Source organism: Pan troglodytes, chromosome 6, assembly GCF_028858775.2.
Source record: "Pan troglodytes isolate AG18354 chromosome 6, NHGRI_mPanTro3-v2.0_pri, whole genome shotgun sequence".
NCBI classification, from domain to species: Eukaryota; Metazoa; Chordata; class Mammalia; order Primates; family Hominidae; genus Pan; species Pan troglodytes.
In genome coordinates, this window is record NC_072404.2 from 143,922,141 (window position 1) to 143,993,509 (window position 71,369).

Sequence of the window (71,369 nt, forward strand, 5' to 3'; positions counted from 1 at the left end):
TCCTGGGTTCAAGAAGTTCTCTGCCTCAGCCTCCTGAGTAGCTGGGATTACAGGCACCTGCCACCACGTCCAGCTAATTTTTTGTATTTTTAGTAGAGACAGAGTTTCACCATCTTGGCCAGGCTGGTCTTGAACTCCTGACCTTGTGATCCACCCGCCTCAGTCACCCAAAGTGTTGGGATTACAGGCGTGAGCCCACCGCGCCCGGCCAAGGGTCTGTTTTTATAAGCTGTGACGATTAAATGTGCTAATATAGAATGTCTTGCCTGTAAAGTGCTACATTATGTGAGCTTTTGAGGATTGTGTTTAAAAAAAGTGCTACGTGTTAGTTATTATTGTTATTACTTTACAACACAGCAAATAAATAATAATTTTTTTTTTTTTTGAGATGGAGTCTCGCTCTGTTGCCCAGGCTGGTGTGCAGTGGTGCGATCTCAGCTCATTGCAACCTCCACCTCCTGGGTTCAAGCGATTCTTCTGCCTCAGCCTCCCAAGTAGCTGGGACTACAGGTGTGTGCTACCATGCCTGGCTAATTTTTGTATTTTTAGTAGATATGGGGGTTTCACCATGTTGGCCAGGCTGGTCTCGAACTCCTGACCTCAAATCATCCACCACCTCAGCCGCCCACAGTTCTGGGCTTACAGGTGTGAGCCACCATGCCCAGTCAATAATAATTAAAAAAAAAATTGGATAAACTCAATAGTCATTCCTACTTTGTAATTTTAAAAACAATACAGTTTCAAAAACGTTTTAATTGTGGTAAAATACACATAACATAAAATTTACCATCTTAACCTTTTTTTTTTTTTTTTTTGAGATGGAGTTTTGCTCTTCTTGCCCAGGCTGGAGTGCAGTGGTGCGATCTTGGCTCAGTGCAACCTCTGCCTCCTGGGTTCAAACCATTCTCCTGCCTCAGCCTCCTGAGTAGCTGGGATTACAAGCGCCCGCCACCACACCCGGCTAATTTTTGTATTTTTAGTAGAGATGGGGTTTCGCCATGTTGGCCAGGCTTCTCTCAAACTCCTGGCCTCACGTGATCCACCTGCCTTGGCCTCCCAAAGTGCTGGGATTACAGGCGTGAGCCACCGCGCCCAGCCCTGAGCCACCGTGCCCGGCCCACCATCTTAACCATTTTTAAGTGTACAGGTCAGTAGTAAATACATTCATATTGTTTGCATCCAATCTCCAGAACTTTTTTTACCTAGGAAAATGAAAACTGAAATGCCCATTAAACAACTCCTCATATCCACCTTCCTCCCCATCCCCTGGCAGCTACCATTCTACTTTCTGACTCTATGAATTTGACTATTATAGGTGCCTCATCTAAGTGGAATCACAAAGTATTTGTCTTCTTGTGACTGGCTTATTCACTTAGCATAATGCTCTCAGGGTTTATCCATGTTGTAGAATGTAGAATTTCATGTATACACCACATTTTGTTTATCCATTCATTTGTTGATGGATATTTGAGTTGCTTCCACCTTTTGGCTATTGTGAATAATACTGCCGTGAACGTGGTTGCACAGCTATCTCTTTGAGTCCCTGCTTTCAACTCTTTTGGGTATATTCCCAGAAATGGAATTGTTGTATCATATGATAATTCTGTTTTTGAGGAACTGCCATAGTTTTCCATAGTGGCTACACCATTTTACATTCCCATCAACAGTGTACAAGTATTCCAGTTACTCCAGATCCTCACCGATACTTGTTATTTTGTAGGGTTGGTTGGTTTTTTGTTTTCTTGGTAGTGGTCACCTCAATGGATGTGAGGCGGTGTCTTTTTGTGAGTTGCAGTTTCCTAAAATTAGTGATTTTGAGCATCTTTTCATGTGGTCGTTGGCCATTTTTGTATCTTTGGAGAAATATCTGTTCAAGTCCTTTGCCCATTTTTTCATTGGGCTGTTTATTTTGTTGTTGTTGAGTTGTAGCAGTTATTCATATATTTGGGTTATTAATGCCTTACCATATATATAAATTGCAAGTATTTTCTCCCATTCCATGGGTTTCCTTTTTATTCTGTTGATTGTGTCACTTAATGCACAGATTTTAAATGTTGATGTCTATTTTATGTATTTTTACTGTTTTTATCTCTGCTTTTGGTGTCACATTCGAGAAATCATTGCTAAATTCAATGCCGTAACACTTTCTCCCTGTTTTCTTCTTCTTCTTTTTTTTTTTTCTTTTTTTTGAGATGGAGTCTCTGTAGCACAGGCTGGAGTGCAGTGGCACGATTTCAGCTCACTGCAAACTCCTCCTCCTGGGTTCAAGTGATTCTCCTGCCTCAGCCTCCCAAGTAGCTGGAATTACAGGTGCCCGCCACCACGCCCAGCTAATTTTTGTAGTTTTAGTAGAGATGGGGTTTCATCATGTTGGCCAGGCTGGTCTCAAACTCCTGAACTCAGGTGATCCACTCACCTTGGCCTCCCAAAGTGCTGGGATTACAGGCGTGAGTCACCGCGCCCGGCTCTCCCTGTTTTCTTGTAAGAGTTGATTATACTTTTAGTTCTTTTTTTTTTTTGGCTGTAAGTTTATTCAATGCAAAAGAATCCTCTCCAGTTTTACTGAGGTGGCTGACCACGTCCACGACCAAATCCGCCTCTAAACTAGAATTCGGTTGCTGACCCAGCCCCAGCCTCGGCTTTCTTGTCGGCACCAGGTAGCACAGCACTCCTCACATACAGACCTTTAGGCCAAGGCCTGCCAGTCTCTGGACGGCTATGGGGTAGGATGGCAGGCACAATCTCCGGGGGCAGATGAAGGTAATCACGGAGATACTGGATACCCTCATTGGTAAGGTACCAGTAGAAATGTCTCCAGGCAAAGTGTTCCTTCACGTAGCCTCGGGACTTGAGAGACTGCATGGCCTTCATGACATGAAGGCTGGGCACATTCTTGTCTGCCAGCTCCGGGTGCTCAGGCATGTCGGACATCCTTCTTGGCCACCATGACTCCCTCCTTAAAAAGGAGTTCATAAATGGCAATCCGGTTCTTCTTAGGCATCAACATCTCTGCGGCTGCAGGGTCCGGGGCCGGGGCTGGAAAGCTAGTTTTAGTTCTTATGTTGAGGTCTTTGATGTGTTTTGAGTTCATTTTTGCATGTAGTAATGGTCCAACTTTCATTTCATTTGCATGTACATATCCAGTTTCTCCAGCACCATTTTTTGAGACCATCTCGCTCTGTCGTCCAGGCTGGAGTGCACTGGCAGTAATCTCAGCTCACTGCAACCTCCACCTTGCAGGTTCAAGTGATTCTCGTGCCTCAGCCACCCGAGTAGCTGGGATTACAGGCATGTGTCACCATGCCCAGCTAATTTTTCTATTTTTAGTAGGGGTTGGGTTCGCCATGTTGGCCAGACTGGTCTCAAACTCCTGACCTCAAGTGATCTGCCCGCCTCACCCTCCCAAAGTGCTGGGATTACAGGCGTGAGCCACCGCACCAGCCTCCAGCACCAGGTTTTGAAAAAATTGACTTTCACCATTGAATAGCCTTGGCACCTTATCAAAAATCATTTGACCATGTATGTGAGGATTTCCTTCTGGCTGTCCATTCTTTTCCATTGATATAAGTCTGTCTTTAATGCCAATACCACGATGTTTTGATTACTATAGCTTTGTAATTTTTTATTATTTATTTATTTTTTTTTTTGAGACGGAGTCTCGCTCTGTCGCCCAGGCTGGAGTGCAGTGGCGCGATCTCGGCTCACTGCAAGCTCCGCCTTCCGGGTTCACGCCATTCTTCTGCCTCAGCCTCCCGAGTAGCTGGAACTACAGGCGCCCGCCACTGCACCCAGCTAATTTTTTGTATTTTTAGTAGAGACGGGGTTTCACCATGGTCTCGATCTCCTGACCTTGTGATCCGCCCGCCTCGGCCTCCCAAAGTGCTGGGATTACAGGCGTGAGCCACCACGCCTGGCCAAATTTTTAAAAATTTATTATTATTATTATTTTTTGAGACAGAGTCTCACTTTGTTGCCCAGGCCGGAATGCAGTGGTGCAGTCTCAGCTCACTGCAACGTTCACCTCCCAGGTTCAAGCGATTGTCCTGCCTCAGTCTCCTGAGTAGCTGGGACTATAGGTGTGCACCATCCCGCCCGACTATGTTTTGTAATTTTAGTATAGATGGGGTTTCACCATGTTGGCCAGGCTGGTCTTGGAACTCCTGACCTCAGGTGATCTGCCTGTCTCGGCCTCCCAAAGTGCTGGGATTACAGGCATGAGCCATTGCGCCCGGCATGTAGTAAGTTTTGAAACCAGGAAGTGTGGGACCTCCAACTTCTTTTTCAAGATTGTTTTGTCCATTTGGGGTCTTAGCCCATTTATGCTTAGTGTTTCATTATTGGGTTGCTAAGCTTGTGGGAGTTATTGATATCCTACTGTTCAAGGTCATCACCAAGGTCTGATTTTTCACAGAAAAAAATTTGCAACCTCGGGCATAAATGGGTTAATATAGTTTTTAATGGTAAAGCTTTAGAAGTGTTACCATGAAAATGAAGAACGGAAAAATGTTTTCTATGATTATTATTTCATGTTTTATTCAATGCAGTAAAATGTAAAACAAATGAGGTATAAATTATAGAAAGGAAGATAAAACCTTGTTATTTACAAATGCTATGATTTTATACCTAGACAACTAAATGGAAAGGAACAAACTGGGCCACGTGCAGTGGCTCATGGCTATAATCCCAGCACTTTGGGAGTCTGAGGTGGGCGGATCACTTGAAGGCAGGAGTTCCAGACCAGCATGGCCAACATGGTGAAACCCCTTCTCTACTAAAAATACAAAAAAATTAGCCAGGTGTGGTGGTGTGTGCTTGTAATCCCAACTACGTGGGAGGCTGAGGCGGGAGAATTGCTTGAATCTGGGAGGTAGGGGTTGCAGTGAGCTGATATCACATCTTTGCACTCCAGCCTGGGCTACAGAGCGAGACTCCATCTCCAAAAAAAAAAAAAAGAAAGAAAGAAAGGAAAAGACTGAAAATGATTAAGAAGAACAATTCAGTAAAGTGACTGGCTAAATAAAAACCATGAAAATTAATAATTTCTGTATATCAGCAGTAACATAAAAATAGGAAAAATTGCTTTTAAAATTAAGTAATAAACATGTTTTTATTTTACTTGTAACTGTTTTGTTTTGAGACAAGGTCTTGGCTCTGTCACCCAGGCTGGAGTGCAATGTGCAGTGGCGCGATCTTGGCTCACTGCAACCTCTGCTTCTCGGGCTCAAGCGATCTGCCCACCTCAACCTCCAAGTAGCTGGCACCACAGGTGCACACCACCATGCCTTGCTAATTTTTTGTATTTTTGGTAGAGATGGGGTTTCACCATGTTGGCCAGGCTGGTCTCTAACTCCTGAGCTCAAGGGATCCACCCACCTTGGCCTCCCAGAGTGCTGGGATTATACGAGTGAGCCACTGCTCCCAGCCTGTTTTGAGTTAATTTTTATGTTGATGTGAAGGAAGGGTACAACTTCATTGTTTTGCCTGTGGCTATCTACTCCTGGCACCATTTGCTGAAAAGACTATTCTTTCCCTCATTGAATTGTGTTGGCACCCTTGTCAAAAATCATTTGACCACAATTATGGATTTATTCCTGGACTCTCAGTTCTATTCCATTGATCTAACCTTATGCTAGTACTGTACTGTCTTGATTACTGTGGCTTTGTTTTTAGGTGATGAAGTATGAGCCTTCCTACTTTTTCAGGATTGGTTCCTAGCAATTCCATATGCATGTTAGAATTTGCCTACCAATTTCTACAAAGAAGTCAGCTGGGGCTGGGTGCGGTGGCTCACATCTTTAATCCCAGCACTTTGGGAGGTGGAGGCGGGTGGATCACCTGAGGTCAGGGGTTCAAGACCAGCCTGGCCAACATGGCGAAACAATAATAAATTATTATTGTTTATAATATAAAATTATTTCTTCCTCTTGATGCTTCTGTGTATGGAATTATTTTCTTCATTTTCAGATTGCTCATTGCAAGTATTAAAAAATGGATTTTTGTCTATCAGTCTTGTATTCTACAACCTTGCTGAACTAGTCAGTTATAAAAGGAAGGCTCCTTGTGGCTGTTTTATGCCCTGGGTCTCTCCTACAAACTAGCCAGTCTATAGTCTAGGCTGTATCTTCATTACATCCAGGAACCTCTTTCCACTTGCCTAGTACCACAACCCCTATTGTTTTTGGGAACACCCTTAGACTGAAACTTGTCACACTCTTGCAAGTGAAGTTAGGTCCTTTGAGATACTCTGTGTTCCTGCTTCTTCCCTTAGGCAAAGTATCTGAGCCAGGGTTCTAGCGGTAAACTAGGTGGGGACAATGGCAAGCTTTTCTGTGAATGCTACCCCAGCGCTAGGAGGGTATGGGTCAGGTCAGCAGCCTGGGGTCCTCTTGGCTTGTCTCTCCTGTTGTGGAACCACTGTCCCATGAGCTGGTAGAAAGGGTCGTTGGATTCCCAGTATTCTCAGTGTGTCATGCCTATGAAAGAGCCCCTTTTCCACAAGTAGGGATTGAGCAGAAGAAGGGAGCCCCTGCCTCTGAGAGTACTTGCCTGAGACAGCCTCAGCAACAGAAAAGTCAGGGCAAGATGAGAAACGCTGAAGTCGCATTCTTCCCAGGAATAAAGAGAGCCCTCAGGGATGGGCGCGGTGGCTCACAACTGTAATCCCAGCACTTTGGGAGGTCGAGACAGGCGGATCACCTCAGGTCAGGAGATCGAGACCAGCCCGGCCAACATGGTGAAACCCCATCTTTACTAAAAATACAAAAATCAGCCGGGCGTGGTGGTGGGCACCTGTAATCCCAGCTACTCGAGAGGCTGAGGTGGGAGAATCACTTGAACCCAGGAGGCAGAGGTTGCAGTGAGCCGAGATCACGCCATTGCATTCCAGCCGGGGTGACAACAGTGAAACTCTGTCTAAAAAAAAAAAAAAATCATCAGGCTGCTTCTTCAGTTTTGCTATCCTCTTAGGATTAAAATTTATTTATTTATGATTTTTTTTTTCGTTCAGGGACCACTTAATAGTGAGTCTTCCAACCAGAGCTTGTGTAGCGTCAGATCCTTGAGTGATAAAGGAGTAGAGGTAAGAAGCTATGTTCATGGCAGGACTTTTCATACTTGTACTTTTGGGCCAGGTTTGGTGGCTCAAGGCTATAATCCCAGCACTTTGGGAGGCTGAGGCGGGCAGATAGCTTGAGGCTGGGAGTTGGAGACCAGCCTGGGCAACATAGTGAGAACTCGTTTCTACAAAAAAACTTAGCAGGGCGTGGTGGTGCACACCTGTGGCCCCAGCTACTTGGAGGTGGGAAGATCGTTTGCACCCGAGAGAATGAGGCTGCAGTGAGCTGTGATGGCACCATTGCACACCATCCTGGGCGACAGAGTGAGACCCCCATCTCACAGAAAAGATAGCACTGCTTAATTAACTCCCTGGGTGCTGTTAGACTCTGTGTAAATTGCTCCCCTTTGAGTTGTGTGCTCTTTGCATACGTACGGTTATGATGTGGCCCTCACGGGTTTTTATTATAATCATGTGTGGATCTTACATGTCTTAAAATTTTTGCATAGTTGCCATCAGTAAAGGATAGAAATTTGCAATATTGTTCCTGTTTAAATGGAAGATAAAATTGATTGACTGATTTTACTTTTACAACTTTTTTTGAGACATGGCCTCGCTCTGTCATGCAGGCTGGAGTGCAGTGGTGCAATCATAGCTATTGTAACCTGACACTCCTGAACTCAAGCAGTCCTCCTGTCTCAGCCTCCTGAGTAGCTAGGTGCTACTATGCCTGGCTAATTTTTAAAAATATTTTTGGAGGCGGGGCCTCGCTGTGTTGCCCAGGCTGGTCTGGAACTCAAGCCATCCTCCCACCTCAGCCTCCAAAGTGCTGGGATTACAGACATGAGCCACAGTGCCTGGTGAAGATTTTTTGTTCATTTGCTTAACTATTCACAGCCCTCATGCATGAGATTTTTTTTTTTTATTTGGCATATAACCTAGCCGCCTGTAGATGGGTCTAAGTGTAAGTCTGTAGCCACCTACTTTGTACTTTGCAGATCTCTCCTTTTTGGAAAAAAGATTGGATTTAAAGTAGAAGTAGTGTAACAGCAGTTTTCTGAGAACTTAACATATGGTGGACATTTGTCCTACATTTGTGCTCTATTAAATATCTTATGAAAGTTTTGTAGCAGCTCTGATTTACAGATGAATAAACTCAAGCTCTGATATTTTAAGCAGTTTGCCAAAAATTGTGTGGATGGTTTGATTCTAGACCCTAATACTCTTTGTTATACTCAGTTTTAAGAGGAAGACAGTGATTCAGGACTTGTCTGGGCCAGTTATATCTGTTTATATATTCAATATTTTGTGTATACTCACTGTTTTTCCTAACGTGAAAAATTTACCAAAATGCTAATTGTGACTTATAAGGTATTTAACAGACTCCCGAGAAAAAGCAGAATGACCAGCGAAATCGGAAAAGAAAAGCTGAACCATATGAAACTAGCCAAGGTAGTAATAATTTCGTATCAACAAAAGTACTCAATTCTAATGTACTTAGATAGAATTTTCTAACTCATACTAAATAATTAGTTTGTACACAGGGATTCCTGATAAAGGAGGTTTGTGTATCTTAAGGGAATATCAGACTGTTTATTACAGACTTGCCATTTGATATACACCTGACAAAACAGTGTTAGTTTTTCGGGGACTCTTTGTTTTCCCTGTTGTAAGCTAACAATCTTATTAACCACAGGTTTTTCTTTACACCAAGCATATATTGTACAAAAAAGAGGTTATGTCAGAGTTTTAACTCTGTCTTTTGTTAGATCAGTGATTTGTTAATGACAGCCAGCTGAAAGTGCTTCATTTACATTACTGTCCTTTCTGCCTACTGCTCTTCCATGGCAGTTGTTTAGTTGAATATTGGAACCCACGGGGATAAATCTGTAAACATGATGGTTATAATGCCAAATATCTTTATATAATCAAAGAAAGAAAAAATGGCTTGGCTTTTTTTTCTCCCATTCTAAGGAATAGAAAGCCCAGTCTTGTTGCATCCTTCTTATCTTTTAAAATCTACAGATAATTCATTTTGTCTTTGGGAGCAAAATTCTCCCAAAGTGACAAGAAAAATTACAGAATCTTAAACCTGTGAAAAATTCTTCCTTTCACTGCTTGTTCAGTCCTTTATTTTATGGAGGAAATAGTCTGTTCTTAGGCTAAGGTATTTTGGCTCATTTGTTACAAGTAAAGCTGACACTTGGGTTTATAGCAATGTATGTAGTTACTGAATGTATAGTACATTTTAGTGAATGATGGTTTATATGTGTATTGGAAAAACTGTATTTACTTTGGTTTTATTTTCAGGGAAAGGCACTCCTAGGGGACATAAAATTAGTGATTACTTTGAGGTAAGTTACATTTTTTGAAAAAACAAACAAAAAAACAAAACAAAACAAAAAAACTCTATAGTGATTTTTTTAAAAAACCCTAAATCCTTGTGTTCATTTGAGGCTTTAGAAAGTAATATTTTGGCCAGGCAAGGTGGCTTATGCTTGTAATCCCAGCACTTTGGGAGGCTGAGATGGGAGGATCGCTTGAACCCAGGAGTTCGAGACCAACCTGGGCAACATGGGGAAACCCTGTCTCTACAAAAAACAGAAAAAATTAGCCAGGTGTGGTGGCACACACTTATAGTCCTGGCTACTTGGGAGGCTGAGGTGGGAGGATCACTTGAGCCTGAGAAGTCGAGGCTGCAGTGAGCCATGATCTACTGCACTCCAGCCTGGGTGACAGTGAGACCCTGTCTCCAAAAAAAAAAAAGAAAGAAAGTAATGTTTTGCCTTTACTGTACTCTTCTTCCCTTTCTCCCCATCTTCATCAGTTAATGCTGCCCCATCTCTCAATAAGAGAAAACTGCTGCTGCCTTCCTAAATTTAAATTTATTATGTGTCTTGTCTGTGATGATATAAGAATTCACAAATGAGGTGATTTTTCTCTTGGCCAGACGAGGTTTTGTGTCTTACAAAGATTGAGGTGGAATGACTTGGACTCTTCTTTTGTCCTCCTCCCTTTAGTCCAGTGGAACATGTAGTGAGTTCCCTGACCCATCGTTAGTGGTTACTAAAGACACTAACATCCACTGCACCACTGCATTTCTGCTTCGTGTATTTTGAGACAAGAAGGGAAAACATTCTTCTCTCATGTCCTTTCAAAATCATGTATACCTTCAGCTTTCTAGCCACGTTTTCTTTATATCTTGGTATATTTCTGCTGGAGCTCCTTCTTAAAAATCTCATTAAAAATTAGCAGAATTTGACTTGTGTGGCATTTTCTCTCTAGAGTAAAATGTGTTAACTTAAAGGGGCCATATGATTAAGATCTGTTTGTGTATTAATCTTTTACTCTCCTTATCTGAAGCATAGTACTGTTTTGAATTATTCATATCTGTTTTTCCCTGTTGGCCAGTTTGCTGGGGGAAGCGGGCCAGGAACCAGCCCTGGCAGAAGTGTTCCACCAGTTGCACGATCCTCACCGCAACATTCCTTATCCAATCCCTTACCAGTAAGCATTCACCTGGAGAAATTTGACACCTGTTGTAGGAGACAAGATGCCCAGAAACACTCAAGCAAAGTTTCTCTTTCATTAATTACCCACAGGGAATGAAGCATTAGGGAGAAAAGTTCATAGTTTTACCTATGAATCCCTTACTTTGATTCAAATCTGTTATCAGTAAATTAGCTTTTTACAGAAGAGCCAATCCTATTATCTCTATATAATAAATTACCTCTAATCCTACAGCTCAGTATCTATCAAAGAATTGATTCCAATCGAAACATTAGGTTTTTTCCCTTGCCAAATTTGTATGTTCCTGTAGGGTTTATTTTTATTTTAAAATTTGACCAGCTTCTGGCATAATTATCTCCAGAGCTTACTCAGTAATGTACTAGAAAAACTAATGCTATACAGATTTGTGATAGGTATGTTTCCAGCCTGTAAGAGAGATCTGAAGGTCTTAAAAACATTATACCTAAGTAAATGGTTCTCAGTTGGTGGCAGTTTTGCCCCTCAGGGACATTTGTCAATAACTGGAGTCATTATTGGTTGTCACTGCTCGGAGTTATGGGGATGACACTATAGGCATCTACTGGGCAGAAGTCAGGGATGCTGGTAAACATTCTGTAATGTTAGGACAGCCTCCCTGCAAAAAAGAATTACCTGGTCCAAAATATCAGTGGTGCCAAGGTTGAGAATTCCTGAGTAAGCTAACGTAGGATTATGTTTATTTGCTCCAGTGTTCTTCGCATTATTTGTTGATACTGTGTAAGACCTCTTACTCAAGAGTGTGCTGTATCCCCTAATGCCTTATGTATTGCCTCTGGGATCTTGGGAGACAGGGTCTCTGGGACAGAAGTTTTTATTTTAGATCACTGATTTTTAGGAAAGTTGTTTTTCTTTGCCTTGGTAGAGTTGTGTAATAGTACTCATTTCCTAAGCGATTTAGGCTTCTGTATTGTTAAAGTATTTTAAAATGTACTTTCTCCCCCTCTACTGTCTCATAAAAACCTTCATTAGGATTATTGTAATTATTAAAGCACTTATGAAAACATAAGTTAAACTTACGAAAACAACTAAGAAGTTTTGGCTATTACCGTGCCATCCTTGCCATATATATATAATTTTTTTTTTTTTTTTTTGAGACAGTCTTGCTCTGTCACTCAGGCTAGAGTGCAGTGGTACGATCATGACTCACTGCAACCTCTGCCTCCTAGGCTCAAGTGATTCTCCCAAATCAGCTTCCTGAGTAGCTCGTACTACAGGCATGTACCGCTACGCCCGGCTAATTTTTGTATTTTTTTGTAGAGGTGTGGTTTCACCATATTGCCCAGGCTGGTCTCAAACTCCTGAGATCATGTGGTCTGCCTGCCTCCACCTCCCAAAGTGTTGAGACTACAGGCATTAGCCATTGTGTCAGACCATCCTTGGCCATAGTTTAAAATGTTAGAAATGTTTGATGATAGATCCAATTTGGGCAGGTTGAGGTTTGTTAGTTAACTGTTGAAGAGGCCTGTGTCTCTGTTTTTCTTAAGTTTCAAACCAATTAAAGTCTAAAAGATATTAAATGAGATTGCAGATTATCTATTTGGGACAGATACGTTTTGTAGAATTTCTCGGTGTTGTCTATCACTCTTTTCTTCCTGAAATGCCTTTTTCATTTGGTTTTTAATGGTGTGACCACCCATCTCTCATGTGTCAGTTTAGGTTGAATCTTACCTAAAGACAAAAGAGATGAACTCAATGATCTGTAGACATTTTTGCCAGCTATATGAATGTGGCTGAGCCTCATCATCATGCAAATCCGAGTATAGATGAGGTGTTAAAATAGAAACCAAAGCTTAATCCTCCACCTTTTCCTTGCCTGCCTCTAGGCAACTCAGCATGGTTGGAGGAAAACACATACACCAAGGTGGCTGACTGATCTGGTCATGAGCACTGGCCTCATGTGTACGTCTCACTGCCTGCCAGTCCTACTGTATTTCTACTTAGTTCCCTTTCCTCCATGAATATGTCCTATTTTTGTCATCTCCTGCAAACCTCCAGCAATTCTTCTGCTAACTGATGGCCTTCCTTTTTTATGTTACTGAGAAAATAGAAACAATCAGAAGAGCATTTCCACATGCTCCTACTGCAGATTTGCCAAGCTCCTTGCATCAGTACCCACATCCATCTGCCTTTGAGATGAATGAACTTGCTAGCCCTTCACATGGGTCTGGTCTCCCCAATAATTATGTATCCAGCTGTCTACTTGACATTTCCACTTGTACTGCTTGAGCGTGTCCAAAAAGGAACTCTTGCTTTCCCTTCCCTACCATAACAATAACATTGAACTGCTCTTCCTGTAATCTGCCTTGTCCTGGTAAATGACAGTTTACACCATCTGGTTTTTCAGGTCACAGCCTCATGCCCCAAATGTAATCCATCAGAAAATCCTGTTTTTCCTTTAAAGTGTATTACAATATGACCACTTTTCTATTTTTCCAGTTCACTGCATTAGCTTTCAAAGTAGTCTCCTTGTTTTTGCCCTTGTTTCACCTAGTCTTAATGTAATAGCCCGAGTAATTGTTAAAATGTTCAGATACATCCCGGCACTCCTCTGCTCAACACTTCCTAGACTGAAGTCTTTATGTGACCTAAAAGCTCCTGCGTGATCTGTGCTCCCCATCGTCCACCTGATTCTGACATCTGCAGCCATTCTCCCTCTCCTTCATGCCACTGCAGCCACACTGGCCTCCTTGAGCTCTGTGAAAAATGCTTTTGCTATAGGGTCTTTGTACTTGTTATTCCCTCTTCCAGGAACATTCTTTTCTCAGATATCAGCAATCTCTTCATCAGGTTGTTGCTCAAAAATGACCTTAGCCAAGCGGTCTCCCTTAGCCAACTTCTCTAAAATAGCAGTCCCTCATACCTTGTCAATTTGTTCCTAACTGTACTGTATTTTAATTCTAAGTTATTGGCACCTGACACACCCATGTACATACATTTTAATATATATTTAAATTTTTTTGTTGATTCATATTTATACATACAGAAGAGTACACATTGTAAGTCTACAGTTCACATGAATTTTCACAAACTCTACAAGCACAAGAAATATTACCAGTGCTGCAGAAGTCCCCCTGAGTTCCCTTTCAGTTACTAACCCCCTCCCTGCCGCTGTGGATAGCCACTAGCCTGACCTCTAACAACACAGATGAATTTTTTTTTGTATCTTGTGTAAAAGACATTCAGTGTATACTCTTGTGTCTAGCTCCTTTTGTTGCACATTACTTTTGTGAGGTTTATCCATTTCATTGTGTATTTTGTAGGTCATTTATTTTCATTGGTGTGTTATAAGTTTAATTTTCATTTAGTAATTTATATATTTTAATTTTGAACTATATAATTAGTTAATTGCCCATCTTCCGACTAGATTTTTTTTTTTTTTTGAGACGGAGTTTCGCTTTTGTTGCCCAGGCTGGAGTCCAGTGGTGCGATCTTGGTTCACTGCAACCTCCGCCTTCCAGTTTCAAGCGATTCTCCTGCCTCAGCCTCCCGAGTAGCTGGGACTACAGACAGGCGCCACCACGCCCAGCTAATTTTTGTATTTTTAGTAGAGACAGGGTTTCACCATGTTGGCCAGGATGGTCTCGATCTCTTGACCTCGTGATCTGCCCGCCTCGGCCTCCCAAAGTGTTGGGATTACAGGCATGAGTCACCGCGCCCAGCCTAGAATGTTAATCTCTTAAGAATGGGGATTTTGCTTTGCTTTATTTACTGCTGTCTCTTGTTACATAAAGGTGTAATTTTTAAACTAATTTCCCCCACTTGACATGTAAGCAATAATGTCTTATTTCATTTTCAGTCTCCAGCATCCAAAACAGTATTTGGGACACAATAGGTGTTCAAAATTGTGCTGACAGGGAAGAATAGATGGATAAAAAGTTGTTTTCACCTTTTTTCCTATTAAAGATTATTTTGTATTTGTGTTAAATATAAAAAATAAAGTATGTAAAACATGAAAGTTTTCATGCAGGAGTTGGCAAAAGACAGGTCACAGCTGGCAAGCTAGGAATGATTTTTATTTTTTTAAATTTATTTCATTTTAATTTATTTTATTTTTGGAGACAATATAATAAGTCTCACTCTATCCCCCAGGCTGGAGTGCAGTGGTGCAATCTTGGCTCACTGCAACCTCAGCCTCCCGGGTTCAAGCGATTCTCCTGCCTCAGCCTCCCGAGTAGCTGGGATTACAGGTGTGCACCACCATGCCTGGCTAATTTTTGTGTTTTTAGTAGAGACGAGGTTTCGCCATGTTGGCCAGGCTGGCCTCTAACTCCTGACTTCAAGTAATCCACCCGTGTCAGCCTCCCAAAGTGCTGGAATTACAGGCGTGAGCCACGGCGCCTGGCAAGCTCGGAATGATTTTTAGATTTTTAAAAGGTTTTAGAAACGAAGGATATATGACAGAGACTGATGTGGCCTGCAAAACCTAAAATATTTCTATCTGGTCCTTCACAAAAAAGCTCCCAGAAAATCACTATAAAGTTAACTCTATATAATTGTTACATAGGAAGGTAGACTATTTCCAGCAGCTGGAAACCTACATGCTGTTCCCTGATCACAACTCCCACTACCCTAGAAGTGATCACTTGGCTAGTTTTTGTGGTAATCATTTTCGTTTTCATGTAGTTTAAACTATCCATGTATGAATCCATAAACAAAATAGTTTAGTTTTGCCAGTAGGTAAACTCAGTGTTTAAATCTTAGGTATTTTTATTTTTGGCTGTTCTATCAATTATTAAGAGCGGTGTGTATATTCGTATCTCTCGCTGTGATTGTGGAAGTTGGCTGTTTCTTCTTATATTTATATTAAATTTTGTTTTATGTATTATGACTCTTCATCTCTTTAAAGCTCTTTGCTTTATTTTTTAATTTTAATTTTTATTTTTGAGACAGGTTCTCGCTCTGTTGCCCAGGCTGGAATTCAGTGCATGATCTCGGCTCACTACAACCTCCGCCTCCTGGGTTCAAGTGATTCTTGTGCCTAAGCCTCCCAAATACCTGGGATTACAGGCATGCATCACCATGCCTAGATAATCTTTTTGTATTTTTAGTTGGGTTTTCTCCATGTTGGCCAGGCTGGTCTGGAACTCCTGGCCTCAAGTGATCTGCCTGCCTTGGCCTCCCAAAGTATTGGGATTACAGGTGTGAGCCCCTGAGCCTGGCTGAAGCCCTTTGCTTTAAATGTGGTTTATCTGATATTTAATATATCCAAACCATTGTGAGGTATAACTATTTCCATTCTTAATACTGTCAAATTTGCATTGTTATGTTTTCTATCTTTGGCAAATACCATATAATTAAATTTTTTTCTCTTAAGTCTAAAATTTTTTATTATCCTATTTACATTCAATATAATTACCACTACATTCAGTTTAGATATATCATTGTTTAATGTGTTTTTTATTTATCCTGCCTGTTCTGTGTTCCTTTTTCTTTAATTTCTTGCTTTCGTTTAGATTGAATTTTTTTTTTTAAAGTCATTTTCTATTTTCCTCCTCTGCTAGTAGCTAGGCTGTCTTTGGTGTTTCTCTTAGAAAGTACCACATACGGCCGGGCGTGGTGTCTCACACCTGTAATCCTAGCACTTTGGGAGACCTGGGGACCCACATGAGAGGATTACTCGAGCTCAGGAGTTCGAGACCAGCCTAAGCAATATAGTGAGATACCTGTCTGTACGAGGCAGGCAAATCATGAGGTCAGGAGTTCGAGACCAGCCTGGCCAACATGGTGAAACCCTGTCTCTACTAAAAATACAAAAACTTAGCTGGGCTTGGTGGCAGGTGCCTGTAATCCCTGCCACTCAGGAGGCTGAGGCAGGAGAATCTCTTGAACCCAGGAGGCAGAGGTTGCAGCGAACCGAGATCCCACCACTGCACTCTAGCCTGGGTGACAGTGCGAGACTCCGTCTCAGAAACAAACAAACAAACAAAAAACAGCATTTAAAAATTAGCCAGGCTTGGTGGCATGCACCTTGTAGTCCCAGCTACTCAGGTGGCTGAGGCGAGAGGATTCCTTGAGCCTAGGAGGTTGAGGCTGGAGCGAGCCATGATCACACCACTGCGCTCCATCCTGGAGCATAGAGTGAGACCCTGTCTCAAAACCCCCAGAAAAGAAAAAATAAAAATAAATTACCACATGCCAAAATTTGAAGTCAGTTGTTTCTTCATCCTCTACCAAATAAAATCATGTCCCCAGAACACTGTTTACTCTGCTACTGATTTGGTGGTAGTGGTGTATGTTTTTATTTTGCCTTTTTTTGGTCTCATAAAATATTATTGTTCAGTGCTATCAGTGTTCGTTTAGGTTTATCTGTATATTTACCTCTTTGTACTTCTTTCCTTTTTGCATCCTACACCTTCCACCTGGGGTCACTTTCCTTCTGCCTAAGTATTCCTTTAGTATTCTTCTAGAATATATCTGCTAGGGATTAACTCTCTAGGTTTTTGTTTACTGAAATAACTTTATTTTGCTCTTATTCCTGAAAGGTATTTTTGGCTGTGTATATTTTTAGGTTCGCTTTCTTTTTTTTTTTCTTTTAACACAATTGAGCAGTAATTCATTACCATGTTCTAACCCTCCATTGTTACTATCAAGAAATCAGCTGTCATTTGCCTGTTGTTTCTTTGAAGGTATCTGCTTTTTTTCCCCTGGCTGCTTTAAAAGTCTTTAGCTATGGTGTTCTGTAGTTTTATGATGATGTGTCATTTCATTTCTCTTGCTTGTGATTTCTTGGACTTCTGAAATTTGTGGGTTGGTGTCTTTCATCAGTTCTGAATAATTAGCCATTGTCTCTTTGAATATTATCTCTGACTTGTTCTTTTTTTCCTTCTCTTATGAAATTCTAATTAACCATACATTATACGTTCTAATTTTATTACCATGGCTTTTGACTTCTTTTTTTGTATTTTTGTTCTTCTTGTCTTTATATACTCCATCATGGATAATTTCTTCTTGCCTTTCAGTTCCCAGATCCTGTTTTATTGTTTCTAATTTGCTATTAGCCCTATTGAATTGGTTACTGCCTTTTGAAGAAAAAGAATTACATTTCCTGCAGATATTTTCAAGCCTGTCTTTTATTTTTTAAAATATGGTAGACACAATTATTTTATAATCTGTTTGATAATTCTAGCATCTGAAGCTTTTATGAATCTGTTTCTGGTGTCTCTTGTTTTTCTTAGTTGTTATTCATGGCTTTATTTCTTTTATGCTTTGTTTTTTAACTGTGTACTCCTCATTGTTCTTGAAAAATTTTTGGGGGGGTTTCTTCAAGATCTAGGATGAATGAAGATGTGTTGCTCCAGGGAAAATTTTTATTTGCTCCTTCCGAGTACCTAGAGATTTTACCTCTTTTATATACCACTTTAGTGAATTTATGGCTTATATTTAGTTTGTTTATTTTGTTTGCTTATTTCAACTACTAGGAAAATTGATTTGGATTGTGTCAACATTTCTCAAGAGAACCCCCAACTCTTACACTGCCAAGGCAACTTCCTGGCAGCCATCTGAAGGTGGGGGTAATTTTTGTTCTGGTTTACCCTTTCCTTGAGAATGTAGGTAGCTCTGGAGGCCTAGCTTGAAGTGGGAAGGGTTTCCTATTGAACCCTCTCCCTTGGGTGGGCTTTGGTCTGTGACTATCTGCTTGATACCATGTTGCCCTGAAAATGGAAATTCAAGATCTGCAGGTGCCCTTAGGCCATATGTGGCTTTGGTGCTTCTTTTACCTGTCTTATGTTCCTAATTTCCCTTAGATTTTGCCGTGGCAGATCCCTAATGCTTTGTCAACTCTTCAATGCTTTTAATGTTTTTTTGTTGTTGTTGTTGTTGTTCGCCCATATTTTATCCTATCTGTATAGTTCCCGCCCCCTCCCCCCCCCCCACCAGGGAGAGGTTGGTTCAAACAGGAAAGGCTATAGCCTACATAGGATATTTACAGAAATGTTTTTAAAATCTTTCAATCCTTGGCAGGTATTTATTGAATATATGGCAGAAGGTTTAATTTTACTGTTGCAGCTCATTCTCCCATGCAGTGAGAATGTTGTCATCAATGAGTATCACAGGTGTTCTGGAGCCTGGGTTTAAACTGTTACATTTGCTGGGGTAGGACTCTACTCATAGATTCAAAAACTAATTTCTTTGTCAGGATCATTTTACTTTTATTTTTTTGACATGAAAACGTTAAAGAACTATTCCTGATTAAGGAAAATTATTTCCTTTATTCATGCGAATTATGAAAGTTCAACAATTCAGAAATGGTGAAATAAAAAATTCCCTCCAAAAGAACTGTTATTAGGGAGTATGGTGGGCAAATATTTCTAGACTTTTTGAGATATACATGTATGTTTATATAATAGGTTTTCTTATTTCCATTGTATTAGATTATTTAACCAGTATCTTGTAAGCATTTGTATTCTATAAATAGTGCTGTAATGAACATCCTTATACATACTTACTAACTTATGCATTTTTCCCAGATAAATCCCCTAATTGTAATTCCCAGGTCAGAATATGATCATTTAAAAATGTCATCACATAAATTGCTAGAAGGTTATTAGCAATTTGAGAGTACCAATTTTTTCACACCCTGCTAATACTGAATTTTATCATTGTAACCTTTGGCATAAAGAAAAATACCTTGTTTTAACTTGCGTTTGTTCATTAGTTATATATATTAAACATCATATGTTTAATGGCCTTTTGGATTTCTCTTTTAATGCTTGTTCAGGTCCTTTGCATATGTCTCTTTTTAAATACTTGTGTGTTTTGGCTTTTGTTTTACTGTTAGGTAAAGCATTATTTATTAAGATTTAATAAATTATTTATATTATTAATTTGTTATATTGTAAATATTTTTGCTTGTTTGTAATCTTGTCTTTTAACTTTATCTTGACTTTTACCATTCAGATATAAAAAAATTGAAGTAGTTAAATTTATCAGTGTTTTTCCTTTATGACTTATGGGATTTGTCTTATTCTTAGATGTTCCCATATGGTGTATTCCTATATGGGGTGTGTGTGTGTGTGTGTGTAATTTTTTTTTGAGACAGGATCTTGCTGTGTAGCCCAGGCTGGAGTGCAGTGATGTGATCTTGGTTCACTGCCAGCCTCTGCCTCCCGGGTTCAAGTGATTCTCATGCCTCAGCTTCCCGAGTAGCTGGGACTACAGGCATGTGCCACCATGCCCAGCTAATTTTTGTATTTTTAGTAGAGACAGGGTTTTGCCACGTTGGCCAGGCTGGTCTCAAACTCCTGACCTCAAGTGATTTGCCCATCACGGCCTCCCAAAGTGCTGGGATTACAGGCATGAGCCACTGTGCCCCACCCATGGTTTATATTTTTAATGTCATGTTTAAAAAGTCCTTTACCACTGGAAAATTCTAAAAGCATTTGTTTATTTTTTCTTCTTGTAATTTTTTATATGTGATAAAAGGTAGGAATCTACTTTTCCCTTTTTTTCTAATATCTGCACAAATGTCCTACCATCTTTTTAATAAGTTCCCGCTAATATGAAATGCACATTAATCACAACTTATATATCTATATTATATAGATCTGTTTCTGAATTCTGTATTCTGTGCCACTGGTCAATCTGTCTGCTTCTGTATCTGTATGATACTGTTTTAGTTAATGTAACATTGTAGTATGTTTCAATATCTGGTCAAGTTTCCCTGATACTTTTTCTGAAAAATTATGTGGCTGATTATGATTATTTTTTTAAGTGAACCTTAGAATTTATTGTGAAATTCTCCAAAAACAACTGCCCAAGAAAGCATGAGAGAGAACCTAGATGACCACTATACCACCATAAGACCATCCCTTGGAAGAGAAAAAGGCCAAACACAAAATTAAAAACATTAAACTTGGGTTTTAGAGAAATTTGATGTTTGTAGAATCTGAACCCAGGAACATGATATTACCGTTTAACTTAGATCATCTTTTATATTCATCTGTGAAGCTGTATAGTTTTTCTTCATAGGTGTTCTGCATGTTTCTTAAGTTTGCTTTCAAGTATTTTACAGATTTTTGTTTGCTACTTTGAATCTGCTTTTCCTTCTGCTACATGCTCTGATTAAAATCAGTTGGGGAAGCTATCAATTTTAGTGTATTTATTTTGTATTTGGCCATCTTACTGAACTCCTTTTAATTGTTATAGTAATTTTTCCATTGATTTGCTTGGTTTCCTTTGTGAATGGTTATATCATCCAAAAATGACACTAAAAATCTTTAATTTGTAATATTTTTACGTCTTTTTTTTCTTTTTTACATTGGCTGAAACTTTCATAATAACGTTTAATATGAGAATGTGTTACTTTTGTCTTGTTTTCTAGCTTTAATGAAAGGGTCTCCAGTCTTAGCACCATTAATTATGATATTTTAATTTTTGAAAAACATACTCTTCATTGCATTAAAAGTGGATAATTCCAGTCTTTTTTTTTTTTTTTTTTTTGAGATAGAGTCGCGCTCTGTTACCCAGGCTGGAGTGCAGTGGCGCAATCTGGGCTCACTGCAACTTCCGCCTCCTGGGTTTAAGCGATTCTCCTGCCTTAGCCTCCCGAGTATCTTGGATTACAGGTGCCCACCACCACGCCTGGATAATTTTTGTATTTTTAGTAGAGATGGGTTTCACCACGTTGGCCAGGCTGGTCTTGAACTCCTGACCTCAAGTGATCCGCCTGCCTTGGCCTCCCAAAGTACTGGGATTACAGGCATGAGCCATCATGCCTTGCCAATTCCAGTCTTTTAAGAGTTGCCTAACAGTGTGCGTATCCTTTTTGGTATCCAACAGGAAGAATCTTAATTCATCCCTTCCCTAAGGTTAATGTAATGAATTACATTAGTAGATTTGCTAATGTTGAATCATTTTTAGGTTTCTGGAGTAAGTTATGCGTAATTGTGGTGTATTATCCTTTTACTATACTGTGGAACTTGTTTTGCTTGCATTTATTTTAGATTTTTGCATCTAAATATAGTACAGTGAGAATAGAATTGAGAGTGAAATAAGCTTCACCTATAAAGTCACGTGACAGGCCAGGCACGGTGGCTCATGCCTGTAATCCCAGCACTTTGGGAGGCTGAGGCAGGCAGATCACCTGAGGTCAGGAGTTCGAGATCAGCCTGGCGAACATGGTGAAACCCCGTCTCTACTAAAAATACAAAAAAATTAGCCAGGTGTGGTGGCAGGCACCTGTAATCCCAGCTACTTGGGAGGCTGAGACAGGAGAATCGCTTGAACTCAGGAGGCAGAGGTTGCATGCAATGAGAGCAGAGACTCTCCATTGCACTCCAGCCTGGGCAACAAGAATGAAACACTATCTCAAAAAAAAAAGAAAAAAGAAAAAAAAGTCGTGGGACAATGTCTTAATTTTCATTTACCTACAGGATAGAAATAATATTTCCTGTGTAGGGTTGAGGGCATTATGAAGTTGATTTGTATAATTCTACAAAGTAACATGTAAATTCAGACTCTCATTAAAATATAATGAGAAGAGAACCATTAAAATATAATGTCAAAGAATTTGAGTAAGATAGTCACATTTTTAGATAGGTTATAATACGATGATAATGTTGGTATGCTCTCCATAATTATTTTTAGAGAGGCCTTTTTAAAGAAACCATTCATCTTATGTTTGATAACTGTTTTTAACCCGTTGCATGTTTGGGCAGTATCAGATTATCTTTCTCATGTCATTTGTGTGTTTCTTTACTGTTTTCCAGCGACGAGTAGCACAGCCCCTCTATGGTTTAGATGGCAGTGCTGCAAAGGAGGCAACAGAGGAGCAGTCTGCTCTGCCAATCCTCACGTCAGTGATGCTAGCAAAACCTCGGCTTGACACAGAGCAGCTGGCGCAAAGGAGAGCTGGCCTCCGCTTCACTTTTGTTTCAGTGAGTACAAAGCCTAAGTTAATTCAGATCCTTTCCATTGCCCTAGCGCTCCTTGATGAGGTTGGATTAATTATTTTGATAGAGAGATAAGGACATTTCTAATACTTTTTTTAAAAATGTGATCTCCCCTTATCATCATTCCCAAACATGTCTAATTCTACATCACTTCTAAATATATTGTGTTTTTCCCAGTCTCCCTTGGTTCAAGCTCCTGAGGGAGACTGCTTTGTCAAAGCCTGAACCCACAGTGGGAAGGAAGGAAAGCATAATCTTAGATTGACAAAGAAGAAAATACAGATCAAATTCCATTAGTAACCAAGATATAATTAAAAATAGACTCTCCAAGTTCCAGCCATCATCTATGTAAGTTAATACTCAAGTCAGTACAGTTTTAGTATGTAGGCAGGCATTCTCACAGCAAGTTACTGGTCATTTACCCCGTGTAGTATTTGGGCTATGTACACGCTTGCTTTCTCACCCCTTCAGAGTGTTGGTACACTTAACCTTTCTCAGGAATATTTGGCTACCTGTTCGCTCCTTTCAGCTTACTTCTTTCTCTATCTTTGAAGAACAAGAATTTGAGTATTATGAAAGTTTGACCTCATTTCATAAGGCGCTGTGAGTGCAATTTGAACCAAATGTTACTTTTCCTGGTTTCTGGGCCCTACCGGGTCACCTGTTTGTTGCCAAGGGTGCCAGAGTAACAGAAAGCTCCATCGCCCTATTCCTATTCCACTTTCAGGGGCATCTTTCAGAACTAAGTCACCACTCATCCAAATTTTGTCCCTCTTACTGGTTCATTTTGTCCAGTTATAATCTAAGTTTCCTGTTTATTTGCCCTATGGTATCTATAAGTCTTCAATCCACACTCCACCAACTGTGTTCAAAAAGGTGCTGAAAATGGTGGGTGTCTTAAGGAAAGGAAATAGAAATAATAAAACAGTTAACCAGATAGGAAGCTATTGTGCATGATATGGAATGTTTTCTTATAGTTATGATAGCTTTACCTTAAGAAAGAGATACAACGCTCCTTGAATCACATCATTTCATTCAACATGGTTTCGTGATAGTGCTAATTAGACATTGTGAGTTGACGCCACTGTCTATGTGGAGTTTGCATGTTTTCTCCATGTCTGTTTGGGTTTTCTTAGGGCACTCTGGTTTCCTCCCGTATCCCAGAGATGTGTGCATTAGGTTCATTGGTGTGTCTATGGAGTCCCAGTCTGAGTGAGTGTGGGTGTGTGTGTGCAACAGAATGGCTTCCTGTCCAGGTTTGGTTTCTGCTTGCACCCTGAGCTGCCTGGGATAGGCTCTGGCTATTCACCACTCTGTACTGGAACAAACAGATAAATCATTGTCTTATTTGTTTTTATTAATCTTACTTAAATGTATGTACAGCTTACTTTTATTTCAGTGTTTAATGTTAGAAGTGTTTTGATCTTTAATCATCAGAGGAATGGGGAAACTTCTTGTGTGAAGACAGTATAGTCCTATCCCCAGGTAACAAAGGAAATATACATACTTTAAAAATGGGAGAACTGACCTGTGTAATATTGTGAGAGGGACTGACAGCAGTATGGAATAGTTCCTTTGAGAATGCAGTATGCTATAGTATTGTTCTAAAGAATGTATGTGTGTCATTCACACATTTCGAGATTGTTAATGTTTATCATACACTTATGTTTGTTAAATCTTTGTTTTTTTTCTTTTTTTGAGACGGAGTCTGGTTCTGTCGCCCAGGCTGGAGTGCAGTGGCGTGATCTTGGCTCACTGCAAGCTCTGCCTCCCGGGTTCACGCCATTCTCCTGCCTCAGCCTCCCGAGTAGCTGGGACTACAGGCACCCGCCACCACGCCTGGCTAATTTTTTGTATTTTTATTAGAGATGGGGTTTCACCATGTTAGCCAGGATGGTCTCGATCTCCTGACTTCGTGATCCGCCCACCTCAGCCTCCCAAAGTGCTGGGATTACAGGCGTGAGCCACCACGCCTGGCCTTTGTTAAATCTTTATCTTGGATCTTACTTTTCCAGGAAAAACCTTTGATAATTAGGGAGTTATTTGTCTTTTGGTCATTTTTAAGGCATTAAAATGACCTCTTTTTCACTTGAGAGGAGTTCCCTTTGTTTACTCCACAAATACGTACTGAGTGCCCACCGTGTAATGAGCGCATAGTTAAATACACAAGATTTGGTCAGCAAGAACTTGTTCCCCTTTCCATCTTCTGTAAAAAGTATGGTTATGTAGGCTTGTGGTGGATGCACATGAAGGACCACCTACTCAGTCCTATCAGCTGACGCACTCCATTATCAGAGGAGTAGCAGATGCTGTAGCCACGTTGTTCTCATGTGGAAAGAGGTGGCAGAGACGAGTGACAAAACGATCATGTATGAAGAAGGAACATGGAAACAGTATGAAAACCAAAAGTCTAAATGCTCTGGTACAGTTTTGTTTCTCTTTGCTTCTCAGCAGTACCAGCCAGCATATAAGCTTAGTAGTATAAGGAAAGAAAATAGGAAACGGGTTAGTATTAATATACAAGTGTAAATCAGCAAAGGAAAGCAGATTCCTAGAAAAGTAGGCAAAGACTGTTTTTGAAAAGAAGGCAAGCGGCTAATAACATGAAATACCACTCAATTTTGGCCATAGAGAAGTGCAAAATAAAACAAGATAACATTTTTGACCTAGCAAATTGGCAAGGATTAATAAGTTTGATAGTTCTTGGTGTAGGTGATAGTTTAGAGATACATTCAGTTTTATTCTGTCTATAAATTGTTGAAGTCATGTGGACAACTTGGTAATGTATCTCAATGTTAAGTTTACATATCCTTGGGTCCAGAAATTCCATTCCCATAAAATTACACAAAGATATTTATTGAGGTATTGTTTATCGTTGCAAAAAATCTGGAAGCAGTTTCCCTTCCAGTATTTCAGAGGATATGACCTTCGCATCAGAACTCATCTGACGTAATTCATTAGCGACTGTTGATCACTTCTTTCTTCTCTAAGCATACGGTCTTCACTCGGCTTACACTCTTGATTTTTCCTCACATCCTCTATCTCTGAACATGAGAGTGTTCCAGGGCTCTGTCTTCAGACTCATTTATCTACCTTCATTTTCTTCTTAACCTCCCTCTCTCTCTCTCTCTTTTTTTTTTTTCAATTGAGACAGGGTCTCACTCTGTTGCCCAGGCTGGAGTGCAGTGGTGCAATCTCAGCTCACTCCAACCTCCATCTCCTGGGCTCAAGCGATTTCCCCACCTCAGCCTCCCAAGTAGCTGGGAGTACAGGCGTCTGCTACCATGCCTGGCTGATTTTTGTTTTTAGTAGAGACAGAGTATTGCCATGTTGGCCAGGCTGGTCTCAAACTCCTGACCTCAAGTGGTCCTCCCGCCTCGGCCTCCCCCAAAGTTCTGGGATTACAGAAGGGAGCCACCACACCCAGCCTTCTTAATCTCATCTAGTTCCTTTGTTACTAAAACTTAACTCCTATGTGCAGAGGATTTCCAAGTTTATGCGTCCAGCCCAGAGCTCTGCCCTGAATTTCAGGCCTGTGTCAGTTGCCTCCAGTCATTTCCTTTTTATGTCTAACAAACATATCAAATGTAACATGTTCAAAACTGAACTCTTCCTTCTGTTCCCCACCCGAAACCCATTTCTCCTACAGCCGCCTTTCTCCTCCTCCTCCTCCTCCTTCTCCTTCTCCTCCTCTTCCTCTTCTTCTTCTTTCTCCTTTCTTCTTTCTTTCTTTCTTTCTTTCTTTTAAATAGAGACAGAGTATTAGTGTGTTACCTAGGCTGTTCTTGAACACCTGAACTCAAGTAATCCTCCCACTTTGGCCTCCCAAAGTGCTGGGATTTTAGGTGTGGGCCACTGTGCCTGACCTCCACAGCCTTCTACATCTCAATAACTGTCAACTTTTCTCCTTCTAATTTTTACAGCTAAAATCCTTGGAGTCATTCTTGTCTTTCTCTTCTTTTTATATTATATGCCAAATCCAAATCTATCAGTAAAGCTTATTGATTTTACCTTCAAAATATGTTCAGAATTTTTATTTATTTATTTTTTTTTTTGGAGATAGAGTCTTGCTTTGTTACCCAGGCTGGAGTGCAGTGGTGCAATCTGGGCTCACTGCAACTTCCACCTCCCAGGTTCAAGCTGGTTCTCCTGCCTCAGCCTCCCAAGTAACTGGGATTACAGGCGCGTACCACCATACCCAGCTGATTTTTGTATTTTTAGTAGAGATAGGGTTTCACCATGTTGGCCAGGCTGGTCTTGAACTCCTAACCTCAGGTGATCCACCCGCCTTGGCCTCCCAAAGTGCTGGGATTACAGGCATGAGCCACTGCATCTGGCCTATGTTCAGAATTTTACCACTTCTAATTCTCTTCACTACTGCCACTCCAACTTAAATCATTGTCTCCCACTGAGATAACTGGACCCATTGCTTTGACCTTTGTTTTCTTTTAATCTGTTCTTAACAAAGCAGAGTGATTGTGTTGAAACATAAGTCCAGTCATGCCACTCCCCTGTCGAAAAGTCCTTAAAGTGGCCCTGCATGGTTTGTTTTCCTCCACCCTGACATGTTTTACTACTATGTCCCTTTCTCATCAGATTCCATGCACGCTAGCCACCTTGTTTTCTCAAATACTCTCTCTCAGTGATGCTCTCACCTCGGGGCCTTTGCGTTGGCTGTTGCCTTTGCCCTAACATTCTTCACCCATATATCATCATGCCCCGCTCTCTCAGTTCCCTCTGGTTTCTGCTTATATTTACTCTATTAGAGAGGCCTACCCTGGCTACACTATAAAATAGCAACTTCTCCCCACCCACCCCACCTGTTATTGAGCTCCTAGGCCCTGCGTTGTTTTTCTCCTTAGTCTACACCAGCTGACATACTATGATGGACTTTTGTCTGACTTCCCCCCACTGGAATGTAAGCTCCATCAGGTCAAGGACTTTACTTTGTTCACTTGTGTATCTGCAATGCCCAGAACGGGACCTGCTCTAATAGACACTCAGTGTAATTATATGTTGCATGAGTTAGTAAAAGCATTCTTTATAGAGGGACTGGTTAAATGAATTGTAATACATTTGTACAGTGGAATGCTATACAGCTGACAAAAGAAGTGAGGTAGCTGTATATACACCAATGAAAGATTTCTAAATATGTGTTGATAAAAATAGCAGGTGGCAGAATATTAAGAATTTGATCTTTTAAATGTTTAAAATTATTACATAATTGTGTGTTTTAACATAGGAAATTTGAGGTTTTATTTTTAAGAGAGAGGTCTCGCTATGTTGCCCAGGCTGGGGTATGGTGGCTATTCACAGGTGCAATCATAGCATTATAGCATACTATAGCCTTGGAACTTCTGGGTTCAAGCAATTCTCTTGCCTCAGTTTCCAGAGTAGCTGCAACTAGAGATTGCACCACAGTAGCTGCAACTAGAGATTGCACCACTGCACTCCAGCCTGGGTGACAAAGTGAGACTCAGTCTCAAAGAAAAAAAAAATTAGTATTTGTCCTCACAGTCTAGTGCTCATTCTATACCACCACACTAGCTCCCAGTATGAAGGCTATCTGTTTGTACAAAGACAATATATATCAGGCTAGAGAATAAGATATCTGAGCTGACCTCTCACTTTTAACTTTATGACATTACAACATACATAAAGATCCAGGAAGAAGGGAGATGTAGAGGGATTAGAAAAAGGTCATTTCCTCTTCTATTGGTGAGAATGTTGTCAGGGAAAATCATAAGCAAATAGTTTCCTAAATTATGAAAATAGAACATGTACCTGACCCGCAAGAAATTGAGGAGATGGAGAAGAGTAAAATTCTTCCCTTGGATTTCTCAGAGAGATAACTACTGTTAACAGTTTGTGTTTTGGATTTTCTAAGGATTATCATTTTAATGTCAAATAATGTGTTCCTTATTTAATCTTATTTATTGATTTATTTATTTATTGGTGGAGACAGGGTCCCACTGTGTTGCCTAGGCTGGTCTTGAACCATCCTCCTGCCTTGGCCTCTCAAAGTGTGGGGATTACAGGCTTGAGCCACTGTACCTGGCCTTATTTAATCAACTTTAAGTAAGATCTATTTACTGCTTGTTATGAAGGACAAATTTAACATAACTTTCACCCAGTCTTTCTTTCTTTTTCAGTTGTTTAGTTATTGTTACAGTATGAGTGTTTGATATTTAGTTTGTTATTTTAACTACAATTGAGTCTTTTCGGCTTTGTAAATTATTCTAAGACTTGAAAACAAGGAACATGTACAATATTATGATTGTTTCATTGTTGGGCATTGCAAAACCAAATGATTTTATTGGACTCACTGAAAAAAAGAGAGACATTGAATTAGTTTAGATTGTAACAGTTCTAGTCGTCAAGGTCTACTGGATCTTTTTTTCCCTTAATGGCAAGTCTGTTGTTTCCTTAAAACTTGTGTATTTTAACATTATGCAGATGTTCTTCAAAACTTAATTTTTTAAAAAGGTAGTTTCCTTTTTTTATGCCAAAGTATTTTAAAATACAATTCAGAAATCTTGACCTCCTATCTCTAAATAGTTAAATAGGCATTTTAAAAAAACATGTTAACATTTTGCTAGATAGCGAAATTAGCATTATAACGTATTTATTAGCATCTATAAAATAGAACTTTCTTCTCATCATCTGTGCCTGTTGCTCTACACTGACATACAGTTCTACTAGAAAGACAGGCTAAATGCTTAGTTCTTTCCTTTTAATTACTAATGAGGCTTTTACATTTTTTTTTTAACTTTTAAAGTAGGGAGTTGTTCGATAGCTGTGCCAAATGGTGACAAATAGCTTTCTCTTCTTTGATTATCATGGCTTCATGGATTTTCATGGGTGTACATCAGTAAATAGAATCATTCTTTTTTGGTGCCAGTTGGTCACGACTTTATCCTTTTACCAGTCGACGGACATTTAGGTTGTTTCCACTTCTTGGCTATTATGAATGATGTTGCTGTGAACATTCATGTATAAGACTTTGTGTAGACATATGTTTTAGTTTCTTTTGGATATATGCTGGAGAGTGAAATTGCCAGGTCATATGGTAACTGTTTTTGAGGAACTGCCAGACTCTTCCACAGCAGCTGCACCATTTTACATTCCCCGCAGCAGTACATTCCAATTTCTCCATGTCCTTGCCAGTACTTGCTATTGTCTCTCTTTTTCATTATAGCCATCCTAGTGGGTGTAAAGTGGCATCTCATTGTGGTTTTGATTTGCATTCCCCAAAAAACTGGTGATGTTGAGCATTTTTTCATTTGCTAATTGGGCTTTTGTGCATCTTCTTTGGAGAGATCACTATTCAAATCCTTTACCCATTTTTAAATAGTGTTGCCTTTATTGTTAAGTTCTAAGCATTCTTTATATATTCTGAATATTAGATCTTTGTCAACTATATGATTGGCAAAGGTTTTCTATTCTGTGGGTGGTCAGTTTACTTCTTGACGGTGTCCTGTGAAGCACAGAAGTTTTTAATTTTGAGAAAAGTTCAATTTATCTGTTTTTTTTCTTTTGTTGCTTATGCTTTTAGTGTTGTAGCCAAGGCTTTACCTAACCTAAAGTCAAGAAAATTTACTCTTATATTTTCTTCTATGTGTTTTATACTTTTAGCTCTTACATTTAGGTCTTTTTTCCATCTTGTGTTAATTTTTGTGTGTGGTAGAGGAAGGAGTTCCAACTTCATTTTTTTTGCCTGTGTATATCCTATTGTCCCAGCACCATTTGTTGAAAATACTGTGCTTTTACCATTGAACTGTCGGCACCATTTTCAAAAATGAACTGACTTACAGCAAGAGGTTTATTTATGGACTCTAAATCCTGCTCCATCTATATGTTTGTTATATTAGCCCATTCTCACACTGCTACAAAGAACTACCTGAGACTGGGTAATTTATGAAGAAAAGAAGTTTAATTAACTCATAGTTCTGCAGGCTTAACAGGAAGCATGACTGGGAGGCCTCAGGAAACTTACAATCATGGGAGAAGGTGAAGGAGAAGCAAGCACCTTCTTCTCAGGAAAGAGAGTGAGAGAGTGAAGGGGAAAGTGCCATGCAGTTTTAAACCATCAGATCTCGTGAGAACTCACTCACTATCATGAGAACAGCAAGGGGGAAATATGCCCTCGTGATCCAATCAGCTCCCACCAGACCCTTCCCCTGATATCTGAGGAATACAATTCGACATGAGATTTGGGTGGGGACACAGAAAAAACCATATCACCTGTCTTTATGCCAGGACCACACTGTCTGAATAACTGTAGCTTTGTAATAAGTCTTGAAATTGGGAAGTGCGAACCTTCCAACTTTGTTGGGTTTCAAGATTGTATTGGCTGTTTGGGATCTGTTGCATTTCCCTGTGATTTTTAAGATCATCCTTTCAGTTTCTATAAATAAACCAGATAGGATTTGATAGCAATTGTGTTGAATCCGTAGATCAATTTAAGAAGTATTGCCTTTTTAACAGTATTAAGTCTTTCAATCCATGAACACAAAATATCTATTTAGGACCCTTTGATTTCTTTCAACAATGTTTTGCAACTTGCAATATATAGTCCTATATTTCTTTTGTTAAAATTATTCCTAAGTATTTATTCTTTTTACACTATTGCAAATGGAATAGTTTTCTTAGTTTTATTTTCAGATTGCTCACTGCTAGAGTATAGAAATACAACTGATTTTTGTATGTTGATCTATCATGATGGAGTCTTGCTCTTTCACCTAGGCTGGAGTGCAGTGGTGTGATCTCAGCTCACTGCAACCTCTGCCTCCCGGGTTCAAGCGATTCTCCTGCCTCAGCCTCCCGAGTAGCTGGGATTATAGGTGCCTGCCACTACGCCCAACTAATTTTTTGTATTTTTAGTAGAGATGGGGTTTCACCATGTTGACCAGGCTGGTCTCGAACTCCTGATCTTGTGATTCACTCACCTCAGCTTCCCAAAGTGCTGGGATTGTTTTAAAGGTTTAAGCAAGTTTTAAAACGTTAATTGTAAAGAAAATTCTGTGTGTAAACATATTAGCTAAAGTTAAAAAGGTATCATCCAGTTTTTCTGGGACATCCTTGTCTTTCTTGTTCATGATTTTTAAGGGAAAATATGAGGTCTTTAAAAATAAATATTACATTAGCCAGGCGTGGTGGTGTGCACCTGTAATCCCAGTTATTTGGGAGGCTGAGGCAGGAGAATTGCTTGAACCCAGGAGATGGAGGTTGCAGTGAACTGAGATTGTGCCACTGCACTCCAGCCTGGGTGACAGCGCGAGAGACTGTCTCAAAAAAAGAGAAAAAGTATGTTTACTGTATGCTTTTCAGAGGTGGTCATTTTTTAGGTTAAGAAAGTTCCTCTCTTTTTTTTTTTTTTTTTTTGTTGTTATTTTTTAAAGACAGGGTCTCATTTTGTCACCCAGGCTGTTGGAGTGCAGTGGCCTAATTGTGGCTCACTACAGCCTCAACTGCTTGGGCTCAAGCCATCCTCCCACCTCAGCCTCCCCAAATAGCTGGGACTATAGGTGTATGCCACCACACCCGGCTGATTTTTTGTTTTTTTGTTTGTTTGTTGAGCAAAGTCTTCCTTTGTCACTGAGGCTGGAGTGCAGTGGCATGGATCTCGGTTCAGTGCAACCTCTGCTTCCCGGATTCAAGCAATTCTCCTGCCTCAGCCTTCTGAGTAGCTAGGATTACAGGCGCACACCACTGTGCCTGGCTAATTTTTGTATCTTTAGTAGAGACGGAGTTTCACCATGTTGGCCAGGCTGGTCTTGAACTCCTGACCTCAAGTGATCTGCCCGCCTTGGCCTCCCAGAATGCTGGGATTACAGGCATGAGCCACCACACCATGCCCTGATTTCTTTTGTAGAGACAGGGTTTTGCCATTTTGGCCAGGCTGGTCTGGAACTCCTGAGCTCAAGCTATCAGCTCGCCTTGGCCTCCCAAAGTACTGCGATTATAGGCATGAGCCACTGCACCCGGCTGAGAAAGTTCCCTATTCTGAGTTTGTTGATTGTTTTTTTTTTTTTTTTTACATAATGAAAAGGGTTTTTTATTTCAGAGAAATTTTGTTTTACTGTTTCTTTGATTATTTCATTTCCTCTGTTCTTTTCTCTAGAAAGCCATTAGATAGTTTCAGGGTCTCTGTGCTATTCATGTTTCTTTTCTTTTGTGCTCCATTTAACCTTTTGTTTTATCTTCTGGGAGATTTTCTTATTTTCTTTTCTTTCTTTTTTTTTTTTTGAGACTGAGTCTCGCCCTGTCACCCAGGCTGGAGTGCAGTGGCACGATCTTGGCTCACTGCAACCTCTGCCACCCAGGTTCAAGTGATTCTTCTGCCTCAGCCTCCCGAGTAACTGGGACTATAGGCACATACCACCACACCCAGCTAATTTTAAAAAATATTTTTAGTAGAGACGGGGTTTCACCATGTTGGCCAGGCTGGTCTCGAACTCCTGACCTCAGGTGATCCACCCGTCTCGGCCTCCCAAAGTGCTGGGATTACAGGCATGAGACACTGCACCTGGCCTCTTCTGGGAGATTTTCTTGACATTCTCTTTTAGGTTACTGGCTGTGTATTCAGCTGTGTCCATTTTGATATTTAACCCACCTATTAAATTTTTAAACTTTGATAATCATATTTTGTCAATTTGATTATTCGTGTTCTTTACTTTTTTAATTTTTGTAGCTACAGTATCCTTTTGATCCTCTCTGGACCTATTTTATTTTTTTCATCTTAAGAACCTTTAATACAGTTATCTAAATGCAGAGTTTCAGTTTATGAAATGAACCAAAGCAGTTTGTCATTTCATACTATAAAATATTGAAAATCAAGTGCTAAACTGATACTTTAGTTTTAAAGTTGTTTATTGAATTATCTGTTAACTCTTATGAGTAGGTATTGTTTTTTTGTCTTGGATTTTTCCTTTTGTGCTGTTGGGGTTGTCTTGAAAATGTATTTAGCTTAGCGGAATGAGGGATTAGAGTGATTAATATAGGTTGTTGGCATGGATTTTTTTTTTTTCTTTTTGGTAACATAGTCTCTTTGTTTTCCAGTTTTGCATTTCTAGATTTTAACACAGGACCGGGCACAGAGGGTCACATTTAATGTTGAATGAATGATCAGTTACAGCATTTTTTTCTCTAACGGATCTGAGCATTGTCACATGAGATCCCTATATTGTGTAGTACCTTTTACCTTTTGAAAACACTGTTTTCATTTTCATGAGGATTTTCTGCTTCCCGACTAAGGAATTTCCTAACTGCCTACGTCCTCAGTTAACTTTTGCATTTTTACTTATCAATGAGCTATTTATATGTGTATTTTTACAGAAAGCTTTAATTTGGAAACATCACACTGAATCACTTTCTAACACCCTTAGTTTGCTGGAAGACAACTTAGAATCAGAAATAAGCATATTTAAACCCATATACCATATATCAAGAAATCTGTAAAGGGCCTTTTAGATCCCTCTTCTATGGGATCTGGCAACACAGAGCCATTCCTACAACTCCCAAAAGCAGATCTCTATCCAGCACAGACAGACCCGGGTAGGCTGATGATCAATAACCAGTGGAGGGGTATATTTGCTGCATAGGAATAAATGCTAACCTTAGATAGTCTATGATTCCCCTTTGTCTTCTCTATTTCTCTGTTGGTATCTCATTGTTTGTATTATATTCAGAACTTGCATTATGGGTAATTAAAGTCCTTTGGAACGTGCTTTAAGTTTTTGAGGCTTTTCTTTACCCTTCTAGTGTATTGGAGTAGAAACGCTTATACTGCAGCATGGTGTTAAGGAAAGTGCGCACACTGTTTTTTGTTTATGGTATTCCACGGAAATTAAGTGCACACACTTTGAACTTCCTAACTGCCTACTTCCTCAGTTTACTTTTGCATTTTACTTATCATTGGGCCGTGTGTGTGTGTGTGTGTGTGTGTGTGTGTGTGTGTGTCTTTTTTATTTTTATTTTTATTTTTTTTGAGTCAGAGTCTCACTCTGTCATCCAGGCTGGAGTGCAGTGGTACGATCTCGACTCACTGCATCCTCTGCCTTCCAGGTTCAAGCGATTCTCCTGCCTCAGCCTCCCAAGTAGCTGGGACTACAGGCACGTACCACCACACCTGGCTAATTTTTTATATTTTTAGTAGAGACGAGGTTTCACCATATTGGCCAGGCTGGTCTTGAACTCCTGACCTCGTGATCTGCCTGCCCTGGCCTCCCAAAGTGACAGGATTACAGGCATGAGCCACTGCACCCGGCCCTATGTGAGCTTTAATTTAGAAATATCTCACTAAATCACTTTCTAACACCCTCAGTTTGCTGGAAGAAAACTTAGAATCAGATATAAGCATATTTAAACCAATATACCATATATCTAGAAATCTGTAGAAGTGTCTTTTAATCATTTGATTCTTTTTTTTGTTTTTTTATTTTTTATTTTTTGAGACGGAGTCTTGCTCTGTCACCCAGGCTGGAGTGCGGTGGCATGATCTCTGCTCACTGCAACCTCTGCCTCCTGGGTTAAAGCAATTCTCCTGCCTCAGCCTCCCCAGTAGCTGGGATTATAGGTACCTGCCCCCACGCCCAGATTATTTTTTTTGTATGTTTAGTAGAGACGGGGTTTCACCATGTTGGCCAGGCTGGTCTTGAACTCCTGACCTCATGATCCGCCCACCTTAGCCTCCCAAAGTGCTGGGATTACAGTCGTGAGCCACTGCACCCAGTCTAATCATTTGATTCTTATTGGCTCTTATTATAAATATAGTTCAGACAGTCATTTGTATAGAAACACATTGTAGGGCCGGGCGTGGTGGCTCACGCCTGTAATCCCAGCACTTTGGGAGGCTGAGGTGGGCGGATCATGAGGTCAGGAGATTGAGACCATCCTGGCTAACACGGTGAAAACACCATCTCTACTAAAAAAAAAAATTCAAAAAATTAGCCGGGAGTGGTGGCGGACGCCTGTAGTCCCAGCTACTCGGGAGGCTGAGTCAGGAGAATGGTGTGAACCTGGGAGGCAGAGCTTGTAGTGATCCGAGATCATGCCACTGCACTCCAGCCTGAGCAACAGAGCAAGACTCCATCTCAAAAAAAAAAAAAAAGTAAAAATAAAAAATAAAAAAATAGAAACGCATTGTAAAAGGAGAGGATTGTAAAAGCAATCAAATGATAACTGAAGGAAAGAATGCTTGTATCCTAGTGCATTATAATACTTGAGGTTCATAATGATGACCCTTAATTAGTAAGAAAAGATTGGATTTGCTGCATCCTAGAGTAGAGAACATTTTTAGTTATTTCGAATTATATAGACTTGGCGCTCCCCCCGAGACCCCCACCGCAAGATGGAGTCTTGCTCTGTCACCCAGGCTGGAGTGCAGTGGTGTGATCTCAGCTCATCGCAACCTCCACCTCCCAGGCTGAAGCGATTCTCCTGCCCCAGCCTCCTAAGTAGCTGGGATTACAGGCGCCCACCACCACGCCCGGCTAATTTTTTTTGTTTTGTATTGTTTTTTTTTTTTTTTAGTAGAGATGAGATTTCACCATGTTGGCCAGGCTGGTCTTCAACTTCTGACCTTAGCTGATCCACCTGCCTCAGCCTCCCAAAGTGCTGGGATTATACACCTGAGCCACCGCACCCAGCCTCAAATCATAAACTTTTTTTTTTTTTTTTTTGAGACGAAGTCTCGCTCTGTTGCCCAGGCTGGAGTGAAGTGACACAATCTTGGCTCACTGCAAGCTCCGCTTCCCAGGTTCAAGCGATTCTCCTGCCTCAGCCTCCCCAGTAGCCGGGATTACAGGCGTGCGCCACTGTGCCTGGCTAATTTTTTGTATTTCCAGTAGAGATGGGGTTTCACCATGTTGGCCAGGCTGGTCTTGAATTCCTGACCTCAGGTCATCCACCCGCCTCGGCCTCCCAAAGTGCTAGGATTACAGGCATGAGCCACTGTGCTCAGCCTCAAATCATAAACTTTTTAAAGGTTTATCCCTGACCCTCTAAATTAGGTTATGTGCCTTGTTATATGCTCTTTTAGCACTTCTCCTAATTGTGATTGTGTATTTATTATATGATTGTTTATTCAACAGTTTCTTTCAACAAATATTTACCAAGTGTTTAGTAAATCTTCTTTTGGATTGTAAGCTTCATTAAGGCAGAGTAAGGACTGAGTCTGTGGTTTCTCTTGGCCATGTGCACCTAGCACCTAGCACAGTGCTTAGACATAGGGAGTACTTAATAAATAGTCATTGACTGGATACATTAAAATGGCGTTAATAATGCTGCCTATCTGATAAGGCTGTTGTGAGCCTTCAATGAAATCATGTGTAGGAAGTGCTAGTTTGCTCACAGGTTGGTGGTAACAGTCTACTGTGGTCATTGAGAGCAGTTATTGTGGACACAACCCACAGTTCTTGTCACCCCACCCACTAGCTCTGTGAACCCACATAGGTACTTAATATCTCTGATTTTTATTTTATTTATCTGTAAAATGGAACTAATAATTACAACCACCTTATAGGACAGAGTCTTGGCTCTGTCACCCAGGCTGGAGTGCAGTGGTGTGATCTCGTCTCACTGCAACCTCTGCCTCCCAGGCTCAAGCAATTCTCCTGCCTCAGCCTCCTGAGTAGCTGGGATTACAGGTGTGCAACACCGTGCCTAGCTAATTTTTGTATTTTTAGTAAGATGGGGTTTTGCCATGTTGGCCAGGCTGGTCTCAAGCTTCTGGCCTCAAGTGATCCACCTGATTCAGCCTCCCAAAGTGCTAGGATTACAGGTGAGCCACCTGACCCAGCCTCCTTATAGGATTTTGTAAGAATTAACCTGTGACAATGACAGTGAAACATTTAGGTTACAGTAACTTGTTGAATAGATGGTGGTTATACCATTGTTAATATATTAATGAGTAAGAACAGTAATCAAAAGAATATGTAGAAAGTATCAGAAGAAATTCACTTGTGGAAATGCTGTATTCTCTGATGAGATAGTAGTACTGTATTTTTACTATTCCATGATCCTCAGAATATTGAATATTTTCTACTTAGGTCTGTGATGGGTCATACTTTGTTAGCTGCAGTTTTACCTTGTTTTAAAAAGTACTATTAGGCTAGGCGTGGTGGCTCACGCCTGTAATCCCAGCACTTTGGGAGGCCAAGGCGGGCGGATCACGAGGTCAGGAGATCAAGACCATCCTGGCTAACACAGTGAAACCCCGTCTCCACTAAACATACAAAAAATTAGCCAGGCATGGTGGCGGGTGCCTGTAATCCCAGCTACTTGGGAGGCTGAGGCAGGAGAATGGCATAAACCCGGGAGGCAGAGCTTGCAGTGAGCCCAGATCGCGCCACTGCACTCCAGCCTGGGTGACAGAGCGAGACTCTGTCTCAAAAAAAAAAAAAAAAAAAAAGTACTATTGAGAATATAATATAATTAACCTGAATAGGTTAATAACCTGAATAGGTTAATTATATTATGGAACCTAAACCATATAAATTTAAAATGCCTTAGAATGCCCAGTCAGCAAGTGACAGTATTAGAAATCAACCTGGATTTTAGACTGCTGTGTGTTCATGGATAATGTTTGTGTGTTTAGGAGACTATTCTGAATAGTGTTTCACAGTCCTTTACGTGCATCCCCTGTGCATTGGATGCTTCACTAGCCTTTTCTGACTAAAGCATATGAAAATACAAGTGAAAGGGCAAGTTATTACAGGAATAACTTTTCATTTTCTCTAATTTTCATATTTTAAAAATTCATTTGTAAGCATTTGATACTTTAAACCTGTTTACAGGAACTTGGTATAAACCACCATGTCTCATATTTGAATTGTTTTACTTTCTTCTTGGCCACGTGGCCCTGACTTCTCACTTTCATAAGAAGGGGTTTGTATTGTGGAGATACAAATTATGGAGTTGTTTGCATTAATACAAGTGTTTGTGGAAAAAGATGCCAAACTTTCCTGTGATTGGTAATGCACCTTTATTGTAGGCTCAGCAAAACAGTCCCTCATCTACGGGATCTGGCAACACAGAGCATTCCTGCAGCTCCCAAAAACAGATCTCCATCCAGCACAGACAGACCCAGGTAGGTTGGTGATCGATAATCAGTTGAGGGGCATACCTGCTGTGTAGGAATAAGGGCTAACCTGTGTAGTCTGTCATTCTTCTCTGACTTCTCTGTATTTCTCTGACCACCTCATTATTTGTGTGTATTATATTCAGAACTTGCATTATGGGTATTTAAAGTCCTTTGGAAGGTGCTTTAACTTTTTGAGGCTTTTCTTTACTCTTCCGGTGTATTGTAGCAGAAATGCTTATGCTAAAGCATGGTGTTAAGGAAAGTGCACGCTTTTTTTTTTTTCCTACAGTATTCCACAGAAGAAAAGTACCTACACTTTGAAGGCCTCAAAGTTCAGATTCTGGCACTGTGGCCTAAGTTCAGATTCTGGCCTGGGCCTCAGTTTTTCTTAGTACAAATCATCTGTGAAAATGTGGTTGATTCTCATGATCTCAGACAGTGTATACAAAATGTTTATTAGTAGTGTACTTGTAGTAGGCTTTCAATAAATGTTAATTCCCTAATTTATGAAAGTAGTTAATGTATTCCTTTTCCTGCTTACTTATTTATACCTGGCTAAACTTCTCTCAGATGTGAGATACCAACATGGTTTACTCCTTAAATTGTGTTCAGAAACTCTTTAATTTAGGGAGTGTTCTGAACATTTGAGGATTGTATCTGCAAAGGATGGTGGCTATTGCTTCCATTTTGTAGTTTTGAGTATACTGGGTTTTCTTGAAGCCTCTTTTGATACTGTATATATTATCTTCAAGACAGGATCGTTGGCAATCTAGGAGAATTTCTTAAATCTCAAGAGGTATACAACTCCCTGGAGCACATTTGAATTTTATCTAAATCACCAGCTCTTGTACAGTTCAGTTAGATAGTTGAACACTCAGGTAGCTTCTTCTCTTCCCTTCTGATTGCTCTCTGTTTCCACCAGATGGCGCATTTGTTCCGTAGAGAGTTGTGTCAAGTCTCCTGTGAGATCGTTTTCTATTCAAAGTTTCATTTCTGGAGTAACGTGTTTCTACGTTGTTCAGTGCACAGTAGTGAGAATTCATACATTTGATTCCAGAATTAACATGTGTTTGAAGTGTAGGTGTAGTGGGACGTAAGGAACCCAGCAGAGGACTTGAACAATGAGATGAGACAAGCAGATTTCATTTCTTAAGCCATGTGATTCTAGGCCATTTGTGTGAGCAAGTGCTTTTTTTTCCCCCCAAGAAAGGTAACGAGAAGAGTGTGATGACATATAACATGTTGAGACTAATCCTAAATTTGTTTTACCTTTGTCTCTGTAGTCCAACCTCACAATAGAAAAAATATCTGCACTAGAAAACAGTAAGAATTCTGACCTAGAGAAGAGGGAGGAAAGAATAGATGATTTATTAAGAGTAAGTATTAAAATTTGGTAAGATATTTTATAGCAAGCACCATTTGTTATATATATTTGGATTATGTACATATCATAGAAGTAATTACTATAGCCAAATAACAATGAAATAATAAACATTTGGGTATTTTTCTTTAATTGAGGGAATCTGAGTAGGAACCAGGTTCCTGCATTCTAAACACTACCTTTAAATTGGAAATCTTATACTGTAGTATTTTAATGATTGAATTTATATGGGAGAAATAGATATGTGGAGTGTTATATTTCATCTAGAACTGTGGGAATAAGTATAAAGTGTTGTTTTCCCATTCCAGAGAAATTATTTTAATATTGTTGAATTTTATAAGCTATTTCAAAGGACTTTTTAGCCCATTTTGCTTTTTGTACCTTTTATAACCTACTCACCCAAACTTTTTTGTGCTTACAAAAGAAACCTTTAAAATGCTTCATCTGGAATTAAATAGATATCACTAGAAAATACTTTATCAATATATTTTGAACATGCAATTTGGCATGACTGACTCATAGTTTTTAAAGAGTAAAAAGGGCCGGACATGGTGGTTCACACCTGTAATCCCAGCACTTTGGGAGGCCAACGCAGGTGGATCACTTGAGGTCAGGAGTTTGAGACCACCCTGGCCAACATGTTGAAAAGAAACCCTGTCTCTACTAAAAAAATATAAAACATTATCCTGGTGTGGTGGCAAGCGGCTGTAGTCCCAGCTACTTGGGAGGCTGAGACAGGGGAATTGCTTGAGCCTGGGAGGCGGAGGTTGCAGTGAGCCGAGATTGCGCCACTGCATTCCAGCCTGGGCGACAGAGTGATACTTCGTGTCAAGAAAAAAATAAGAAAGTAAAAAGGACCGGGCATGGTGGCCCATACCTGCCACTTTGGGAGGCTGAGGCAGGAGGATTGCTTGAGATCAGGGGTTTGAGACCAGCATGCATGACACAGCAAGACCCCATTTCTATAAAAGAATACAAAATTTGCCAGGCATGGTGGTGTGTCTGTGGTCCCAGCTACTGGGAGCCTGAGGTGGGAAGATGCTTGAGCCCAGGACCTCTAGGCTACAGCGAGCCAAGTTCACACTGCTGCGCTCCAGCCTGGACAACAGAGCAAGACCCTGCCTCAAAAAAAAAAACCATTATACATGCTCTTTACAAAATACAGAAAAATATGTCACTCATAATTCCATTAATTGGGATTAAACATTTGGTACATTTTTTTTTTCAGTAATTTTGAGCTGTTTGAAGTAGATATGTGTGTATATATATATATACACACACACACACACACAAATGAATATATACATAAATGTTACTGATTTACGAATAACATTGGCTAGCATTTTTATCTTCTCTAGTGATTTAGAAGGTATAGGTTTGATCCTTATTTCTGCTAATGTGGTAGTTAATCTGACTCTTTAGGGTCCTGAAACCTCCAGGGCTACTGTGACACAGCAAGATGGGGATCGGCAACCTTGCCTTTGTCAGTCTTTCTTATTAGGCTTTGGGTACAATTTTGTTTGAATATATGTTTAATAATACAGATTATAAAAGTCACTGTACTCATGATGATCTGACCTCCAAAATTTTTTTACTTGTATTATATTTCTGTACTTAATAAAAACATAAGGTAAAATAGTGTATTTTGACTCCTTTTTATATAAAACCTGGAATTCAGCACATAGCTAAACTAAGTCTGGCCTTTATTAGTAAAGTCTGGTGTGTTTATATTATTATTAATTTTTTTTTTTTTTTGAGACAGAGTCTTGCTCTGTTGCCCAGACTGAAGTGCAGTGGCGTGATCTCAGCTCACTGCAACCTCTGCCTCCCAGGGTCAAGCAATTCTCCTACCTCAGCCTCCTGAGTAGCTGGGATTACAGGTGCCCGCCACCATGCCCAGCTAATTTTTGCATTTTTAGTAGAGATGGTGTTTCACCATGTTGGTCAGGCTGGTCTCGAACCCCTGACCTTGTGATCCACCCACCTCGGCCTCCCAAAGTGCTGGGATTACAGGCGTGAGCCACCGCGTCCGGCTATTATTATTAATTTTATATATTTATTTTGAGACAGGATCTCACTCTGTCACCCAGGCTGGAGTGCGGTGGCGCAGTCTTGCAAGCTGTGCCCTCCCCAGTCCCCACCTGATGTGATCCTCCCACCTCGGCCTCCCAAGTAGCTGGGACTATAGGCATGTGCCACTACATTTGGCTGTTTATATTATTAATTAATTAATTAATTAATTTTTTGAGACAGAGTCTCACTTTGTCACCCAGGTTCAAGTGATTCTCCTGCCTCTGCCTCCCGAGTAGCTGGGATTACAGGCATGCACCACAATGCCTGGCTAATTTTTGTATTTTTAATAGAGATGGGTTTTTGCCACATTGGCCACGCTGGTCTCGAACTCCTGACCTGCAGTGATCAGCCTGCCTTGGTCTGCCAAAGTGCTGGGATTACAGGCGTGAGTCACTGCGCTCAGCCTATATTATTATTATTAAATTACCATTTTTACTGCTATATATGACACTAAGTTCTTATGTATAGAGTGTAGGCAGAGGCAGCTTTATGACCAAATTTATAGTCATTGTTAGACTGGTTTATTCAACTGATTTCAAAGCTTATCAACAGTATTTTTTTAATTTATAGTTCTTGTTTTATCTGTTGATGGTGGTACATTTTTAAGTGATTATTTTTCAGCAAGGATTTGTCAGTGTTAAATTTTCTCTGCCTTGCAGACCTGAGAATTCTCTCTTTTGCCCTCCCATGGAAAGACAACACTGTGTGCAGGATTTTTGTGTCATAACCCCTTGTTCTGTTCGTTCTGCTTCTCAAATATAACACACATTCTCTCTCTCTGTTTCTCCTTCAGTTTTTCAAGCATTTTGTATTTCGGAGAGGTTCATGACCAAAGCAGCAAACACCATAATTTGTTAAATATTACCCCAGGGTGTATCTATATGTGGGTTTATATATTTTTATTTGGAAAATGTGTGATTATGTCTAACTATGCTTTTATCCCTCTTTATATTGGTTTCTTCTTGACTCTTAGCTTGAATGTCTGATTTCTCTCCTTTATTTCTAACATGTTATGTCTCATTTTAATATGATTGCCCCTTTCTTCTGAGTCTCATTAAACACTGTCTTCCATATATTTCTGGCATTTACTGCAGCTCATGTGAATTTTGATTTTATTGTTTACATTTTTATTTTTTGAGACAGTGTCTTGCTGTCGCCCAGGCTGGGTGCAGTGGCACTGTCATGGCTCACTGCAGCCTTCATCTCCCAGGCTCAAGCAGTCCTCTCACTTCAGCCTCCTGAATAGCTGGGACTACAGGCATGTGCCACTGTGCTTGGCTAATTTTTTTATTTTTTGTAGGAACAGGGTCTCACTATGTTGCCCAGGCTGGTCTTGAACTCTTGGGTTCAAGCAATCCTCCTACCTTGGCCTCCCAAAGTGCTGGGATAACAGACGTGAGTCACCGTGACAGGCCTATTATTTACATTTTAAATTTCCCTGCTTTTTTCCCTCATCTAATATACTTTCTTACCCCATCCTGTATATTCTCTAAGGTTTTTGGTTCCTATTTCCTAGATATCATGTCTTTTTGCATTTTATGAAATATGACAAGAAGTATTCTAAAATGTTCTTTTGATTTCTATGGGTGATAATTTTCATTGTTTTCAAGCTGATTTTCTGTATTCCTTGGGCCTATTTTTGTTGTTGTTGTTTTTATTTACTATTGTTATTTTTATTTCCTTTTCTCCATCTTTGAATGAGGAGACCCATATGTAGTCTCAGCACTGTGTTGTATTTTTCATTGTTCGGATATGTATACTTGCATGGAGTTGCTCTTATTCCTGTTTTTATTCATTTGGGTGCTGGTTGAATTGCCATCAAAGATTTATAATGAAATGGTTTGTGGGTGTAAAAAGCTCCTTGCCAAATTCCAGTATCTGTCAGGGTTTTGTACAGAGAAGCTCTGCTGTACTGAGAAAGAATTGTGGGCGTGCCTTTCTCCATCATCTGACTCTTCAAGATTGAGATGACAGAGTATGAGAAAAACTTGAATCCTAACTTGGTACTGCTTTAGGAGTTTTAAAAAAATGTTTGCTTATGTTTTCTAAGAAGCAATATGTTTCCTTCACTCACCACTGCCCCTTCTACTCTGTCATCTTCAGACTGTTGCAGTCTTTATTTGTATGTAGAGCAGTACTAAAGGAGTAGATAAATAAAAAGGAAGACACCGAGGGCAGCTGCCTTGTTTTTAGGTTGATTAGAACTTGTGCTTCTAGAAGATCTAGAGGATCGATAGTGAGGGAAAGACTGCATGTCTTGTATATTCTTTCAGACATCATTCATTGAATTTTGCCATTTTAGTAAGATGTTGGGTATGGCTGCATTGGGGGCTACTAGCCATCTGCTTTTTTTTTCTTTTTTTTTTAAATTTAAAAAAAAGGACACAGTGTCTTGCTCTGTCTCCCAGGCTGGAGTGCTGTGGTGCAATCACAGCTCACTGCAGCCTCGACCTCCCAGGCTCAAGCAATCCTCAGCCTCCCGAACAGCTGGCATCAGAGGCGCATGCCACCACACACGGCTAATTTTCAAAATTTTATAGAGACAAGGTTTTGCCATGTTGCCGAGGCTGGTCTTGAACTCCTGGGCTCAAGTGATGCTCCTGCCTCGGCCTCCCAGAGTGCTGGGATTATAGGCATGAGCCACGCGCACCAGCCACCAGCTGTTACTTTAAACATGAACTCCTCGAAGACATTAGCGTCAGAAGCCACAAAAACTTAGAATTCTTAAAATTTTAAATAACTGCCAAGAGGTTGATTGATTTCATGCATTTGATTATAGATTTCAAGGGAACACTCACCTTATGAGTAGACTGGGTTTTCCATAAACATTAAATGATCTTTGCTTGGTAGATTCTTTAGTATGAATTTGGTAATCACACTTACCCAAATGTAGTTACACTCTGCCTTTGATAATATGGTTCTGTACAAAAACTAACAGGAAGAAATTATGCTATGGGGAGAGGAGAAACATTTGGAGACAGAAGCTGTTTCTCATGGGTTACTTTAAAAATGATGCTATATTATACAAAAGAAATGATAAAAATTTTTAATGAAGCTACAAAGTCTCAAAAATTGAGTATCGTGTGATATCTTCTGTTTGTGCTTTTTAGGATTTTAGAAACACATAACAGGTTTTTCTTTTTCATAATTTAAGTGAGTTTTTATGAGGTAACATTATTTGCTAGAAGAGCTGAGATCTTTTTTTTTTTTTTTTTTTTTAACACAAAAGGACTAAATTCAGGACTTGCTAGTCAAATTCGTCCTTGGGTTAGTGGTTCTTTCCTTCTCTGTTATTGCAGGAGGCTTTAAGTTTTTAGTCCACACTGTAGGCTTCTGACCACAGCTAAATTAGCTGTGTATTTACATTCTGGCATTCTTGAACCAGGACCTTGTTTGTTTGTTCTGTCTTTTGTGGGCATGGGCGTGCCTGGCTTCTCTGGTGAGGAACATTTATGCAAATTTATCTTTCTTAAATACCACTAGAAAAAGAACAAAGCAAACATAAAATTCAGTAATTTTTTGTATGTGCTTAATCACTCTTTGTATTTTAAACATTCATTGTAGTTTATTTTTTTATTATTTTATTTTTTGAGATGAAGTCTCACTCTGTCACCTAGGCTGGAGGGCGGTGGCGTGATCTTGGCTCACTACAACCCTCGCCTTTGGGTTCAAGCGATTCTCCCGCCTCAGCCTCCTGAGTAGCTGGAATTACAGGCTCCCGCCACCACGTGTGGCTAATTTTTTTATATTTAGTAGAGATGGGGTTTGACCACGCAGGCCAGGCTGGTCTTGAACTCCCGACCTCAAGTCATCTGCCTGCTTTGGCCTCCCAAAGTGCTAGGATTGCACGCATGAACCACGATTCCCAGCTTTAACATTTTTTAAATTATTATTTTGTGATAGCTTAGGTGTTTGTGATGACAAGAGTAGCTGTAACTGGTTATTGGCAGGAGCAAAATATGATCAGTAGAAAAAGATGCCCAAGTTAGTAATTCAATTTATCATTTATAAATAGATGATATGTTATGAGAGAATAAAGGAATGAATTATTTACTTTTTCTAAGACATAGTTACTTCTTACCTGTTTGAACTTTAATTTTGCTTTTGATAAAACAACATATAGAAATGATTTTTTTTTTCTCTCCCTAGAAACTGCTTTTCCATTAATCTTCTTCCTTGGAGCTAATTAAAAATTTTTTTCTCATTGAAGGCCAACTGTGATTTGAGACGGCAGATTGATGAACAGCAAAAGATGCTAGAGAAATACAAGGAACGATTAAATAGATGTGTGACAATGAGCAAGAAACTCCTTATAGAAAAGGTCAGTGAATAATGTTGGTCTAAACTCTGTATCCCAAGATACTCAATGTGTGTCATTGTGTGGCTTCTTATTCCTTACTTGAGATGAAAATATTTAAAAGTAGAGCTTTTTAGGAACATGATTTGACAATTAGAATTTTTTCCTTGCGTGGACACCAGACCAAGCATCCAGAGTGTTAATTTGGGATACGCTTTGTTGCTGTGCATTGCTTTGAGTGTGATATTGAACAGAGACAGCTTGTCCTAGTTGAATTTATTTGGGGTATTGCTCTCCTAAATTCTTATATTCATTCTATCAATTGAAGTGAGTATCCTATTACTATTAGAATCATTAACAATAGTTGCATTTTTGTTTCAGAGATGGCATTTAGAATAACTTATGTATATAATAATGTGATAATTAATGCTTTGTGCATTAAAAATTTAAAGTTGTCATATACCTGTATATGATTACTTAACTGGCTGATGTCCTGTTTATTATATTCATTGGTTGATTATCACTTACCTCTGTTAATAGGTCTTAGTAACTATTAGAAGTTTTTTTTTTTTTTTGAGGCTGAGTCTCGTCCAGGCTGGAGTGCAGTGGCATGATCTCAGTGCACTGTAGCCTTCGCCTCCCAGATTCAAGCGATTCTCCTGCCTCAGCCTCCTGAGTAGCTGGGTTTACAGGCGTGTGCCACCATGCCCAGCCAATTTTTGTATTTTTTTTTTATACTTTAAGTTTTAGGGTATATGTGTACAACATGCAGGTTAGTTACATATGTACACATGTGCCATGTTGGTGTGCTGCATCCATCAACTCGTCATTTAACGTTAGGTGTATCTCCTAATGCTATGCCTCCCCACTCCCCCCACCCCACAACAGGCCCCGGTGTGTGATGTTCCCTTTCCTGTGTCCATGTGTTCTCATTGTTCAATTCCCACCTATGAGGGAGAACATGTGGTGTTTGGTTTTTTTGTCCTTGTGATAGTTTGCTGCGAATGATGGTTTCCAGCTTCATCCATGTCCCTACAAAGGACATGAACTCATCATTTTTTATGGCTGCATAGTGTTCCATGGTATATATGTGCCACATTTTCTTAATCCAGTCTATCATTGTTGAACATTTGGATTGGTTCCAAGTCTTTGCTATTGTGAATAGTGCCACAATAAACATACATGTGCATGTGTCTTTATAGCAGCATGATTTATAATCCTTTGGGTATATACCCAGTAATGGGATTGCTGGGTCAAATGGTATTTCTAGTTCAAGATCCCTGAGGAATTGCGGGGTTTCGCCATGTTGGCCAGGCTGGTCTTGAACTTCTGACCTCAAGTGATCCACCCGTCTCGGCCTCCCAAAGTGCTGGGATTACAGGCGTGAACCACGATGCCTGGCCAGCTCTATTTCTTTAAGCCTACATGTTTTGCACTTGTTAAAAGTATTTGAACATACAATTACTCAGCTTCCCTTGTTTATGCTTGAATTTTGTATAATCTTAAATATTTTTTCCAATCTAAGCTTTATTTTATCCCGTTTCTTCTATATTTGTATAACTTTAGGTGGCTATCTTCATTGAAAGTTTTTTCTCAAAAGCCTTAAAATAGAACATAGTTCTTGGCAGCAATTTGAAAGTTTTTTGAGGAGAAGGGGAGACTTACAATGATGATTCAAATGAAGTAAACTAAAAAGTAATGAAGCAAGATGGAGGAAAAAGCAGTATTCACTTGAGCACATCCCAAAAGAATAACATTTCAAATGTAACTAGAAGAAAGTATGCTGAAGTTCGCAATACAGAAATAATTATTAATAAGATAGCTTTAAAGCCCTGCTCAGCTTTTGAATGTTGGGAATTGACCCAGAGGTGGCTGTAACCTAAGATGGTTCCTTCAGTAATGACCATTTTTTCTTTTTCAAGATGATGATTATTCCCCACCTTCTAAGAGACAAAGACCAACGAGCCACCACAGCCACCAGTCCCAGAACCCACCAATGCTGGGAAACGGAAAATGAGGGAGTTCAACTCTGGTAAGTTCTCAGCGAAATCCACGACCTTTTCCTTTATCTTCTGGACTCTCAATGTGACTGATGAAAGTTACCACATGCTCTGCAGGGGGAAATGATTTATTGTGTTACTACATCTTAATCACATCTTTGTAAAGCCAGGAGCATTTTGAAAGTCACGTTACAGACATTGTTTAAACATAGTCTGTATTTACCAAAGTATAGGACATTGTATCATCTCATATTAATTAGTTAGTTGGCTCAAAATTAGTGCTAATGACTTAGTAATTCAGTGATTTCTGTTAGCTTTAAAACCTTTATTTCAGAACTATTTCACCTCTTGGTTTTCATTTTTGCTGTGTGTCACTGCCTGCCGGCTGCTAATTTATTAACTCCCAGTGAATCATGTGTCCTGTGAAGGGACTGAATATTAGTGGCAAATTATGTTGATGATTTGTATTTTGAATAAATAGTTTGAATACATAGAACATTAAGCTTGTATACATTTTGAAAATAGTATTTTAGTATTCTACAGTGTCATAGTCACAATGATTGGATATATATTGAATTTATATGTACTTTAAGTTTTTATATGTTTATGGTCTTTAGCATTCTAACGTGCAATTGTATATCTGTTAAGTCTTTTTTTTTTTTCAAGATTAGACGCTGATTTATTGAGGCATCTGTTTGATGCCACATTAAGTGGCCCAGGCTTTGTGTAGGGGTTGAGGTTAAAGCAGGAAGAAGTGTGGTGAGAGGCAGGGGTACCAGGATTAGTTTGGAATACCTGGGGGTGCTCTGAGGCTCCCCTAGTTTCCCTGGTCTTGGCCGGCTGTGCTGCTGGCCTGGGCATCTGATGGGCCTGCAAGGGTGGTCCAGGGGCTAGGGCAGGAACTTTGGAGTCACGCTGTTGGCTTTGAATCCAGACTCCTACACTTGGTAGCTGTGAACTCTCCATGTGTCAGGGACCTGCAGAACTGAGCTCTGTCTGAGCCACGTTCCATCCAGGTACTGTGGATCCATCCAGAGGGGCACTGCCTCAGTTTGCTCACTATTCACTGCCTTCTCAAGCAGACCCTTGTCTCCTTCTAGGCCCTCACAATCCAGTGGAGGAGACGAAACTCATCTGCCTCTGTCCCTCTGGGCACGCCTCATGCCAGGTGCATCTGTGGACAGGGGCCATGCTCCTGGGCTTCCAAAGTTGGAGAAAGCTGCCAGGCTCAGGTGGGTACATCACAGCAGCTGCTGCCCTCTGGACACAGTGACAAAAGAACACTCTGGGCCTGGAGCCCTGGTCTGGGGCATTGGGCAAGGCTGTTGCACTTCTCTGAGCCCATTTCCCCATCTGGAAAGTGCGCTGATTGTATCTCCCTGTGGGCACTGAGGGCTCAGTGTTAGTTTGAGAGCCAGTATCTGGGGTTTGGGCTGTAATTCCCCATCAGCCCCATAGCTGCGGGGAACCAGGGACTTTGTTGGGATTACCCTAGGCATCAGTCTAGCTTCCTGCCCCTGGCTTGGGCTCAGCACCTGAAGTAGTCTAGGGGGTAGGTGGTCCTGGTGGGGGCTGGGGCTTTTCCCCAGACTGAGCTCACACCCAGAGCCAGAAATCTTGGTGCCTGCTCTGGGCAAAGGTGCCAGCCTGTGCGACAAGAGCGTAACTCTGTCTCCAAAACAAAACAAAAAACCTTGCATCATTTCAAGGGGCTCACACCTCCCTAAGGGCCTGGTAATTGGCTGGCTCTGGCCTGCATTTGGCCCCGAGGGTGTAGGTAACACCCCACCTTACCTGGTTTCTTCCTGCCAGGGCCAATCTTCAGACCTCAGGACTTTGCAGCCTATCCCACCTCCCCTCTGGCCAGCCTTGAGCCCTTGTGGGTCCGGCACTTTTTCCAGGCTGTCTCCTGGTTGTCCTTCTGCCTCGAGGCCTGGCTCATGCTGCTCCCCCTCCCACTCACCAAGACCCACAAGGACCACTCCACACCCAGCTCAGCCCCATCCCCTCAGATAGTCCTTTCTCTTTCCTCAGGTGGCCAGGTGCATATCTTGGTGTGAGGACCTTCACTGTATCTGGGAATGCCCTACTGGTCACCTTGGTGACAGAGACCAAGGCATTTACCTGATATGAGTGTCTTGGTTCACTGTCTACATGGCTAGGGAGGGAGTCAATAATAGGCTTTTCACTTGCTGCAAGGGCCAGTTCTCCTGGCCCCATGGCTCTAGGGACGGAGGACGCTGCAGGAGATGCACCGCTCACTTCCCAGCTGAGGACTGTGGGTCATCTCAGGGTGATTTCACAGTCCCCACATGCCCCACCCCCTCAGCTCTGCAAATACCAAGCAGTGCAACCTGCCTAGGGAATGATGGGCTCGAGAGTGCCCAGGTAGTGCCCAGAGTGCCCTTGGCAGGCCCCTCACCTAGCTGCTTCCACAGCTCTGTAGCAAGAGTTCTAACCTTTTTTGACCGTGAAGCCTGCTGAGAATAAGAGCTGTGGACTGTTTTCCCAGAAAGGCATGTACATGCTCTCCACACAAAACCTTTCATCGTGGCCAAGCACAGTGGCTCATGTAATCCCAGAACTTTGGGAGGCGGAGCCAGTCGGATCACCTGAGGTCAGGAGTTCAAGACCAGCCTGCCCAACATGGCGAAACCCTGTCTCTACTAAAAATACAAAAAATTAGCCAGGCGTGGTGGCAGCCACCTGTAATCCCAGCTCCTCCGGAGGCTGAGGCAGGAGAATCACTTGAACCCGGGAGGCGCAGGTTGTAGTGTGGTGAGATCACGCCACTGCACTCCAGCCTGGGCGACAGGAGCAAAATTCTGTCTCAAAAAACAAAACAAAACAAAACCTTGCATCCTTTCAGGGGGCTCACACCTCCCTAAGGGCCCAGTAATTAAACCCCCTGGGCCTGAGGGTGAGAAACTTTGTCTCAGTTCTTCCCCAAGTGATCAGCCCAGGGGTAAGGAAGGAGAAGCCAGAAAGCAGGACCCATGAGAAGGGCCCCCTCCTGGAGTTTGAGGCCCACTCCCTCCTGCCCCTGCCTCTCCTCTGTCCAGGACTCCTCCCTGCTCTGCCCCACTCCTGGGGCTGTAACCATGGGGAGCTGTGGTTTTCTACAGGCCCCTGGGCACAAAGTGGGCAGGCTCACCTGGAGGCGATCAGAGTAACATGGCAGGAAGTGAGGGGGAAAGCCGCCCTGGAACTGCGCCTCTCTGCCCCCTGACGTCACTGGCATGCACTCCTCCCTCCCCTCACTCAGGCAGTGGCATGAGTTCCATGTGAGCGCTGGCCTGCTCCCTCTGCTGCCTCTTTTTTTTCTTGGGGCTACCATAACACTTTCCCTTCCCCAGCCCTGCCAACCTGGTGGGACATTGGGCTTCCCTCTCACGGGGTCCTGGGGACAGGCCCATCCTTTATCATACCCACAGAGAGACCGTTTTTTTCTTCAGGACCTGGGGAGCAGCCAGGTTCCATGAGTTAAATGCAGATCTGAACCAAGCTGGGATTAGGGTACACACTCTCCTCTACTGAAAAGTAGCTAGGGATTCCAACTAGGTGAGAAGGAGAGTGGGGCAGAGGCAGACCAGACAAGGACTGATCACCTGGAAAAAGCCGGTCATCAAAGGTCTTGGCAAATGCTGGGTGCAGTGGCTCACTCCTGTAATCCCAGCACTTTGAGGGGCTGAGACAGGTGGACTACTTGAGGCAAGGATTTGGAGTCCAGCCTGGGCAACATGGCAAAACCCCATCTCTACTAGAAATACAAAAATTAGCTAGGCATGCTACACTCCTGTAATCCCAGCTACTGAGGAGGCTGAGGCAGGAGAATCACTTGAACTGGGGAGGCAGAGGTCGAAGTGAGCTGAGATTGTGCCCCTGCACTCCAGTCTGGGAGACAGAGTGAAACTGGGCCTCAAAAAAAAAAAAAAAAAAGAATATGGCCTTGGCAGAGAGGGGCCAGCCCGGCAGTGCCTTCCCTTGGGTTTCTCCTGGGTAGGCCTCTGCCATGAGGAGGCGCTTCCTTCTGCCTGTCCATGGCCCACAGCAATGGAATGTCTGCTTCTGGGGGTTGGGTGGGAGACTGCTGGCAGAACTGGAAACCTTCAGGTGGGTTTTTTTTGGTTTTTTTTGTTTTCGAGATGGAGCGTCGCTCTGTTACCCAGGCTGGAGTGCAGTGGTGGAATCTCAGTTCACTGCAACCTCCGCCCCCCGGGTTCAAACAATTCTCCTGTCTCAGCCACCTGAGTAGCTGAGATTACAGGCATGTGCCACTATGCCCGGCTAATTTTTGTATTTTTTGTATAGATGGCATTTTGCCATGTTGGCCAGGCTGGTCTCGAACTCCTGACCTCAAGTGATCCACCCACCTCGGCCTCCCAAAGTGCCAGGATTACAGGCATGAGCCACTGAGCCCAGCCCCTTCAGGGGGGGTTTGGGGCTTCACTACAATACTAGTTTCCTGTGGCTGCTGCAACAAATTACCACACACTTAGTGACTTAAAACAACCAAAATGTATTCCCTTACAGGTCTGAAGGCCAGAATTCTACAGTAAGTCCTACTGAGTCAAGGTGGGAGCAGGGTCGGTGGCTTCCGAGGCTCTGCGGGAGAATCCGTTTCCTGGCCGTGGTGGTGGCCTGCACTCCTCCGCTTGTGCTGCCCGTCTCGAATGACTGGAGTTTCCTGCTTCTGTCACTACACCTCCCACCCTCTCCATCACCTGCTCTGCTCTTATAAGGATCCGAGTGAGTACATCAACCCCAAAAGCCAAAGACCCTTAACTTCATTATATCTGCAAAGCCCCTTTTGCCATATAAGGTCATGTTCACCAGTTCCCGGGATTAGGATATGGGCATCTTGGGGGCATCAGCCTGCTACAGCTAGGCTGCAAAACTATTACACCCTCCTGGTGTTTCAATGATTGGGAGAAAAAGGGTTGGCATTTTTTGCTTAGGGGTCCCTCTTAACCTTGTATCTGTAAGGTCTGGGGTCCCTCTTAACCTTGTGTTTTTGTTTTTGTTTTTTTGAGGTGGAGTCTTGCTCTGTCATCCAGGCTGGCAGTGGCGTGGTCTTGGCTCACTGCAACGTCTGCCTCCTGGGTTCAAGTGATTCTCCTGCCTCAGCCTCCTGAGTAGCTGGGACTACAGGCGCCTGCCACCATGCCCTGCTGTTTTGTATTTTTGGTAGGGACGGGGTGGGGGTGGGGCTAGGGAGGGGGGTTTTGGCTATGTTGCCCTGAGCTCAAAGCGATCCGCCTGCCTCTGCTGCCAAAAGTGCTGGGATTACAGGCCTGCACCACTGCACCTGGCTGCTGTAAAGTCTTATTTCACACAGCTGAGACTTGTTTTAGGAAGTTTGCTAAAAGACCCCTGGAGACCTCCTCGTTGTGACCTCCCTGTTATTGTGTTTAATTTGATTGAACTTTTCTGCCCTCCTGCTTTTCAGCTTCTCTAATAGTCTCCCATTAAACCAATTCTAAGAACCACCAAAAAAGGGAAAATTTTTTTGAAAGCAGTAAAATGATATGGACTGTTAGAATGTAAAATATATGAAATAAGTCATTATATGTTAGTGCTGCTCTGACATAGGGACGTATTATTGACAATCAACTTTTGCTTGATTTTCAGAGAAATGGAATAATCGTATCGCTGATCTACGTAAACAAATTGAAGAATTGTCTGAAAGAAAATATGTTATGTCTAAACTGGAAAAGTCCTGTAATCTTAAGTTCATGGGCGTTTACACAATGGAGTTACTGTTCATCATGGGGGTACCGTGGACAAGCCCAGAGCTGCCGGCGAGTCATGCCATCCTTACACATTTCTCCTTGGAAGGTGCTTTGTAGTGTCTACACACTTTGTTTCTAGATTGCTGCAAAGCTGAGGAAAAGTTGTATTTCTTTAATTATTAGTTAGCATTTCTTTTAAACTTTCAGTATGGAGATTGGAAATTTATTTACATATTTATTGCAAAGCCCTGGATCTTAGGGATTTCATTGAATTATTTATTTATTTTTTTTGAGACGGAGCCTCACTCTGTCGCCCAGGCTGGAGTGCAGTGGCACGATCTCGGCTCACTGCAACCTCTGCCTCCTGGGTTCAAGCAGTTCTCTGCCTCAGCCTCCTGAGCAGCTGGGATTACAGGCGCCAGCCACCACGCCTGGCTGATTTTTGTATTTTTAGTAGAGACGGGGTTTCATGATCTTGGCTAGGCTGGTCTTGAACTGCTGACCTCCTGATCCACTCACCTCAGCCTCCCAAAGTGCTGGGATTACAGGTGTGAGCTGCCATGCCTGGCCAAATATTATTTTTTTAAATGAATTGTTTCTCTTAGTCTACTTTGTTAAATTTGGAATTCATCTGGGCGCGGTGGCTCACACCTGTAATCCCAGCACTTTGGGAGGCCAAGGCAGGCAGATATCTAGGTCGGGAGTTCGAGACCAGCCTGACCAACATGGAGAAACCCCGTCTCTACTAAAAATACAAAATTAGACGGGCGTGGTGGCGCATGTCTGTAATCCCAGCTATTCGGGAGGGCAAGGCAGGAGAATCGCTTGAACCCAGGAGGCAGAGGTTGTGGTGAGCCGAGGTTGCACCATTGCACTCTAGCCTGGGCAAAAAGAGCAAAACTCCATCTCAAAATAAATAAATAAGTAAAATGTTCAGTACTCACCAAGGTGCCCCTATTGTCTCTACTTTTATCTTGATGCATCACTGAATTGATGTTAGATTTCAAATTCATCATTGCCCTTATACTATTCTATCCTGAAGCCACCTTTATATAATGATGAAAGAAATTAGCGATTTGTTATTATCCTCTCTGTCTGTTGGTGTACATCAAATGCTCACCTAAAAAGAGCAACAACCAGTGGAAAACACATGATGTTTTTATTTGGATGACTATTTACTTGTAACCTACTAGCAAACTATAAAATTGTATGATATGCAGAATTTTAACTGAATTGCTTTAAGTGAACATTTAAACATGACAAACCATATTGATGGTATTTATGTTAATATACTTAAAATGAACATTTTTCTTTGTTGTGAGTAATATAACCTACTTCTCAATGAAAACCTAGCATTAAATTTGCTAATGAGTTCAATAACATTTCCATAATATTTTTAGTTACATGCTTAAGTTTCTCTTAGTGTTTCTCCCACTTTTTAATAGCTTATGCCTTTTTCGCCTTTGGTTTTTTTTTTGGTTCATTTTAAAGCAAAAATCTCACAACATGTGATACCTGGAAACACTGTAACTTAGTGGTAAGACCATAGGCCCTGGGGACACAGGCTGGCCATGTCTCTTCTCCTGTCTGAGCTTTAGTATCCTCTTTTGTGGTCATGAGAACTGAAGATCTGTCCCGAAGATTTGATAAGATAGTAAAGTGCTTCACATAATACCAGACATATAAATACACAGTAAATGCTTCCTCCTTATATTTTTATTGATGGATTGATTGAGACAGAATCTTGCTCTTTTGCCCAGGCTGGAATGCAGTGGCGTGATCGTGGTTTCTGCAACCTCCACCTCCTGGGTTCAGGCAATTCTCCTGCCTCAGCCTGCCGAGTAGCTGGGATTACAGGTGCCTGCCACCATGCCCAGCTAATTATTGTATTTTTAGTACAGACGGGGTTTTACCATGTTGGCCAGGCTGGTCTCGAACTCCCGACCTCATGATCTGCCTGCCTCGGCCTCCCAAACTGCTGGGATTACAGGTGTGAGCCACTGTGCCCAGCCTGTCTTTTCTCTTCACACCCACAGTTCATGATGAAATATTAAATATGTACTAGTGGATATTACTTTGCTGAATATTGCCTAGTGAATATTAAGTATTTATTCTCACCTTTCAGACGTGAACTTATGAATTCAACAGGTGAAGATTTACAACTTGATAAATCAGCTTCGTGAGGTACGTCTTCAGTCTTAAGTCAGATTAGAAGATTATGTGAAGTAATTAACACTTAACATTGATTTAATGGTAGCTTCCACATGAAATATTATGCCTCTAAGTATTAATTATGTCCTAGGACAGGAGAATTCATGTTGTCAAAATTCTCATACTCTCTAGAACAGTAAACTCATTTTCTTTTTATTAGTAAATATTGCATTTATGGGTAGACAAAACTGAAAGAACAATATTTGTTCTACTTTTGAGATGCAAGATTCATCTGGCATAATGCATTGAACAGGTTATTATTGAAGTCTACACCAGTCAACTGAATAAGCATTCATCAAATGTCCATGATATGCAGGACATAAGTTTTCTTTTAGAGTATGGAACCATGCATATTATCTTTTAATTAGATGATTTAGTTAGATATGTTTTTAAAGAAATAGAAATATAATTGATTTTCTTGTTTTGGCTCTGGAGTGGAGTGGGGACGAAACAGAATGGATTCACACTGTTTAGATTTACTAAAATGGAAGGATTGCAGCAAGATCATATCCCTAGTCTCCCCGTAGCAAATGTCACCTGCTAGCTGTTTTGTTTTGTTTTTTTTGTAAGTTGAAGTTTTGTTCTGTCGCCCATGCTGGAGTGCAGTGGTATGATCTCTTAGCTCATGGCAAACTCACCTCCTGGGTTCAAGCAATTCTCCCTGCCTCGGCCTCCTACAGGCCTACAGGCCTCTGCCACCACGCCTGCCTAATTTTTGTATTTGTAGTAGAGTTGGGGTTTCACCATGTTGGCCAGGCTGGCCTCGAACTCCTGACTTCAGGAGATTCACCCACCTCAGCCTCCCAAAGTGCTGGGATTATGGGTGTGAGTCACTGCACTTGGATTTAATGGGATATTTCACTACAGACTTTGGTAAACAGAATATTAGCATTTTTGGTGTTCTTTTTATTTTACTCATACTATTTTTCTTTGGACTTAATCACAATAACAGAATTAAAGATCAAAGTGTAAAAGTTAAAGACCAGTACAGATTCAATAATTATTCTTTTCTACATACTGTGTTTAAATGATATCCCTTTTTCTTTTTGTTCTTATAGCTTGAGCTGTAAAAGCCAAAGGTCCGGTGATGATCCCATACCCTTTTTTCCAGTCTCATGTTGAAGATTTTTATGTAGAAGGCCTTCCCGAAGGAATTTTTTTTTTTTTTTTTTTTTTTTTGAGATGGAGTTTTCACTCTTATCGCCCAGGCTGGGGTGCAGTGGCGCAACCTTGCTGGTCACTGCAACCTCTGCCTCCTGGGTTCAAGAAATTCTCCTGCCTTAGCCTCCCAAGTTGCTGGGATTACAGGTGCCCACCACCACACCAGGCTAATTTTTGTATTTTTAGTGGAGATGGGGTTTCACCACGTTGGCCAGGCCAGTCTCGAACTCCTGACGTCAAGTGATCTTCCCACCTCGGCCTCCCAGAGTGCTGAGATTACAGACATGAACCCATGCCTGGCCAGGAATTTTGTTTTTTAGGAAGGCTTTCTACTAATGGAATTCCTGGCCTTGAGAGGATATTACTTTCGAAGGAAAGGATTTTTTTGTTATTAAAAGGTAAGATTCTTGGATTCTTATTGGACTGTTATCTCTGTTATGAGTAATCCATCTTTAGTCATTCACCACTAGGGTTGTATTTAATTAAGTCTGAGTTATTTTATGGTGGTTTTGTTTTGTTTTGTTTTGTTTTGTTTTTATCGAATTTTGTTCTCATTGCCCTGGCTTGAGGGCAATGGCGTGATCTCAGGTCACCACATTCTCTGCCTTCCGGGTTCAAGCAATTCTCCTGCCTCAGCCTCCTGAGTAGCTGGATTTACAGGCATGCGCCACCATGCCTGGCTAATTTTTTGTATTTTAATAGAGATGGTGTTTCACCATGTTGACCAGGCTGGTCTAGAACTCCTAACCTTGGGTGATCCACCCGCCTTGGCCTCCCAAAGTGCTGGGATTACAGGCATGAGCCACCGCGCCAGGCCTGGGCCTGCTTCTTTCTCTTTTTCTTTTTTTTTCATTAGCAGCTTAAAATTGGTGCCTTATTCAGACACAGGCAAAAGGACATTAGCCCAGCTTTGGAAATAAGTGTGAGCCCATATATGATTTTCCTAGTTTCTCCTCCCCCTTTGCTTTTTGCTCTCTTGTTAGTATGTTAATTATTTTCACTATCTGAATCTTTTTTCCCCATTTCTTTGGCAGACATTTTTACTTGTTTTGGAAGAGTAGGTGAAGAGCTGTTTTTAGGACTCTTTGAAAGGGTACAGTATGGGTGACAGTCTTGGCTAATGGTAACATCCAGCGAGCTGGGGTCAGCGTGAGCTGGAATCAGTTCAAATTAGCAAAGCACTGGCACTCAGTGGCAGGAATACAAGTGACTGCAAAGTGTTAAACACATCTGGAAAGGGATACTGACATCATCCTCAGAATCTGTGGGGCGTTCACATAGCCACTTAAGACCCATTCCTCTTTGACCCTATAAAGATTCTTTAAAGAATAATACCCTTAGTGGTTTTCTAGCCAGCTTGCCTGCTCATTTATCTTTGAGGACAACATGCCTTGTGGAGCTCCACAGGCCCCAGAGGGGTATGGATTCTGCATTTGAAAGTGCTGAAGCTGAGAGACTGGGTCTTGGTGGACCCCAGGAGGTCTGTTTCTCCTCTACTCATTGTTCCTTTTTTTCCCAGCAGCTGGCATTGCTGTTTAAATGGGTTGTTCTTTGCTGTTTTAAGTTGTTTCATAGTGGTGTGTCAGGATTTGGGTTTTCTGAATACTTTCCAAGCTGGTGACTTGAGTGGTGGTTAGGGAGGAGCTGTTTTAGGGCTGTTCTGGAGCTATTGAGGTCAGCTGTCTAGATACTCCCAGCTTGTCTGTTGAGGAGAATGCTGTTCTCATTGTGCTGCCTTTGGTGGTGCTGTGTGTGGCTCTTTAGATGTGGGTGGAGGTGAGCTGGGGGAGTTAATGAGATCTTTTTTAGGTGCTTTTGATAAAGTAGCCTGCACTACAGGATTCATTGTGACTTTTTTCCTTAACCTGTGCATTTCTCTCTGCTAGCTTTTGCTGTCTTTCTCATGCCTTTGATTTTCCCAGCTCCTCTTGGTTGAATTAACATAAGTGGTCTGCTATGGTTTAAATGTGTTCCCCAAAGTTTATGTGCTGGAAACTCAGTCCTCAATGCAACAGTTGGGATGTGGGGCCTAATAAAATAGCCTTCATGAATGAGTTACTGTCGTTATTGTGGTAATAGATTAGTCATCACAGAGTGGGCTTATTATAAAACAGAGTTCAGCCCCTTTTGCCCTCTTGCTTTCTTGCACTCTCTTTTCCTTCTGCCTTCTGTAGTGGGATGATGCAGCAAGAAGACCCTTACCAGATGCAGGCCCCTCAACCTTGGACTTCCTAACATCCAGAACTGTTAAGAAATAAAATTTATTCCTTTCCTTTCCTTTCCTTTTCTTCCTCCTTTCCCTTCTCCTCCCTTTTCTTCCCTTCCCCTCCCTCCCTTTCTCTCTCCCTCCCTCCTTCCCTCCCTTCCTCCTTCCCTCTTTCCCTCTTTCCCTTCCTTCCCTTCCTTCCCTTCCTTCCTTTCCTTCCCTCCTTCCCTTTTTCCCTCCTTCCCTCCTTCCTTCCTTTTTTCCTTTTTATAAATTATGCAGTCTGTGGTATTCTTTTATAGAAGCATGAAATGGACAAAGACAGACTCCATTTTCAAGAGCAAGCACTTTTGTATTTCTGAGCAAATTATGGCTGCAAAGGAAGTTCTATAGGTAGCCTCAGACCCACTACCTAGGAAGCATGCTACCAAGCAGACCTAGAATCTAGGATTTGATCAAGTGCTGGGCAACATAATACCTCTGCAATTTAGCACCTCCCTATATACCTCCAGTTGGCTCAGCCCATCAGGGCTAAAACTACCCCTCATCTCGTAGTGTCTCTTGTAGGCAGAAGCCTTGCCTAAACCCTAAGCTGCTTGGCTCACATTCTGTCTTGTGCTTTTTTTGTAGGGGGTTCAAATATACACAAAAGAAATATGTTGAACCTCCATGCACCCAACCCACAGATTAAGCAGTTACCTCCATTTTTCCAGATTTGTTTCATCGGCTTCAATCTCCCTAAAAATTTATGTTTGTACAGGAAAAACTGAATAAATAGCTAATTCTCCACCCTACCTCTCATCTTAAGTCACTTTTCAGAGTAGTAAGTTAGTGACCTAGTAACCTTCCCTCTAATGACCAATAGTTTTTTTTCCGAATACCATTATGAACTCATAGATTATTGTTTGCATTTGATGTATTTCAGGCCATTGCAGTCTTTATTGTTTTGGATGCTTACATTGTCTCATCTAGGTTAATAATTATCTCTTCAAGTTGACTTTCATGTCTTTTTGACGTGATCCTGTTGGACTTTGATGGCTTCCTTGCTTTCTGGCAAAAAAGATGTTCCAGGATCAATATACTGCACCATACGTGGAGTCAGCCATTTCTCTAGGGAACCTTGATTCCTTTTAGTAGAGAACACAGTTTGAGGTCTTGGACTGAATGACTTTTGTGAACCTCCTCTCCTGAGACTACAGCCTGCATCCCTGCATATAGCCCGTTTGGAGCTCTTGCCAGGCACCAACAGATCTCCTAAAACTGCTATATAGTTCTGCCTCACTCTTACAAAGATTCATCTCTTGAGAGTTTTGTGCTCTACCCCTAGATGTGGTCTTTCTGGTTCTGAAGCTTTTGCTTCAGTCACCCTGAATTTTGCCAGCCCTATGCATGCTATACCTTGGATTGCCAACTTGCCCTCACTGAAGCCAGTTTTTCTGGTTAGAATAGTTGCCCCAACCCATGCCTAATACTCTAGTAAACAAGGTTCTACCTGGGCTTAGGTTAACTTTTGCTCCTTTGGGCCCTGTGTTCTACCGGCATTCCATTTATCTGAAACTCTCCCTCACCTTAAGAACTTACCTGTTCTTTAATGATTTACTGCTGCTTCCTGGGTTCGAAAGAACCCAGTTCAGGAGTTTCTGTTTTAGTTTGAGATCTTATAGGCCTGTCTCATCAGGTTGGTGTCAGCCCAGCTAGGATTAGGCAGAATTGGGTGGGGGCGGTAGTGCATTTTTGGCACAGCATGTACCTGTCTGACTAATTCTCTGTCTTTTCTTTCCTGTTGCAATTCATGGGTCTTAGCATCTTCTGAATGGTGTTTAGTAGGTCATCCTGTTGATTTCCTGCCAGGGAGTAGCATACTCTGGCTCTGTACCATTGGCCAAGGGACTTAAGGATAGATGAAGGGCTGCAGTTTTGTTAAATGGAACAATATGAAGAGATGGCATTGTAAAAAAAGAAAAAAAAATGCTTGGCAGCAGGGCCCATTTGAATGGTTGGTCTTTGGCTCTTGTGTTGATATAGGCAGATCCTTGACGGGAATTTGGAATGATCCCAAATATTGTAGATCACTGGTACATCAAGTCATCCTCAAGGTTGTCTGTGTAACAGTCTTGAATGATATTTTGTCAGTCTTTGGAGATTCTCTGTATAGGGTTTAATCATTTAGTTATTTCAGTTGAGCCTGTTTAGTTTCTTTGCAAGATGATAAGAAATGTGAAAGAGATGCAGACATTAGGGAAAAAAGTCAGAAGCCTTGTTTCCCCACCCTCTACTTGGGTTCTGGAACTGGACTCATAGGTGAGTAGTGAGGAGCTGGGCCCAAGCACATTAATCCTAGATCTAGCTCGGCTTTGCGCTCGCTCCAGTTCTTGTATCAAATTCACTTCAAGCCACCCAGAGTAGTATGTAGAGGAGTCATTCAGGATCGTGCTTATACTTCATTATATCAAATCGGAGATCCAGTAATTTATAGCCTATTATTTCTGGAGTCTGGAGATGGCTCTGCATAAGATTTGCTGAAGCAAATTTTATTACATTAGAAGAGAACCTAGCTGGCTGCATCCTACACTGGAAGCTTTTAGATGCTAATAAGGAGGTCATGTAAAGGTCACAGAATGACTCTGGAATCCATTCCCCGCCAAGAAAGAATAATGACATTCTGTATTGGCCTCTTTTCATTTCCCTTTGATTTAGAGTAACAAATTCTCTCCTCACTTCCCAGCTGAACGGTTTGGGAGTCTCTATTCCCTAGAAAGACTCTTGTCACATACCCATCAGATTAAATTAGGTGAAAACTCTTTGGCCTTCATGAATGTTGAAGGATTTCAGAGGGCTAATGGAAATTCTTCTAGAAGTAACTGCAACCTCTGCCTTCCGGGTTCAAGCGATTTTCCTGCCTCAGCCTCCCGAATAGCTGGGATTACAGGCATCCACCACCAGGCCCAACTAATTTTTGTATTTTTAGTAGAGACGGGGTTTCACCATGTTGGCCAGGCTGGTCTAGAACTTTTGACCTCAGGTGATCCGCCCGCCTCAGCCTCCCAAAGTGCTGGGATTACAGGCGTGATCCACCGCGCCCAGTTAAACTTCAGTTTTTCATGTTCCATGCATAGGTCAGGGTCTTAGGGAGTGATTCATTCTAGCAGAACTCCCTGGATTTTAAGGCAGGTGTTCCATTTATTAATTGACAAAGGAGGCATATTTCTCCCCTGGTAACCCAAAGATTTAGGTCATTTTCCCAGAGACTCCATTTCCACTGTGAGGGTTCTTGGAAAACTAAGCAGAGGATGAGGAAAAGTCTGTGAACAAGCTTGCTGGTCTCTCCCTGTCCTACAAAAGAGCATACCTCTTCTGTAACCAGAAGGCCCTTTTGATTAGTCAAGGCTGGACAGACTGAGATTAGGGTGTGTGTGTGTGTGTGTGTGTGTGTGTGTGTGTGTGTGTCTTGAGACAGGGTCTCACTCTGTCACCCAGGCTGGAGTGCAGTGGTGAGATCAGAGCTCACTGCAGCTTCCACTTCCTGGGCTCAAGTGATCCTCCTATTTCAGCCTCCAGAGTAGCTGGGACTATACAAATGTTTTACCGCACCCAGTTCATTTTCTAATTTTTTGTAGAGATGAGGTTTCACTCTGTTGCTCAGGCTGGTCTTGAACTCCTGGCCTCACGGGATCCTCCTGCCTTAGTCTCCCAGTGGGCTGGGATTATAGGTATGAGCCACCTCACCTGACCTGCAACGATTTTTCAACAATGTAATTTCTCTTTTACAGAGCCACCTAAGCTGAAGATTCCCTTGAGAACAAGTACTGTCCTGTGGTTTCATGGCCTTTCTTCCATTTGTGGTTCTTGCGAAGTGGAATTTAAATGGCATCTTATCAAGAGGGATAAACCCTAGTTTCCCAGTGCTGAAATATAGAAAATGGATGGACAAGTAAATCCCACTCAGCACCCATAGTCCAGGCATGGGGACCTCAACACACCTGAGCCCCAGACATCACCTTTCATTGTGAGTAGCTCTGAGATGACACTTCTGCTGTTCCCAATTCCAGCATTAATTGGATTAGATAGTTATTTTATGAAGAATTTTCATATGCCACAATCTTGACCATATCTTCAAGTGAACAGAAAAATTCTATTAAAAAGTCAACCTTCTGTCTCACTCTGTTGCCCAGACTGGAGTGCAGTGGTGCAATTATGGCTCACTGCAGCCTCAACCTCCTGGGCTCAAGTAATCCTCCTGCCTCAGCCTCACAAGTAGCTGGGACTACAGGTGCTTGTCACCACACCTCACTAATTTTCCCATTTGTGTTATATGTGGATTCCACAGGACTGACTTCGAAAACTTGAGTATGCATGGATTTTGGTATACACAGAAATGGGAGAGCTGGAACTAATCCCCCCATATACCAAGGGACAAATTGTATCTGTTTGTATCTGTATTGTACAATTATACTGTAGGAGACATTATGTTCCATGACAGTGGTAATTTTTAATGACAATTTTTAATTGAGTGAAATTACCATAAAAATAATAATAGTAGCAGCTAATATTTACTGAGCTGTTACTAGGTGCCTATAAATAGCATAGATTTTTAAATTCTCCATAATTCTTCCTTATTTCACTTAACCACTCTATCTTAAATTACTCATGCTTGCCTCAGTAGCACACATACTTAAGTTGGAACAATAGAGAGATTGGCATGGCCTCTGTGAAAGAATGACGTGCAAATTTGTGAAGCATTCCGTATTTTTTAAAAAAGAAAAAAATTACTCCCAGATTTTCACTGTGTTTGTGCATATGACCTTTTGTTTAGTTTGAATTATATCCAAAGATGAAATTTCCAGAAGTGAGATTACTGTGAGTCACAGGGCATGAGCATTCTTACTACCCTTGATGTAAATTGCAAAGCTTTCAGGCATGGTGGCTGTCAGCCTGTAATTCCAGCACTTTGGGAGGCTGAGGTGGGAGGATTGCTTGAGGCCAGGAGTTGGAGGAGGCAGTATAATGAGTCACTGTCTGTATGATTTAAAAAAAATTTCCAAGCTTTATCCTGGAAGGCTTATATACATTTTAAACACCACTAATACTACAAGAAAATGGCCATTTCACTGTACCTTCGCCCACACAGGTATTATAATTTAACAAGTTATTTTCTGTGTGATAAATGAAAGACCTCATATTATTACTTTGTCACCCTTTTTTTTTTTTTTGAGACGCAGTCTCGCTCTGTCGACCAGGCTGGAGTGCAGTGTTGTGATCTCGGCTCACTGCAACCTCTGCCTCCCAGGTTCAAGCGATTCTCCTGCCTCAGCCTCCTGAGTAGCTGGGATTACAGGCACATGCCACCATGCCCAGCTAATTTTTGTATTTTTAGTAGAAATGGGGTTTCACCATGTTGATCAGGCTGGTCTCGAACTCCTGACCTCGTGATCTACCCGCCTTGGCCTCCCAAAGTGCTTGATTACAGCTGTGAGCTATGCGCCCAGCCTATTTGTCACATATTTTGTCTTTCTTTATGTTAGCTTATTAGCTTTATTTCTTTATTGTCCTTTTTTTTTTTTTTTTTTTTTTGAGATGAAGTCTCGCTGTGTCTCCTAGGCTTGAGTGTAGTGGCACAGTCTCAACTCACTGCAGCCTTGACCTCCTAGGCTCAGGTGATCCTTCCACCTCAGTAATTGGGACTATAGGTACCTGCCACTATGCCTGGCCAATTATTTTTATTTTTTTATTTTTACTAGAGACGAGGTCTTGCTTTGTTTCTTAGGCTGGTCTGGAACTCCTGGCCTCAAGCAATGCCCCCACCACCCCCTCCCAAAGTACTGGTATTATAAGCATAAGCCAACATGCCTGGGGTATCTGTGTCTTTTCCATTTATTTATAGAGTTACTTTGTCTTTTACTAATTCAATGATCTGTTTAATCTTTTATTAAATTATAAAAATAGTAAATACTTTTAAATAAGTGAAAAATGTCCTTCACTCTTTAGACCCATAATCTTATCTCAGGAAATAATTGCTATTGAGAAAATGGGCCATATCCTTCAAGATATGTACATGGTGATTGAACATCATTTCACATTTTCATATTTCGTGGACATTTGTGCCAATACCTATTGATCTATCTTAATCCTTTTCATGGTTGCATGATATTTTATTATATGGATGTATCACAATTTACCAGTACCAGTCAACTGCTGGAGGCATTTAGGCTCCTTCTAATATTTGCTTTGAGCTCTTTATATAATTAAAAATTAACCCCCTCAGCCAGGTGTGGCAGCTCATACCTGTAATCCCAGCACTTTGGAAGGCTGAGGTGAGAGAACTGCCTGAGTGTAGGAGATCACCATCAACCTGGTCAACATAGCAACACTTTGTCTCTACTAAAAATTTAAAAAAAAATAATGAGCTACACGTTGCAGTGCACACCTGTAGTCCCAGCTACTGGGGAGGCTAAGACTGGAGGATCACTTGAGTCTAGAAGGTTGAGGCTGCAGTAAGCTATGATCACACCATTGCACTTTAGCTTTGCTAAGAGCAAGACTGCATTTCTTAAACAAAATAAAAATTAGATGGGAATATTGCTTAAGCCCTGGAGGTTGAGGCTGCAGTTAACTGTGATTGCACCACTGCAGTCCAGCCTAGGCGATAGAGCAAGACCCTTTCTCTAAAAATAAAATAAAATAAAAATTAACCTTCTATCATATTTCCAGTAACACCTTCTCTCCTACGTTTCTCCTAGAAGCGCTTAAATTTTGTTTTTCACATACCATTTAAAACTTTTAAGTGCTGATGTCTGTCTGTGCCATCCCTCTTTTTTTTTTTTTTTTTTTTTAGAATGTCTTTTTGTTACTTCTAGCTGGACCTACCATGAAAGACTTCTGAATCCAGGAAGAGAGACTGACTGGGAAACATGTTATTCAGGTACAAAAAGACTTGGACTGTAACTCAAAAATGGTCAAATAATAGTGCATGCATCAAGTGCAATGGGAAGCTTTTCTGGAGAGTGAGAGAAGCTTCCAGTTAAGGTGACATTGAAGCCAAGTCCTGAAAGATGAGGAAGAGTTGTATGGGAGTGGGGAGGGAAAGGGGAGGTGGAGGGATGGGGATTGGGCTGGGATGGGATGGAGTGGGTTGCCCAGGCAGGTAAACCAGCACTATACAGACCTGAACAATGAAGATGGCACATTTTGTTCAGGGAATGGTGAATTAAGTGTGGCAGGAATGCTTTGGAGAGACGCTCATTTGCTTGTATGGAATTTTGCCCAAGAGACCTCATTACAGTTTCTAATTTTTTGATGTTATCATGCATCACTGCCCTTGTCAGATAGTATCATGATCACAATAAATCAAGCATAATATTTCATTGATTCTCACAAAAACAGGTGGATGCCACAGTTATCCCCATTATATGCACAAAATGATGAAGACTTGGGGTTAATGAGCGATTTGCCCAAGATCACCTGAATATTAAGACTGAGTCAAATGTTAGTCTGGTCTGACTTTAATGCTTGCTGTGTTCATGAGCACCATGCATTGCCTCTCCTATGCAGTTAAGCAGGTAGACAGGTGAGAGAAGAGCCCATGTGATATCGGGGGAAATTCACCCCGATATTTCATGTAGGTTCTTTTCTGTTTTCCCTGAGTGTCGGCCGGTCTGAGAAATAAAAGGAAAGAGTACAAAAGAGAGAAATTTTAAAACTGGGTGTCCAGGGGAGACATCACATGTCGGCAGGTTCCGTGATGCCCCCCAAGCCACAAAACCAACAAGTTTTTATTAGTGATTTTCAAAAGGGGAGGGAGTGTACGAATAGGGTGTGGGTCACAGAGATCACATGCTTCACAAGGTAATAAAATATCACAAGGCAAATGGAGGCAGGGCAAGATCACAGGACCACAGGACTGGGGCGAAATTAAAATTGCTAATGAAGTTTCGGGCACGCATTGTCATTGATAACATCTTATCAGGAGAAAGGGGTTGAGAGCAGACAACCCATCTGACCAAAATTTATTAGGCGGGAATTTCCTCGTCTTGATAAGCCTGGGAGCGCCACGTGAGCCCAGGGCTTATTTCATCCCTTATCTACGACTATAAAAGACAGCCGTCCCCAAAGCAGCCATTTCAGAGGCCTCCCCTTAGGGATGCATTCTCTTTCTCAGGGATGTTCTTTGCTGAGAAAAAGAACTCAGCAATATTTCTCCTATTTGCTTTTGAAAGAAGAGAAATATGGCTCTGTTCCACGCGGCCCACAGGCAGCCAGAGTTTAAGGTTATCTCCCTTGTTCCCTGAAATTGCTGTTACCCTGTTCTTTTTTCAAGGTGCCCAGGTTTCATATTGTTTAAACAACTTGTGCAGTTAACGCAATTATCACAGGGTCCTGCAGGGACATTCATCCTCGGCTTACGAAGATGACCGGATTAAGAGATTAAAGACAGGCATAGGAAATCACAGGGGTATTGATTGGGGAAGTGATAAGTGTCCATGAAATCTTCACAATTTATGTTCAGAGATTGCAGTAAAGACAGGCATAAGAAATTATAGAAGTATTAATTTGGGGAACTAATAAATGTCCATGAAATCTTCACAATTTATGTTCTTCTGCTGTGGCTTCAGCCGGTCCCTCTGTTCAGGGTCCCTGACTTCCCGCAACACCTTTCTCTCTACTCACAGACTTCTGACCAAATGTGTGTGCGGAGTTTCTACACCAATTCTCCAACTCTCTGGATACCAACCGCATATCCCACAATTTCATTCTGACACTGCCTAGAGTTAGCGCAGAACCCACAGGTTAGGGGCTCAGTCCCGCAAGACCACCCTCACTTCAGATGCCAGTTGCAAGTCCTAGGTTGTCACCTGTATTTTGACCAACCAGTTAGAAATCAGGGTTTCCCATGACCCTCTTCTTGAGTTTAATTATTTACTAGAACAACTCACAGAACTTAGAAAAACAGGTGTTTTTCTTTTCTTTTTAAGAGACAGGGCCTCGCTCTGTTGTCCAGGCTGGTGTGCAGTGGTGCAATCATAGCTCATTGAAGCCTCAACCTCCAGGGCTCAAGTGATTCTCCTGCTTCAGCCTCTCAAGTAGCTGGAATTACAGGGTTCCCACCACCACATCTGGCTAATTTCTTTTATTTTTTGTATAGATGGGGTCTTCTTATGTTGCCCAGGCTGGTCTCAAATTCCTAGGCTCCAGTGATTCCGCCCACCTCTGCCTCCCAAAGTGCTGGGATTACAGTCATGAGCCAGCGCATCTGGCCACCTTATTTTCTATTACTGGCTCAATGTAATGGCTCCATCTCAGGAACAGCCAATGAAAGAGATGCACAGGACAAGGTAAGTGGGGAGGGGCACAGAGCTTCCATGCCCTCTGTTGGGCACACTACCCTCCCAGGACCTCCTTGTGTTTAGCAACACAGAAGCTCTCCAAACCCTGCTGTTTGGGTTTTTATGGAGGCATGATTGATAAAATCATTGGCCATTGGTAGTTAAGTCAATCTCCAGTTCCTTTTGCCTCTTGGAGTTCAGCAGGTGAGGCTGAAAGTTCCAAGCCTCAAAAAATGTAGTTGGGGCCAGGTGCGGTGGCTCACTCCTGTAATCCTAGCAGTTTGGAAGGCTGACGCACATGGACCACTTGAGGTCAGGAGTTTGAGACCAGCCTGACCAACATGGTGAAACCCCGTTTCTACTAAAAATAACAACAATTAGCTAGGCGTTGTGGCACATCCCTGTAATTCCAGTTACTCGGGAGGCTGAGGCAGGAGAATTGCTTGAACCCGGGAGGTGGAGGTTGCAGTGAGCTGAGATTGTGCCATTGCACTCCAGCCTGGGCTATAAGAGCCAGACTCCGTTTAAAAAAAAAAACGGTTGCTTTAAAAAAAAGTGGTTGCTTTCTCTGGCAGCTAGCCCTCCTCCTGAAGCAGTCTAGGAGCTTGCAGCCACCCTGTTAGCTCAACAGCATCCCACATGCATTCTTACCATGCTGCAGATCTGAAAGACCTTAGAGGCCCTTGTGTCAGGAACCTGGGACTAAGACTAAATATCAAAACAGAAAATGCTCCTATTACCTCTGTCACGAAGGGCTTTATAAGAGCTTTGGAAGCTTTATGCCAGGAACCAGGGGCAGAGACCAAATGTATATTTCTTTTCTTATATTTGAGACAGAGTCTCACTCTGCCACTGAGGCTGGAGTGCAGTGATGTGATCATAGCTCACTGCAGCCATGACCTCCTAGGCTAAAGCGATCCTCCCACCTTAGCCTCTCCAGTAGCTGGAACTACAGGCGTGCATCACCATGTCCAGCTGATTTTGATTTTAATTTTGTAAAGGCAGGGTCTTCCTATTTTCCCCAGGCTGATCTCTAACTCTTGGCCTCAAGCAATCCTTCCTCTTTGGCCTCCCAAAATGTTGGGATTACAGATGGGAGCCCCCATACCCACCAATCACAAGGATCTTATAAGAGAAGGAGGTAGGAGAGTCAGAATTAGAGAAAGTGATGTGGTAATGGAAGAAGAGGTCAGAGAGGGAGATTTGAAGATGCTGCACTTCTGGCCTTGAATATGGAATCACGAGGTAAGTCAAGGAATGGGGGTGGCTTCTAGAAGCTAGAAAAGGCAAAGGAGCACATTCTGTCTAGAGCCTCCCCCAGAAGGAATGCAGCCCCTCTGACACCTTGACTTTAGCCTTAATAGACCTAGTTGGGCTTCTGACCCCCAGAACTGTAAGATGGTAGATTTGTGGTGTTTGAAGCCACTAAATGTAGGGTACTTTGTTGTAGCAACAACAAAAAATGAACATGAAGCTGGGACCTCATGTTACAGTTGCTCACGCCTGTAATCCCAGAACTTTAGGAGGCTGAGGTAGGAGGATCGCTTAAGCCCAGGAGTTTAAGACCAGCCTGGGCAACATAATGAGACCTCATGTCTAAAAAAAAATTTTTTTAAAGGCCAGGTGCAGTGGCTCACATTCGTAATCCCAGCACTTTGGGAGGCCGAGGAGGGTGGATCACGAGGTCAGAAGTTCAAGACCAGCCTAGCCAAGATGGTGAAACCCCATCTCTACTAAAAATACAAACATTAGCCAGGTGTGTTGGTGGGTACCTGTAATCCCAGCTACTCGGGAGGCTGAGGCAGAGAATCACTTGAACCCAAAAGGCAGACATTGCAGTGAGCCAAGATCACACCCTTACACTTCAGCCTGGGTGACCAAGACTCCGTCTCAAAAAAAAAAAAAAAAAAAAAAAAAAAAAAAAAAAAAAGCTAGGTGTTGTGGCATGCAGCTGTAGTCTCAGTTCCTAGGGAGGCTGAGGCGGGAGGATTGTTTAAGCCTGGGAGGTTGAAGTTGCTGTGAGCTGTGATTGCACCAGTGTACTCCAGCCTGGGCAATAAAGCAAGACCTTGTTTCAAAAAGAAAGAAAGAAATGAGCATGGTGGGAATGGGGACAGATGGCAATGTTAAGTAGAGTGGTCAGGGTTGGCCTCATAAGTGAATATTGAGCAAAAGTTTGAAGGAGGTGATGGAGCTGGCCAAGGTGCTGAGGGAAGAGCATTGTAGGCTGAGTCAACAGGATCTTTATCCTGTTGGATAAAGGAGGAAACTCTCTGGTGTGTCTGAGGCTCTGGAAGGAGGCCAGTGGAGCAAAGGGATAGAGGGAGCAAAGTCAGTGAGGAGGCCAGGGAGTTGCTGGGCTGGGATCGGTACAGATTGTGTAAGCCCTGGGACGCTATTGCTGGGGCTT

General features: G+C 41.6%; 2 protein-coding genes and 1 non-coding gene across 4 annotated transcripts; 2 read left to right on the top strand and 1 right to left on the bottom strand.

Moving 5' to 3' along the window:
- Window positions 1-2,488: 2,488 nt before the first annotated feature.
- Window positions 2,489-3,038, bottom strand: LOC107976103 (small ribosomal subunit protein eS10-like). Its single transcript, XM_054656258.2, has one exon. It carries the CDS (start codon window positions 2,971-2,973, stop codon window positions 2,605-2,607), a length of 369 nt encoding a protein of 122 aa, XP_054512233.1. The 5' UTR covers window positions 2,974-3,038; the 3' UTR covers window positions 2,489-2,604.
- An 864-nt stretch (window positions 3,039-3,902) lies between these two features.
- Window positions 3,903-53,078, top strand: LOC107971619 (serine/threonine-protein kinase tousled-like 2). Of its 2 annotated transcripts, XM_024353579.3 has the most exons (11): window positions 3,903-7,078; window positions 8,426-8,506; window positions 9,365-9,408; window positions 10,466-10,561; window positions 22,312-22,479; window positions 38,489-38,584; window positions 39,862-39,954; window positions 46,243-46,353; window positions 48,252-48,361; window positions 49,430-49,561; window positions 52,863-53,078. In XM_024353579.3, the coding sequence occupies exons 5-11, from the start codon at window positions 22,405-22,407 to the stop codon at window positions 53,068-53,070; spliced, it is 825 nt and encodes a 274-aa protein (XP_024209347.3). In that variant the 5' UTR covers window positions 3,903-7,078; window positions 8,426-8,506; window positions 9,365-9,408; window positions 10,466-10,561; window positions 22,312-22,404; the 3' UTR covers window positions 53,071-53,078. The 2 variants fall into 2 exon arrangements, with proteins under 2 accessions (XP_024209347.3, XP_063671641.1); XM_063815571.1 differs by lacking the exon at window positions 10,466-10,561 and having other exon boundaries at window positions 3,907-7,078.
- Window positions 53,079-64,286: 11,208 nt separating this feature from the next.
- LOC129135588 (U6 spliceosomal RNA) lies at window positions 64,287-64,390 on the top strand. The gene has a single exon (XR_008536562.1). It is a non-coding gene; the product is annotated as a U6 spliceosomal RNA (small nuclear RNA).
- The last annotated feature ends 6,979 nt before the right edge of the window (window positions 64,391-71,369 follow it).

Bases quoted from the DNA above. Each gene is read 5' to 3' on its own strand.
- LOC107976103 (XM_054656258.2), bottom strand. From the start codon at position 2,973: ATGAACTCCTTTTTAAGGAGGGAGTCATGGTGGCCAAGAAGGATGTCC.
- LOC107971619 (XM_024353579.3), top strand. From the start codon at position 22,405: ATGCTAGCAAAACCTCGGCTTGACACAGAGCAGCTGGCGCAAAGGAGA. The intron at 39,955-46,242 runs GTAAGTATTAAA...TTCTCATTGAAG, and splicing joins GAATAGATGATTTATTAAGA to GCCAACTGTGATTTGAGACG. The intron at 48,362-49,429 runs GTAAGTTCTCAG...GTCTCCTTCTAG, and splicing joins AATGAGGGAGTTCAACTCTG to GCCCTCACAATCCAGTGGAG.